The sequence below is a fragment of the Rhododendron vialii genome, chromosome 13a (assembly GCF_030253575.1).
Source record: "Rhododendron vialii isolate Sample 1 chromosome 13a, ASM3025357v1".
Classification (NCBI taxonomy): domain Eukaryota; kingdom Viridiplantae; phylum Streptophyta; class Magnoliopsida; order Ericales; family Ericaceae; genus Rhododendron; species Rhododendron vialii.
Window position 1 is genome coordinate 5,783,546 of NC_080569.1, and position 54,786 is coordinate 5,838,331.

The 54,786-nt window shown below is 37.9% G+C and overlaps 5 protein-coding genes and 1 pseudogene across 5 annotated transcripts; 4 read left to right on the forward strand and 2 right to left on the reverse strand.

Moving 5' to 3' along the window:
• The first annotated feature begins 3,906 nt into the window (after positions 1 to 3,906).
• LOC131312732 (fimbrin-2) lies at positions 3,907 to 11,882 on the forward strand. Its single transcript, XM_058340674.1, has 14 exons — positions 3,907 to 4,185; positions 4,294 to 4,464; positions 5,167 to 5,408; positions 5,519 to 5,690; positions 6,530 to 6,568; positions 6,762 to 6,830; positions 6,912 to 7,028; positions 8,172 to 8,383; positions 9,175 to 9,330; positions 9,760 to 9,959; positions 10,129 to 10,286; positions 10,632 to 10,728; positions 10,895 to 10,986; positions 11,465 to 11,882. Exons 1-14 carry the CDS (start codon positions 4,099 to 4,101, stop codon positions 11,633 to 11,635), a joined length of 1,983 nt encoding a protein of 660 aa, XP_058196657.1. The 5' UTR covers positions 3,907 to 4,098; the 3' UTR covers positions 11,636 to 11,882.
• Positions 11,883 to 21,056: 9,174 nt separating this feature from the next.
• LOC131312734 (transcription factor IBH1-like) lies at positions 21,057 to 22,559 on the forward strand. Its single transcript, XM_058340676.1, has one exon. It carries the CDS (start codon positions 21,406 to 21,408, stop codon positions 21,898 to 21,900), a length of 495 nt encoding a protein of 164 aa, XP_058196659.1. The 5' UTR covers positions 21,057 to 21,405; the 3' UTR covers positions 21,901 to 22,559.
• Positions 22,560 to 28,529: 5,970 nt separating this feature from the next.
• On the reverse strand, positions 28,530 to 32,390 carry LOC131312735 (probable sodium/metabolite cotransporter BASS3, chloroplastic). Its single transcript, XM_058340677.1, has 5 exons — positions 31,679 to 32,390; positions 30,856 to 30,951; positions 30,467 to 30,773; positions 30,095 to 30,342; positions 28,530 to 29,009 (listed from the first exon to the last, which is right to left on the reverse strand). Exons 1-5 carry the CDS (start codon positions 32,074 to 32,076, stop codon positions 28,772 to 28,774), a joined length of 1,287 nt encoding a protein of 428 aa, XP_058196660.1. The 5' UTR covers positions 32,077 to 32,390; the 3' UTR covers positions 28,530 to 28,771.
• Positions 32,391 to 38,365: 5,975 nt separating this feature from the next.
• Positions 38,366 to 40,527, reverse strand: LOC131312736 (uncharacterized). Its single transcript, XM_058340678.1, has 2 exons — positions 39,752 to 40,527; positions 38,366 to 38,891 (listed from the first exon to the last, which is right to left on the reverse strand). Exons 1-2 carry the CDS (start codon positions 40,217 to 40,219, stop codon positions 38,835 to 38,837), a joined length of 525 nt encoding a protein of 174 aa, XP_058196661.1. The 5' UTR covers positions 40,220 to 40,527; the 3' UTR covers positions 38,366 to 38,834.
• Positions 40,528 to 46,760: 6,233 nt separating this feature from the next.
• LOC131312737 (monocopper oxidase-like protein SKU5) lies at positions 46,761 to 53,131 on the forward strand. Its single transcript, XM_058340679.1, has 9 exons — positions 46,761 to 47,062; positions 49,044 to 49,153; positions 49,649 to 49,919; positions 50,005 to 50,143; positions 50,437 to 50,800; positions 51,132 to 51,497; positions 51,590 to 51,668; positions 52,245 to 52,444; positions 52,850 to 53,131. Exons 1-9 carry the CDS (start codon positions 46,913 to 46,915, stop codon positions 52,956 to 52,958), a joined length of 1,788 nt encoding a protein of 595 aa, XP_058196662.1. The 5' UTR covers positions 46,761 to 46,912; the 3' UTR covers positions 52,959 to 53,131.
• Positions 51,837 to 51,951, forward strand: LOC131315396 (small nucleolar RNA snoR100; annotated as a pseudogene).
• Positions 53,132 to 54,786: the final 1,655 nt, after the last annotated feature.

Sequence of the window (54,786 nt, forward strand, 5' to 3'; positions counted from 1 at the left end):
CATGCAATTGGTGGATGTTTTTATGGTTTGGTAGGAATTGGGCGGAGAAGATGAGTAAGAGTTGTAGGGTTTTGGACATGTGTCATTCCGTGCGGGAGTGAAGACAAACACGTAAGCATCCTCTGTTTACAACTTAAGGGAATTAGACGGCGTCGGTGTAATTGATCATATCTTGTAAAGTTCAAAGATGTAATTAATATTTATTCAAGTCTGGACGTCCATGAGACATTGGAGTCATAGTTTAGATTTATTTTTTTTGAAATTTTCCCATGAATGTAACTTTAATTAATGATAAAGCAAATCAAACCCAAATGTGCATCAAATTATACTTTTGCCATGTCCAATCACTAGCAATGATGATGAGCATATTGGTGGTCAAGTTACAAGCCAGCCCATGTGTTGGCCGGGCCTACTTTTTATCCCTGCAATGTGCTCTCACCACGGTTGTAGACATCAGAGGACCCAACGGCTAAGAGCATCTCCAATCTAACACCTTCCAAATCTCTATTTGAGATGATCAAATTAATCTATTTTATTTGAAAAGTAGATTTAAATGATTGTACTATTTATCTCAATTCCAATCCAACACTCTATTTCTCAACTCCAACACATATTTGGAGGAGATTCTTTATTTTTTCCTTCATCCTCTATATTTAGAGGATCAAAGTTCATCCTCCCAAATGGAGGAGAGTTTTAGAGGATGGGTTGGAGACAGTTTTTCCTCCAAAATGAAGAAATGGAGTATGGGTTGGAGATACTCTAATGAGGTTGGTGCTGGGATATGAAGTTCCACATATTCTGCAGTAAAACAGCGAGGGCTCACCAAATTATTAGTCACCATGCCTTTCTCCTTGTGTAAACTTCTAACGTAATAATATAGTTATAGTTCTGATGGGATCCGGTGCATTATTGGCGGCATGACCGCGCCCGTAATATAGTCGTAGTTAACTCCGCTTCTGTACGTAGACATATAGGTTCATGTGTACCTACACAGACATATGATCCCATCGACTTGGATTTTACACGTTTGCATTTGATTTGAGAATTACACCATCTTGGTGTTCCAAAAGAAGAAAGAAGAAGAAAAGATTAGTACACACTGTACATCTTTTAGCTTCTACCTGGGCCAAGCTTACTGCCTTTAGCGATGCTCTGTCCCCCATTGCTCTCTTGTATTTTTTTTGGCTGAGAATTGCCCCACGTGAGGTGTGATCTTTTTCATCAGATTAGAAAAGAAAGGTGTGTCATCTTTTAGCATATTGTCTACCAGCTATCAAAAATCTAGTTGGGATGTGGTAATTCGTGGGCCGTCTTTGTACATTGTTTATTGAGAGGTCACGGGATCAAATTTTGCCGAATGTTACAATTGATTGTCAAAGGACTTTTTTAATTTTTTTTAATTTCTGCATCAGATCATTTTTGTGGTTGTTTTGTTAAACTTCTGTATCGTGCTTAATTTAGGAGATCTATTGTCTCATTCTTACAACTCTTTAAATATAATTTTCTTGCCGCTCAAACAAGGAGAGAACGATTCGCTTTATTCCAGTTACGCCACATGTTAAACACACACGCACACACAAAAACGTCGCGTCAATTTTACTTGATTTACATATCTTGAGTACTGAAAATCCAGAAGTATAATAACGTAGCGGACTTTTTGAAATGTTCAGGGATACAAACACAAACCATCTATGTGCTGTCTGCTCACTTTTCTTTCTTTTTTTTTAAAGTTGTAGCCGTCCAATTAAAGTTTACAAAAAAATGATACATGTCGGAAATGTTTCTTTATCTTTCTCTCTGTACAGAAAATAAAAGGAGTCTTTTATGGTTAGTTTATTCATTTCTATACCAAACCATTTTCGTAGTTGTTCTGTTACGCTTCTATATTGTGCTTAATTTTGTTAGTTCTATTGTCTCATTATCACAATTCTTTAAAAATTAATTTTCTTGCCGCTCAAATATGGAGAGAACGATTCTCGTTACTTGAATCACGCCACCATATTAAACACATACAAAAAAAACAGTCGCTTCGATTTTACTTTATTTACATATCCTAAGGACTGAAAATCTAGTACGGTAGTACTATAATATAACATAGCGGACTTTTTGAATTGTTCAGGGTTACAATAACAAACCATTTATGTGTTGTCCAATTACTTTTAAAAAAAAAATTTAAAGTCGTAGCCGTCTGATTAAAATTACACAGAAAATGATATCGGCCAAATGTCTCTTTTATCCTTCTCTCTATACACTTCTTTTGTTTTACAAAGAATAGTTCAAGACCCAAATGTATCCTCTCTCTCTCTCTCTCTCTCTCTCTCTCTAGCCAATATATGTTTTTTTTTCAAAATATAAATTTAGGCATTTTGCTAAAGTCTCATCTCATTTAGGTGATAAAAAAAATTGGGTTAAAGTTTTTATTGCGTAGTCATTAGGAGTTGTATGAGTAAGTTGTAACTCTCACACAAGTAATTTTAGAGGTGATTCTCACCTCACGGATAAGCCTTGCAAAGAATTGTATATTTAATTTGAATTTTATATCGGTGTAATGCACAAGAAATATATTGCTTCACGTACATACATCATCGTATCTTGACTACATCACAAGTTTGCTTGAAACTATCAAATCATCACATCATATCTCATAGAAACCCAATCAAAACAATGTTTAGTTCACACTGAACTTGGACTTTGTAATCATTCAAGTCCTGTCTAGATTATTTTAGTGAGGACCTATTGATTCATCAAAATTGCATCACAACAAAGGTATTCGTTCGATCCTATCTAGCTACAGAGATACGCTATCATTTTTGAACAACGGTAATTTTTTCTTCCAGACTCGGAGTTTGTTTTTACTAGTACTTCTTTTTAGATGTCACAAAGAATTGCTTGTGCGCACTTTAATGATCGATACGCCGCACAATGTGTGTGGGGCCTCCGATCCCTAGTGAGTACGTAGGAGTATGTGCCAGTGTGTCACAAGTGTTTTTTTTTTTTCTCTTCTTTTTCCATTGAGTGAGGTTTTAAATGGGTGTTCACAGTGAGAATTTAATAATACCCCAGTTGGAGGTGTGTTGAAACCTTGAGAAGTTATTACCCCAACTCCTTCCTCACTTAATTCCAGACCTTATTAACAGACCCACAAAATAGGTGGTGTCATGTGTATCTTATATGCACCTCATTAAAATCGCAATTTCCTTCTTACTTTTATCCCTTTTTACAGTTATATTGTAGCATTCACAAATTTAAAATTTAGATACTCAAATAGAATCTTTTCACTCATTTTTTTTTTTCAATTTAACAAAGTGGTCCCGCAATATAATTCCAGCCCACAAATATTTCACTTATTTTTCAAAGGCAAGAGCTCATTGCTCCCCGCCAGACAATGAATATCTACTCTCCGTTCCAAATTTCTCGAACTTTTTTGGATAATCATGCATTTTGTACAGAAAAAAACAACCAAAGAAGTTAAACTTTTACTCCACTCATCTCACGGATGTTGATACACATTCGTGATATGGGCATATTTTTTTCCTGGATATTGAAACAATGTTTTTCCTGAACTAGAATTTTCCTTGGCCATTGATAATACCATTCCCTAAATTTATAATGCCACTCCCAAAGAGAAGTGTAGTTATCAATTTGGAGAAGTGTAGTTATCAATTTGGGGAGTAGCATTATCAATCCCTATATGAAATTCATTTTGCCACTCTCTAAGGGAGTGGCATTATAAATTTCAAGAGTGGCATTATAAATTCCCTTTAGTTTTAACAACAGGAGCTTGTGTCCGTTAACACAGTAGTACAAAAAAATTCTGAGAGAGAGATTGTGTGTTAGCACTAGCGGTTACTCACAGGGACAATTTGGTCATAATTTGAATTCTGTGAAACAAACTTTAAACTATGACAGCTCTGCTCCGTCCCCAGTGTTAGGCCTCCCGTTGTACTGCAAACTTCAAAAAGAAAGAGACGGAAAAGAGTGGTAACCTCACCTGCGTGTGTCTTTCAGTTTCCAGACACAGAGAGAGAGAGAGAGAGAGAGAGAGAGAGAGAGAGAGAGAGAGAGAGAGAGAAGCAGAGAAATATAAACCATTGCAATATGGCCGGTTACGTTGGGATCTTGGTATCAGATCCATGGCTCCAGAACCAGTTCACTCAGGTCGAGCTCCGCAGCTTGAAATCTCACGTAAGTCTCCCAAACTCCTCGCTCGCATTCTTCTCCGGTGTCCAAATTCTCGATCTCTTTTCTCTGCTTTTCTGAATACCGTACGATTGACGACTCTGTTTCTCTCAGTTCATTGCGATGAGGAGAGAGAATGGCCATCTCACGCTCGCCGAGATGCCGGCGAAGATGTCGAGGCTGAAGCACGTCGGAGAGAATCTCACGGAGCAGGAGAGAGACTCGTTTCTCCGAGATTCGTACGAGAAATTGGACGACGACGTTGATTTCGAACTCTTTCTTCGGGTGAGTTTGATCGTGTTAGCTGATGATATTTATTTAGTTGAAGTAAAAGCTTAAAAGCTTCGTCTGGATAGATGTGATTTCCGGTGAATTTGTTTGTTTTGATTTAGATATATATGTAGCATCATGAGCTGTTGATCGTTTTTTTATCGTACCAAAAATAATTAATAAAACGAAAAAGTTACTACTACTGAAAAGATAGCTGTAATATTCCAAGTATCATCTCAGGGATTACGAAGGCTAAGTTACAGTTATTTTAGTTACTTTCTAAATTAATTCAGCTCCAATATTCTAATAAAGCAGTAACAAAAACATACATAAACCTTCTTGTGTACAAAACTCAATAGAAAGTAAAAAAATATTTATTTTGGTTTGAAAATTTACTTGGTATGGGAGGATACATTTTTTTCTGCATAGCTATATTATCTACTTAATCACAAATTTAAGTGGATTTTCATTTACTGTTTATTCGTACGTAGAAACAAATTATATGTGAAAAAAAATGCATATTTCAGCGAACCTCTATAGGATATTTTGTTACGTTGGGAATCGACTCTTGTGGTTTTCTGTTTACGTTTTTTATGTTGATTGTTCTAATTTTGAAATGCTTTCAGTTTCCTCTGTTTCATTGGAAACAAAGGAAGAGTGCAATCCCATCTGTTGTACGAGTGGTATAATTGGTTCATAACATTTTAATAATGGCAGGTTTATTTGAAACTCCAAGCTCATATAAGCGCAAGATTGGGGGGCGGGGCAAAGAACTCATCTGCATTCCTCAAGTCTCCAACTTCTACACTGCTTCACACGATTAGTGCATCCGAAAAGGCATCATACGTCTCACATATCAACAACTACCTCGCAGAAGACGAGTTTTTAAAGGGATACCTTCCGATAGACCCTTCAACAAATGATGTCTTTGAGATTGCGAAAGATGGAGTTCTTTTATGGTGATTATCAGTAATTAGGCTGTACTGTACATACTTGCATACATACATGCTGCGAGCATGTATATTGAGTTTGTTTTCTTATTAACTTCGACAATTTCTCTTTGATGCAGTAAGCTGATTAACGTGGCAGTTCCCGGTACAATTGATGAACGGGCCATCAATACTAAGCGAGTGCTAAATCCATGGGAAATGAATGAAAATCATACTCTTTGCCTCAACTCTGCCAAGGCCATTGGATGTACCGTAGTCAATATAGGGACTCAGGACTTCATAGAAGGAAGGGTATGTACTCATGCAATCCCATACGGGAATGCTTCCTTACACATTGAAGCTATTGATACGCTGCTTGAGTTGGGATGATCTTTCATGGAATTTTGATTTAAAACCAAATGACACTTAGGAATCTCTCCCTAAGCAAACAAATGGTTATTTTGCAGCATTAAAACTTTGGATTTGGATTCCTCAGTTTCTAATGTGTCTTGTACGTGGGAATTTAAAACGAGGGGCCTGCAAAGAAATATATTCTTTTTTTATACCCCGAGGCAGGATACCTTGGTGGAAACTCGTCTAATACAAGGGTTGCCTATGTCCTATCCATGCAACAGATTAAAAGTTTCATAGTTTAAGGTGAATTATGTCTTTTAGTTCTGCTCATTTTGGTTGGTTAGTAGCCTTTTTACTGCTTCAGTCATCTTGCTCTGATCTAGGAATTATACTTCACTTTAGTGGTGCAAGCTCTTGGGGCTCTTATACTTCTGATCTATTTTACTATTTGATGCATGTATGTAAAATGAATTTGGTGGCCCAGTGCCTTGTCATGAGATTTATTTTTGTGCCAGTTTTCCCAATTGGTTAATTGAAGTTATTGAACGTAATTTGTCAACTGGCTCTGTGGGCCACCTGGATTGGGTTTTCGCATTTCATTTTCATAGCTTGCAATGGGCTTCAAAGATCATCCCTTCTTATTGGGGCTTAAGTCGAACCAACCTTCTTACCTTGAAAGTTGCTCTTGAGAATGGTCATCTATTTCATGGTCTTGATGGATGAATCTTTGGTCACATCTGTTTATTGCTTTTAGTAGTTCTAGTACTCAGAATTATGTCGTGTTTGTTCGTTTGCAGAGGCATCTTGTGCTTGGATTGATATCTCAAATCATTAAAGTAAGATTCTTCTAGTTGCTTTCTCAAATTTTAGATTCTGGTCTCTATGCTTTTCAACCCTCAACTTCTACAAATTGGGTATCCCATGAAGCTCTATGGGACTAAGTCGGTTGGTTTGATAGACTGCTTAATTCGTTCGCATTCCACTCGATAAATGTGTAACCTTTGACCTTCCTAACTGGTTTCATTTCAGATACAATTATTGGCAGACCTCAATTTAAGGAAAACACCACAGTTGGTGCAGTTGGTTGATGATAGTAAGGTGAAGAGATTTTTTAGAAGCTTTGGTTTCCTTGCGATGATTTATTACTATGCGTACACTTATTTTATATAAATATATCAGGATGTGGAGGAGCTGATGAGTTTGGCACCAGAGAAGATTTTGCTGAGGTGGATGAATTTTCAGCTGAAAAAAGCAGAATACCCAAAAACAATCACAAACTTCTCTTCTGACATAAAGGTAAAGAAGAGAGCTGAGGTGAAGTAGTTGTAAGTTAATTGGAGTGGTAACTCTGTTTGGTTTAACATTCAGAGAGTTACTTTTAACTCTCGACACAGTTTTCAATAATTTTTTCCCTCTATCTCTCTCCATTCATTACCACTCCAACTCTCAAAAATAACTTTCTAAATTGTTAACCAAACAAAGCAATATATAACTGCAATTTTTGTTGAACTGATTAGTGTTATTTGTATAATATTGAATAGTGACGTGTTCCCAATTTCCTGTTTTTGGAAATTCATGATGATTTAAAGAGGTGTTGGTTTCGGCTTAGTTTCTAGATGACAATTGGCAATTTCCTGTTCAGACCAGTACTATAATTAATTATGCGTGTTCAGTAGCCCAGTCTTTCATTTTTTGGTTATTTTTTTTCTTCTCTAAGTCTTTAAGAGGAGTGGAAATTGCGTCTAGGATATGTGCGCTACTATTTCTAGTTTTGCATAGTTTTCTTTGGAGACTCGAGGGTATTATGCGTAATGGCTTTTACCTCTGGTTTCTGTTCTTTCTTTTTTCCACTGCACTTAGTATAATTTAGCGAAAGAATACTTGTTTTAGCTCATGGCTGAAGTTGTTTTCTTATCAGATGTCCGGGAACTTGGCCATTTACTATAATTAAGTCCCATCTAGATGCCATCATCCTTGTATAATAACTTACTATGACAGTTATACTCGATGTCTTTGAAATCTCTGCTAGATTTATGGATTAGTAGTAAAGGGTTTTTCCATTTCTTAGTCGTTGTTTGTCTCTTTGTTGCATGTTTGTGTAAATTTTTCGAAATTGGAGAACCGATTTGCATCAGTTTTCAAGATGTGCTTGTAGAAGTCTGCAGTTTGATGTCTTCCCATTCGTGGTTATATCTCTGAAACTCTGAATAATGGCTCTCAATGTTCCTGTTTCTTATCCAGGAATAAGAAAACAGTTTCAGCTGTGCTCATTTCTACGTGTAGTTCTTTATTTGTTTTACAGGCAGTATCTGTAGTTCAGTTCCTTAAGTTATCAAACTGAGCTTTTAGATGTTCTCTGTTTTAGTACGTGCTCAGCATGAAGATAGATAATTTTATTGGCATTTTACTGTTTAAGCAAACAAAATGCTTTCCCTGTAGGATGCAGAGGCTTATGCTCACCTTTTAAAGATTCTTGCTCCTGAGCACAATAACCCATCTACATTGGCTGTTAAAGATACATTAGAAAGAGCAAAGTTAGTTCTTGAACATGCCGATAAGATGGGTTGCAAGAGATACTTGACTGCAAGAGATATTGTAGAAGGTTCTCCAAATCTGAACCTTGCTTTTGTGGCACATGTCTTCCAGCGTAGGTGAGATTCTACCTCTTTGATGTGCATAGAAAATGTTTACACTTAAATGCTTTGGTGGTTACAAAATCTCTCAGAAGCATGTCATCCTGTATTGAAAGTACCAACTACTTTTAAAGATATATGGATCCTCGATTATTTGCTTCTGCAGGAAAATCTATTGTTCATCTAAGCATTCTTTGTTGCCAGCCACGATGATTATTTGCTTCTGCAGGAAAATCTATTGTTCATCTAAGCATTCTTTGTTGCCAGCTGCGATGCTTCAAGATGTAACTCACAAAATATGCACTACTAATAGTTCAAAAGTCTGCAAATTTGAATACAATGTTCATGCATTGGTTGGAAAGGGTTATCTTCTATTGCCTCTGGCCTTTTTCAATCTCCTTCATCAATCATAGCCTGCAATACAAGAATATCAATGGGATCTTGGTTTCTATGCTGATGAAACTAAAATTGTCAAAAACATATCGTTTTTAAGGAATGGATTGATCCATAATTTATCCATCCTAGTCTAAATCATGCATTCCAGATTTCCTTCTTCATATACGTAGGGATTTAGATGTTTGTCGATAGAGTCAGTACTCTTGCAATCTTCAATTTTGATTTACGTTGTCCCTGCGGGAGTGTTGTTGAGTACTATATGTATAAACACTATAGATTATTACATTTTCCATGTAGAGTCTTCCAAGTTCAAAGTTTGATGTTGCACACATAAATTATGCTTCTTTTTCATCACCTACTATTTCGCGTTGAAGTATAGGCTTAGTTTGCTAACTATGAGTTTTGACCTGCAGGAATGGGCTCTCGACCCAAACAAAACAAATTTCTTTTCTTGAAACCTCACTGGATGATGCACTGATCTCAAGAGAAGAGAAAGCATTTCGATTTTGGATTAACAGCCTTGGTCATTCAACATATATTGATAATGTATTTGAAGATCTTAGAAACGGGTGAGTATCCTTCATTGTGAGATATAGAGCACAAGCTGCACTACTATACTTCCCCTACTCAATGGTGGGATTGTTTCCCGGATTATTCGGTCATTGGGTCGGATATTGAGTTACCAACAAACAATACTCCCGCATTCTTATAAATTTTATATCGTAAACGTCCATGGGTCTTCCCAAATAAATTAAAGGAAATAGAACTTGAACAGTGCTTTGTCATCGCGACTTTGGGTTTAAGTTTGAGTTTCAGTGTCATGTTGTAAATACAATGTAGAAAAAGTAGAAAACTGTTTAAATTGCAAAATGTTGAACATTTCATATCTGTTTCAATCTAATTTGAATGATGTCCAAATCTGAATATTATTATTAGCTAGTGACAAATGGTATTGCTTGATGTTATCATAATTGTTTAACTAATCTGTGCATTTGCAGTTGGGTGCTCTTACAGACCCTTGACAAGGTGTCACCAGGAATTGTCAATTGGAAGGTTGCATCTAGGCCTCCAATTAAAATGCCATTCAGAAAAGTAGAGAACTGCAACCAAGTTGTCAAGATTGGTAAACAATTGAAGTTTTCCCTTGTAAATATTGCTGGGACTGATATTGTTCAAGGGAACAAGAAATTGATATTGGGTATGTTCTGTATATCACTAGCATACTGGATTTGTCATGCAATGTAAACTTTGACATGTTTAATGAATCCTTGAGTTCAAAACTTTCCATTTGAGTATGGAACTTTTTCAGTGAGACAAGAAGTTTGTATTTGTAACCTAAATTCAAGGATACTGAACTTTCTTTTCAGCTTATTTGTGGCAACTGATGCGATACAACATGCTTCAACTTCTAAAGTTGCTGAGATTCCATTCCCATGGTAAGGAGCTTACAGATGCAGACATTTTAGAGTGGGCTAACTCCAAAGTGAAGATGTCAGGAAGCCAGAGACATATGGCTAGTTTTAAGGTATAGTATTGAAAGCTTTTCTCTAGTTGAATAATTGTCATTGTCGTCAAACCAAAACTAAATTGAAGGCCTCTCTTGTGTTAAGCCTGGTGTATAAAGCTTAATCCCATTGCTGGTATTGAAGTGTGCATATATTTGCTCTCTTGAATATGTGTGGTGGTGGGTGGGGTGATGGGGGATATATGAACTAAATGACACTAGGCATAGCTAATACTGCTAAGTTTTGGGAGAATGTTACTCATCTTAGAAATTGGACACCATAGACTCCGGTGAAAAAGGCTTCAAAGATTTGTTACAATGATAGTCTCTGAGTCTAACTGATTACTAATTGCTTCCATTTTATAGGATAAGGGTTTGTCAAACAGCATTTTCTTCCTTGAGCTACTAAGTGCTGTAGAGCCTCGAGCTGTTAACTGGAGTCTTGTTACGAAAGGAGAAACCGGTATGTCCTCCTAAAACTTGTATGTTATTTAAAACTGGATAATATGAATGCTCCTTTGTCTTGTAATTAATTGCCTTTATCGTCATCTCAATTACTCATCGAAAGTCGTCACAGTTATCACATTTGTAACTGATTCTCTTTAATTTCTTGAATTTTGCCAATTTAGAGGAGGAGAAAAGGATGAATGCTACTTACATTATAAGTATTGCAAGGAAGCTTGGCTGTTCAATCTTTTTACTTCCTGAAGACGTAACTGAGGTACTCAAAGAACCCTTTGTGTTTACCCATTGATTCCATTGTTTTTCCGTTAGTCCCCACAGTACTTGGAACTTGATTTTACATCCTTCAAAACGGCAGGATCTTTCTATTCAGCTAGACGTTTAGTTAGTTACATTCTATGGTGTTAAAGTTTACTTGGTTAGTTACATTCTATGGTGTTAAAGTTTACTTGGAAAAAGTATGCATTGATGGATCTCAAATACTCTCCTAAATTATGGCAACTAATTCTTGTTCTTCTTCGCTGTGTTTGTATATTGGATTTGTGGAGGTCCCGGAGGGAAAAGAAAATAGATAGGATCTGTGAAGTTGTTTTTCTCTCTTTTTCCCTTAGCTTTTCTTTACCCTCCAAAAATCCTGCTACAACTCCAAGCTCAAACACTGACATGAAAATCTTTTTGGTATTCTGATTGGTATCATTGTATCTGATTTACATGATGGTTGTCTTAACTCTTACCAGGTAAATCAAAAGATGATTCTTACATTGACAGCAAGTATCATGTATTGGTTCTTGAAACAACGAATAGAAGAAAGGCCATGTGGAGCTTCAGATACCGAGAGTGGTAGCCAATCAGAGACAACCTCAAACTCGACAATCGATGACACTGCTTCCGAATCTTCAACAGATTGATAAGTTGAAGAGATAGGTGGTGATTTTCTGCAGAACTTGAGATAATTTTCTCCAAAGTTCTACCATATCTCTTGTTGTATGATTTTTTTTTTTTTTTGTTGCCCTTTTTGGTTTGTTTGTTAAATGAAAGAACAGAATATGACATTGGCAGGGGGTGTTGTGGAAATTTTGTAGAGAAACTGATGCATATGTGAATAGCTTCAAGATTGTATCAATACGATAAAATGACAACAACTTGTTTCTGTTTTGATTCTGTCTTTTCCCGTTTGGTTTTCTTTTCCTCAAGAAATCCTAGAAACCAAACAAAGCGTTAAATTCTGCAATGTATGTTGGAATTACATATAATACTGAAGATTAAAAAAGGCAATATATGTTAAGTTATGATGCTACTTATTAACCTATATGTAAGAAAAGTACAGCCTCATTTTATAAGTGGGCTCCCTTTTAGTGGACAGTGAAATTGATTCTCAAATTAGCTGGTCCATTGAGCTGGATATCTCAAGTTATAAAGAGAGGAGAAATGAAAGTTCATCTTATTAGCACCTAGGGAGTGCGCCTAAACTGGTTTTTTTCAACAACTGTTTGGTTCATTCTAATAATATGACATGTACACTTACAGAATATGAGAGAGAGAGAGAGAGAGAGAGAGAGAGAGAGAGAGAGAGAGAGAGAGAGAGAGAGAGAGAGAGAGAGAGAGAGAGAGAGAGAGAGATCTAGGCACTCCCCATCTCAATATTATTGGTTTTTAATTAGTAAGTTTGAAATCTGGTGCCGATAGTTACTGATTCGTCACAGCTCACAAAGCATTTTCTTTCTTTCTTTTATTCCTTCTTATTTTTGTTCCCTGCTGGTGAGAGAGCCAAGTTAAGATTAGTGGTCCTAAGAAGAAGATGCAAGCATGTGGCATTGTGGATAATAACGGGGGCTTATCTAAACATAAGCCACAATAATATTGTCAGATTAGTTATGGTGTCTTAGTTTTTTTATAATCAGTCCGGGCCAATTTCCGCACACCTCGACTAATTCTGAGCAACAAATTTTATCACTTTCCAAACCTCTGGATAGACGAACCACCAAAGAATTTATAACACCTGAGAGGTTATAAGGAGGGAACACACCCCCAGAGTATCGGGAGTCGGGACTTGACAACCCGGCCAACCCCTTGGTCGTTAAGGAGTCTTAGTTTAAAAGCCTTTTGGTGGTTTGTCAACTTTTAGTAGGCAAAAAATGGTCCTACCATGTTCTTCTTTTGCTATTGAAAGGCACCTTAATAGTATAGCTTCAACCATGCGTGTGTGTGATTTGATTTGCATTTATAGTTATTTTGTTCTCTTCAGACTTTTTATGTTCTAGCCAACGGCCTTTTAATTGATGCCTCTTTTACCTAGGTATTCAATAGCCTTTTAAATTAAAGCTCTAAAACGACGTCTATCGGATGGTGATTAAAGTTGGATAGAAAAATGTATAATGACGATGTGTATCGTTTTATGGCCAGTTGATTAGTATTATTTTGAGAGTCTAATGGCAACACCCACTACTCTGGGTTTAAGGTCACTAAGCCCCGAGCAGTGGAGGGATTAGTAGGCAAAAAATGGTCCTACCATGTTCTTCTTTTGCTATTGAAAGCAACCTTAATAGTATAGCTTCAACCATGCGTGTGTGTGATTTGATTTGCATTTATAGTTATTTTGTTCTTTTCAGACTTTTTATGTTCTAGCCAACGGCTTTTTAATTGAGGCCTCTTTTACTATCTAAGTAGCCAATGGCCTTTTAAATTAAAGCTCTAAAACGTCTATCGGACGGTGATTAAAGTTGGATAGAGACATCTGTTCGAATCTGAATACACATTGTTGGTATTTTTATACAATGTATACATTTTTATTACCTATATATATAATGACGACGTGTATCGTTTTATGGCCAGTTGATTAGTATTATTTTGAGAGCCTAATGGCATCACCCACTACTCTGGGTTTAAGGTCACTGAGCCCCGAGCGGAGAGGGAAGGTGGGCCCTCAGCCTACGAGCTAGGTTGGGAAAAAAAATATTCATTCTTCTCCTTTTTTTTCTTTTTTTAAATTAGATTCATGTGATAGTGTTCTAACGAGGTTTTTATGTGCTGGCTGTCAACTACCTAACGCACAACTCTCCTTCTTTATCTGGGCTTGAGACCGGCTATAAATAAATAAATAAAATTCTAAGCGAGACACATGCGGATCGAGTTTGGTTGGTTTGGTGGTTCATTTTTTTTTTTTTTTCCATTTTTGTTTTTGTTTTTGTTTTTGAAGCCAACACTATCATGCATTATAGTAGTAATCCTTTCCATGAAAGCTTGCTTCATCTCTATCTCAATGATAAAAAGAAGAAGATAACTAAGAAGATTATGCCCAACATTTGGGGCTATGAAGACTGTTTTCTCATTGAAGATTTACACATGCAGTTCATAGAAGAGTGATCGATGTAGCTGCTCGAGTACTAGCTTTTACATCGGGCGACGACCAGTATCTCTCATTCCGTGTATTAATATATCCGATCTCATCGTTATCCTCAGTTGCAAGATATACAGAATTATCAGTTTTTTTTTGTTTTTTTTCGAGTGTGATTCGTTGCCTTTCGATCTATATCGAGCTATCCATCAAGATCTTAGAGCCGATCGACTCTTGGTATTTTCAGCCACAAATTAGTAGTACGTAATTGTCAATCAAACGAAGGGTCAATTATCGACAAGCGGAATGTTAAAAATGACATTGTGATGCAGCCATGCCATGCAGGTGGCTGAAATAGCGAAAGACGATCCTTATCGGCAATCACAATATTAGAAAGACTCACTTATCTATATATTTGGTGAGCTTCTATTAAGGACTTATGTGGATCCTAGTCCCCGTTCAGTTACACGGTAAGGATAAAAAACGATGAAAAAAATCAACTTTTCTGTAATTTTGTGTGTGTTCAGTTATTAGGAAAGTTATATAACCAGCAGTTTCAACTTTCCCATTAGAAAACAAGAGTCTTGCCAAAATGAAGAAATTTATAGTTTTTTGCAAGATTCTCTTCAAGACAGAAAAATAATTTTTATTTTCCTTTACTTCACCTCACTTTACTTTTCTCGAGAATATATTTTTCACGCAACACTCCTGACAACTGAACAGAGCCTTAGGTGCGGACTTCATAGTTCGGAGCCCCGCACTAATAATCGGAGCCGTTCAACTTATTTAAAACATGTTTTTAAGGGTACCTGCAAAAAACAGCTCAAACGAATATATATATATATATGAGAAAATCTTTTTTACGGAGTTTTTCGCGAAAAAATGTTTATGGAGCACCATTGCGCGTGTTCGAAGTGTATTAGACGGTCTGAATTTTAAACAAATTTTTCTAGAGAAGAGTTTAACTCTTACCCGGAAATTTTTTATTAAAATTCAGACCGTTGATCGCCGAAACGGACGACTGTGATTTGGCGCCTCCGTGATTTGCTTATTAACGGCTCCTCGGTGAATAAGCTTAATTTCTCTGCACGCGCGCGTATATATATATATATATATATATATATATATATATATATATTTTTTTTTTTTTTACAGTAGGATTTAGGAAGAATCTCAAACGGACATAATTTCCCTACAAGGACTTTTGACCGAATTTTCTCAAAATTCCTCGTCATCCACATGCAATGTCCCACTGTAAAATTTTGACGCATCCTAGCTATATATAGGGTTCTAATTAGTAGAGTAGGATTAGGCCAAACCCTATCTAGGGTTTCAGCCGATCGATCACTATAAACAAATTCTTCAACGTGTGGCGGCATTAATTTGGTAATAATGTTGACTAAATTAATCAATCATCTTGCAGGAAAGCAAGGCTACATGCATATATGGTTGGCATGGTGATGGGTTCTTAATTTCCTTAATTACAGCTTTGATCTATTGGTATCATGCACAGTACTAGCTGTTACTCGATCAACTCCTTGCATGGCAATACCACCTGCAGGTATGCATGCCATTTCAACCACAGCTCCGTCTGCAGTATTCCACAAAAGTGTATCTGATCGGTATGACTCGATCTGCGACTGCAATTGCACGAGAATAAATAAAGATACAAAAGCATCATTAATGTGTACGTTAAGTATTTGCAACTCTCTCTATCAGTAAATTATTAGTATAAAATCTTAAATATTATACACCAAATCGGCCGTGGCTCGATCTCAAGTATATATATATATATATATATATATATATATATATATATATATATATATATATATATATATATATATATCATTGCGTACTGAAATCGGTCAAAACTATCAAGTACCAGTTGTAGCGGCTGTGCATCCGACTAAAAATATGATGCATGTCGAAAATCAGCCGTTGGATATGTATCTAGCTTGCAACATGCACACTGATACTTCCTTATCCCGGCCCCTCAATGTACGTGTACCCCTATCGAGTTTTATAAAATATTTTGTTTGCCGTGCAAAAAAAAAAAACATGCACATTGCTACGAGAGTGTACCTCTTAATGTTACTTTTTTTTTTGCTCGGCAAAAGAAATTTTTTATTAATTTCGAAAGGGTACATCGAGGAAAAAACAAAAATTACAAAGCACTAAAAGCATAGAAATGTATCCAACCAAAGTTGGATAAAACACCTCAATTATCCAATCTACACTTTCACTTTTCGAATCTTATCCAACTACCCTTGTGTAGATTTTGATGTTAAACTTCGCCTTCATCCACATAGCTACTTTTGTTTTAACCATATCCGCCACTTCCGGAGATTGGGTGGTTGCCCCATTGAATATATACCCATTCCTCATTAACCAGATGGACCAGATCGTTGCAAAAAAACATACTTCCCAGATGTCTTTCTCTCCAAGTTTTGAAACATATTCCCAAACCACCAAAGTGCTAACTCTACTAAGGAGGATGGACAAGCCCACTGGATGTTCTACCAAGCCAAAATTTCTGACCACACCACCCACGAAAATTGACAATATAATTAAGATCATGATATCAAATGGGAATTAAACGGTAGAACAAGCATATATATATATATATATATATATCTCTCTCTCTCTCTCTCTCTCTCTCTCTCTCTCTCATTAGTATTAGATGGTATATGTATGTACCTTAGGCATTCAAACTATAGTTTTTTTTTTAGGTAAACTAGGAGCATTAGATAAAATTAAGAGTCATACAAAAGTCTAGGGTATTCTACCCCATTTGCGTCCTCGCAAAGTTGCGAGTTAATACAATCCGGAGCAACATCAAGTACATGAAAATCTAGATCATCATCAAACGACATACTAGCTATTACATCCGCACATTTGTTTCCTTCGCGATAGATGTGGTCAATCTTCTCCACTCCCAGTTGTCTCATCAAACATCTGCAATCATGTATGAGATTATTTAGAATATGTCGGGGTTGATTTGGGCCCATAATCAGTTGAATGGCTGCCTTTGCATCCATTTCCACACGGAGGGGAATAGTTTTCTAGCTAGCTAGGAGGGATTGCATGTACCATATATATGACCTTCATTTTCTTTTCTTACTTTTTCTTCTACACCAATCTAAGACCTGAAATAGAGTAAGTTTCAATGAGTCGATGAAAACCAGAGTCGCGATCTGAAATAGGGTGAGGTGATCAAAACCAGAGTCGCGATGTGGATTAAGGTGAAATTCGATATCAATGTATACACTGTGGAGGATTTTAAAGGTTTCCTTGATGGAGTTAGAAAGGTGAAATTGTAATATGTGTTTGAAATGTGTTAGGTGATCCGTCCAACTCTCAGTTGGATGCTTATTTTTAGTGTTTCTCCCTTTTTTCTTCTTTGTCTGATCTCGTAAGCATCGTGTGCTTTCGATGTTCCCCCTCGATATAACCTTTCGAGATTTATAAAAGTTTCTTTTGCCAATCAAAAAAAATAAAAAAATGAGTCGATGAACAGAAACTGTCTTCAGTTTACTTCTTTAATTGGCTCATCCAATGATCAACTACATAACGAGTCGTCACAAATATGTTATCTTTTCTACATCAGTCGTTAATTAACTTGGTAGGAGGAGAAAAAAAATCAAAATTTGCATGTGATGATCAATGTCAAAAGTTGCATAATTGAATCATGTTCGATTGATTCAGATTCAAAAACGAACAGTTACATATTCAAAAATGATCATGCTCGAAGAAATTAAATTAAATGATCATGCTCGAAGAAAATTAAAATGTCATTCGGTCACACGACTACTTATATTCACTTGACCTAATTAATTGTTTGTCTAGATAACTTACTGATCAGATCCGGCAAGATGATTTTGATTTGGGCCCACATTTCGCCAATTGCATGGTACAGTTCATCTTTTTTTTTTTTTGTCACGGCAATATACATCAGCGGGGGTTAGTGGGGGTGTTAGAGTTAGCACGGGAAGACTAGAAGCTATCTATAGCCCTGGTTCCCTAAAGGGCCTGCCCTCTGTGGGGCTCGAACCCAAGATCTTCCATAAAAGAGAGGCAATGACTGACCAACTGCACTAAGCAGTGGTTGTCATGGTACAGTCCATCTAATGAGCTGCAAACCGGAATCATTAATTTGACGTCCTAAAAAGATGAACAATATTGTCAAAACTTTCATCTAAACTTCTAGAAACAGAAGATGTCACAATCATAATCGCGATAAAAGAATTCTAGGGTATTAATTAGTAAATAAGACCATAGGGGTTGATGATGATGTTCAATTAATTAAACTACGGTAAATTCATGACCAAATATTTACTGCTTTGAGACTTTTAAGTCCCTTTTCTTTCTGTTTTTTGGTATGTCGGAAATTCGATTAACTAAAAATGTAAGGTTCAACGCAGAGACATAGCTAGCGAAGATAAAGAACAGAATAGACTGAGATAAGGCCACAGAGCACTAATCTAAAACCTGCCTAAGAAGAAGGCTATCTCTAATTTAGTCTTGTTTTGTGATATATACAAAGTTTCAAGCATATATATATATTAATATATACACACACACACACTCTTTCCGTCCCAAATTGTTTGGCCGGTCCGCAAAACGATAACTTAAAAATAATGCAATTTTTTCAAGAAAAAATTCAAACTTTTTCGTAAATTAAAAATACTCATTAATATCTAGTAAGTTGTTGAAAAACTTTTGATTTTTTTTTTTACAAAAATTGTATTATTTTTAACACTCCGTTTTGCGGACCGGACAAGCATTTTGCGACGGAGAGAGTACTTTTTAAGTCTTGACTTTTTCTTGTGTAATGAAGTTTAAGCATCATAATTAAAGTAAAGTTACTTTTGCTTAAGAGTAGAGAGATAAGAAAGATCAGATTCTTTAATTAATGGTTTATCCTCCATTAAGCTGCTTTATTGACACCAAGGCCCTAGCTTCTATAACCACTCAACTAACACCAACCATTTTCTTGTGTACAGTAGTACTATGAAACAAATATCAACAACTAATTGGCTATGGTCAATGCGTGCGATAGATATTTTCAGAGTAGATCGATAGATATTTTCTTTTTGATAACGGGATTTTTGGATTAGTTAATTCGCACGCATCTTGACTAATTCCGAGACCCTAAAATTAACGATCAGACAAATTTCTAGTGGTCTCAAAATTTGAAATGTTTAGCCTTCGTGGAATTAATTCAACTTGCGACCTCTTAGGAAACAACTCCTTTAGTTATTTTTTCATGTCCACTTGGCCAAACGGCCCCATGGGTTTTTCACAGATGAAATGTTTGCTTTTAGAATTCTGCGGTTAAGTTAAACTAGGCTTATTTATCTTGAGGTTTTAGGGTTTTGAAATGAGAGTAGTCATTTTTTTGTAATATGAAAAATAAAGCTTTTCTGCTGCTAACTCAATAACAACATTGTTTCTCTGTTAATAAAAATACCAACATATAGATTGGATAAATTAAGATCAAGAAAAGAAACGATCAGGTTGATAAATAATTTTTGTATTTAATATTCCACCCCTCTCGACTTATATTATTTGGAACTAAGTTGCACAATATCGCCTTTTAATTAGTAGTTTTTTTTCTTTTGTTACTTCAAAATTCAACTACATCTTTTGAAATGTTTTGGAAAACATTGCCATCTTTTGCACATCACAATGTCATGTTGCGAGTTTTACAATATATACACACACACACATATATATATATATAGAGTCCCTTTCTCCTAAGAATCACCTTAACTTAATAAAATAAGGACCTCCCTTTTCCGATCAAATTTCGATGATCCGAGCCGCTCAATGTGTTCAAAGCGTGATTTTAAGGGTACACAAGAGAAATCAGCAAAAAAAAAGATAGGGAAGGGCTTCATCCAAGCAGTTTTTGTTTATTTTTTATCAAACGGTTCAAATTAAAACTGCTCGGATGAAGACCTTCCCGGTATTTTTTTTTGCCGATTCCTCGCGGATACATTTAAAATCACGTTCTGAACACATTGAGCGGCTTGGATCATCAAAATTCAAACGGAAAATGAGAGAAATGGAGAGATTCTTATTTTAACTAAAATAAGGATCACTTTATTTGAAAATGACTGTGTGTTTATATATATATGTGCTCAAACTCATTGGATATATACGAGCGTGGCATACCACGTCAGCTCAAACTGTTGTACCATTGCATCGAATAATTAAATCTTAATTTGTTGTCACACGGTAGCTAGGAAGAATTCACACTCACCTGTATTGAAAGGGAAAAGAAACGGAAAAAAAAGGGAAACGTGAAGTATGAATCACTTCGAAAGCATCATCTCGCACTTGACAAGGTTTGAATTCTAAACTTTCCCGTTAGCCGAAAAAGTACCCAATTGGGCTAGAGGCCATCAACTCCATCAAGTGATGTGTAATTCACTTTGTTACAATCCAATACTAACAACTATGAAATTCCTAGGGCTTTTAGTCCAAAATGGCAAAGTCCGACTAGACAAGAATTTTCCAAAACATGAAGTGAACACTTGTTTCCATTCCAGAAAAAAACAAAAGACATGGAACCAGAATGTGAGAGGGGTCCACCAATGCCAAGTTGGGGTGATGGAACCATGTGCGATCATATGGTGGTGGGCCCTTTGAAGCCCCACAATCCCCCACACTTTTCACCTCCCAAAATTACTAATAATAATGAAATATGATACTTTACTATCAAATCCCATGATACATTATTCATTCACTTGTATAATAGGATCCGGCTTTTCTGCAATTGGACGGTAGAGAAGTTTTTGCAGTCTCATCTCGTCTGTTCATCTAAACAAACAATGATTCAAATTTTAAAGACTTTTCGCAGAAAAAATTATTCTTCATAGAAAGAATCTTTCAACAAAATTTAACCATTAAAAATACTTTTAGGGCAATCGAGATTACGCAAACTGCTGTCTAATTAAGCAACCATTTCTTATATAATATACGAGGTACTAACAAGTAACACCCCCTTCAAGATTGATTCCCCCACCTCCCTCTCTTTTCTTTCTCTCTCTCTCCTCACCGCCCATTTCCAATCCCTTCCTCTCCCATTCTCCTTTTCTCCAAATTCTCTTCACACGTTTGCTCCCATAATTCTCTCTCTCTCTCTCTCTAAGTAGATACTGTGTCAGACGGTGTCAGAGAACTAAGGTTTCCTTTTGTCCTCCTGAGCGAAGGACGGAGGTCCCTTTGTATCAGAAGAAAATCTCTCTCTCTCTCTCTCTCTCTCTCTCTCTCTCTCTCACATTCCAACTGTCCATACCTCCACAAAAGAAACCCTAAATTTTTTGCTCAATACTCATGACTCCTCAACTCTCACCCGTGAATCCTAACTCCATCAAGACTAGATTCACTCATCGGTTCCTAAGAGCCCTTAAAAGACTGCGCAAGAATAATTCACGCACCGCCACGTCATCACAACCCTCGGCTCTGGGGCGATATCGGAAGGTAAAGCTGGCTGCTGATGCGTCCATGGCCGCTGCGGTGGGGCCGAGGAGGGTCTGGAGCTGTGCGATGCTGCGGAAGATCCGGTCGCGGGGTTTTTTGGCGAGGAGAAGAGGAAGAAGAAGCTGTGGTGGGGCTGTGAGGAGAAGGAGAGTTCACATGGGGAAAAGAGGTGGAAAATCAGGGTTCGGTGGTGATCGAAAAACCGAGGAGCTTCGGAGGCTGGTTCCGGGGGGAGAAGCCATGGATTTGTACAGCTTGCTGGATGAAACTGCACATTACATGAAGTGCCTTTCAACCCAGGTACAGGTCATGAGAAATATTGTCGATTTCTGCTATACCTCTACTTAGGGAATGTTCGGCTCGATGGACTCAACGTTGGAATGGAATTGCCATTCCATGGAATACTTAATCCAAATGCACCCTTAGAGTATCGGTAGTCCGGAGTTCTGTCGGTCATTACATAACGGAGGTTTTGGACTTCTGATACCGATAATTATCTAAAGTATCGTCTGATACTCCTATATAACTGTGTTACGGATGCAGATACCGCGATGTCTAGCCGTGATTGGTGCTGTTATACATTTATACAATACAAATAAAACGGATCTAGAGAGAGAGGTGTTTACTGTTTATGACCTTCAAATTTTTCTTACCCACAAATTGTCTACACCGGTCTGCCGATGTAGATTCTCATGTGATCGATCTAATGAGAATCTTGAGGAACGTGAAGATTTTCGTGTGATTCAATGACTGAAAATACACTGGAAGACCGGTAGAGACATTTGTGGGTACAGATCCACGATTTGAACTCGTGTTTATGATGGCGGGGCTGGAAATTAGGAGTTCTGGGGGTATAGAAATCACAAGTAGGCTATGCACCAAGCCTTACAAGAAAGTGTTGTAGAATTGTGTAAATTAGAGTACGTACTGATTGTGAGAAACTGATGGGAATTTCACTTGTTTGTACAGAGATATATGGTTTGTAATAATATCTGTAATTACTTTTATCTTGCCTTCAAGTTACTACTTAATTACTTTATTTTAATTTTTCTAATTCCTTGTAATTTTGTTTGTTTGATCCATTATGAGGAAAAACTGTGCTGAATTTTGGACTAGTGGTGCAGGTGGAGATAGGAGGTGCTATCTAAAGGTGAGACACATGCATTTGTATCAATCAATTCTTAATTGGCAAATAATGGAAAAAAAATAGTTAATCGATTAAAGTCAGGTCATCCACACTGTGATTAGGGGATTCGCAAGAGATGTCTCTCTCGCAGCTTGACCCCAGAAGATTGCCAAGTTCCAAACTCAAAATATCTTGATTTACACCCCTTAGAGTATCCACAATGCTATAATCAAAAGTAAAAGATTTTTAAAGTTAACAATGTTAGTGTAAAATATGACTCACAATACTATAATCAAACTTAATAACCTCCTTAGAAATAATCAAATTTTGGACTTTGAATAATCAAAACTAGCAACATTTTAACAATAATCAAATTTAATAAACCCTGTATATTCTCAATCAAATACACCAATCATTATACAAAAATGTTCTATTTCTCTACCATTTTCCTCTCTCTCTCTCTCTTTCTTTTGGAACAATATTTTCTAAAAAAAAAAATTTTATTAATTTTTTTAGAAAATAGTTTTTTTTTAAATAGGTTTTTTTTCCAAAAAAAATAAAAAAAATTCAATTTTTTTTCTATTTCTAGTAAATAGTTTTTATTAGTTCCAAAACTATTTTTAGAAAAACTATTTTCTACCGTTCCCAGTTTTTAGTAGTTTGAAAGATGATGTGACAAGTTTTGATTATTCAATTTTGATTATGCCATTGTAAACATCTACATTGCTAACTTTAGCAATCTCTTAAATGAATAATCAAAAGCTAATATGACAACTTTTGATTATAGCATTGTAGATACCCTTATGGCCACTTAAGCTACCCCTTTGGATTTTTGATTTCTTCCATCCTTTTCTCATCAATAGTACTCTCTCCCTTTAGTTTTTGAAAGGCACTCTCTCCCTTTAGTTTGAAAAGAACACAACTACATTTGCGGATCTAGTTTCACCGAAAAAAAGGAAAGAAAAAGAAATGAAGATCTAGCTAGTTTTTCCTATTTTAGAAGAATCGTTTTTTTGCTTCTGTTAAACTTCCTGAAATTTTTTACAACTACTTTTATAAAAGTTTATACATGCCATTTTTATTTTATTTTTTGCACGGTTGATCTTGAGATATCGAGGACATTTTTTTTTATCGGAAAAAGAAACACTTTATTGAGGAAAACGATATTGATCAGGACATAATACATGTTGTTATAAACTATTATTTCATATATACATATTCTTTACTGAGGGTCTCAAAACCCCCGGTAGTACGGTCTTTAATAAATTTTCTCTATCTATCTATCTCTATTTTATTATTACCCTAAAAAAACTATTCTCAAAACCCAAATCCAAACCGAACAAGACCGTAGGTTTTACAGGTGATGACTGCATCTCATGTTGATTTTTTAGTAATTAATTTTGTACCCTATATACAATTCAATGTACTCCTTCCGTCCCAATTTGTTTGTCCAACCTCAAAAATTTAATTTTTTTTTTACCAAAGATAAACTGCATATATAGATAAATGAAATAAACATTACAAGTGCGATACGGCCGCCTTAGCTTTTTTATGGGCAGCCGTAACCGTAGTCTTTTTTTTGCTCGGCAAACGAAACTTTTATAAACTTGAAAGGGATACATCGAGGGAGCGAAAGAAAAAAAAAATAAAACAAACACCCAACAGATAGTTGGATGTAAACACACCTAAATCTAAATTACAATTTCACCTTTCGGATTCCATCGAGATATCCTTTAAACCGTAACCGCTAGTCTTGAGACCTTAACAATTTTTACAACCAGAAAATTAGAACATAAAGAACAAAAGTCAGAAAGAGCTAAATGAACATCAAACGGTGCACGCTGCCTATCCAGTAAACCTTGCACAAACACTTCGCAATCTATCTTGATACAGATTTTTTCCATTCCTTGTTGGCTCGCCCATTGTAGCACCATCAAACCTGCACGAATCCCCATCAAAGTAGCCGACAAAGCCTTACATTGAACAACTTGATATAGCGCTTCCACTTCACCTATATCTAACACCCAAGCTGCAGCCCCTCTATTTGAACTAGCAAACCAAGCTCCATCAGACACAAAAGAGACCAAACCTTCATGAATTCCATCCACACCAGTCTTCTTAATGCTTCCACCATTACACACTAATGCTTCTACCATTACCAATCCTCCATTTCAAGCCCTTACACAGCACAACAGCTCTTTTCCCCACACAACACCCCTCCATCCCCAAGACACCAAAGAGGACGGGACCACTTCTAACAATCCCTGCCTCCGAGAATACTTACCCACCAGCACCTTTGCAAGCAAATAGTCTAGATTTTTCAGAAGCCGCCAAGCAACTTTAGCCAGCAAAGCTTGATTGAGGCAGCCCAAATTCCTCAAACCTAAACCCCCTTTTGCCTTAGGCAAACAATAGACCTCCCACTCATTACTCTAAAAAATAATTCTCAAAACTCAAACTGAACAAGGCCGTAGGTTTTAGAGGTGATGACTGCATCTCATGTTGATTTTTTGGTACTTAATTTTGTACCCTATATACGCTTCAATGTACTATAATGTTTGTCAATATTAATTTGTCATCTAGAAGCTTATGGCTTAATGGAAAAGAATTTCGTTTACCTGGGAAAAAAATCACAGAGTTTTGAAAGAAGTTTATCTTGAGAACACAACTCTTCTTTTATGGTATTGAACAAACTCTCTCATAGCTTGGGATTAGTTATCTGAAATCTTCTCTCTTCTTTTCTTTTTTTTTGTTCAGGTGAAGTTAATTAGTTTGAAACCTTAGTTAAGGTGTGTTCCACTAATTAAAATTATAAGTATTTATTAATAAAGACTTATTTTTTGAATTAAATGCGTTAGTTGTGATCTAATAAATTGATGGCATTAGCTGATGCATTTTGAATCCTGCGAAAAGATAATTGAATTGATTTATTACACCCAAAATAACTACAGTAACATTAATTTAAACTAACGAATCCAAATTACTGACATTTAAACTAATGAGTACGTAACTGATTTTATTTTATTTTTGGTAAACCATGACTGAAAATTTTGGATACAAAAGTGTTACCGAATAAATCACTTCGTTCCATACCGGTCGGTATCCTGCCAGAGAAGTACGAGTTTGGAACAATAAACAGGCCAAGCAATTATATGTAGTTCAATGTCTGGTTTCAACGTATGGTTTTAAATAGCAGTAACGGGTTACATAGTCTGGTTTCAACGTATGGTTTTAAATAGCAGTAACGGGTTACATAAAGTGACGATCCCGATGTACAAGAGTACCGAACGATGCGCAACCGCGCGGGATCAAGTACTGTACCGGTGGCAAATTTAAAAAAATCTTTTTTGGCTAACAAAAATAATTCTAGCGCCTATATCCATTGCAACAGTCTACTATCAACTATAATAAACTGGTTTGAAAATCGGATAAAAAACGATACGAAGTAGGAATCGACCGACAAGCATGTGGTTTTCTAATTTCATCGATATATTCACATGTAACGACATGACATAGCCAAAAAAAATTGATACGCAATGGTCGATAATCGATATGCTAAACGAACACTATCGAAAACCTAGCTACTTTCAAGATTTCGTTAAATGAGACAATGGGTACTCGGAAAAGGACAGATATGGTGAATCAATTTCAATTGAAACCTAAAAATTAGAAAACCTTTGTTCTTTAATTAAGAGGTTTTAGTACTTAAAATCGAGTTCCTTAAAACATGGGCATGATTAGAATTTAAAACTACTCTTCAATAAAATTCAGCTGGAATCTCCATCTTTGAAATGTAAGTAATGATGGAAAAAAAAATTGAAAATATAAAGTAAGAATTAGAAAGCAATATGTGCTCCTTATAAGCTCACAGGTTCCATTTTCACGGAGGCCAAATATTCCAAACGTTGGGACCACTGGGGGATTATGCGTGGTCCTTACTTTCAGGGTTCCGGAATTAGTCGAGGTGCGCGCAAACTAACCCGGATATCCGGTTATGAAAAATCTAAGTAAGAATCTAACGACCTTTTGTCAAATCCACGATTACGTGTGGGTAGATGGAGAGAATCTTTAAACTTTACTTATTAATTACTAGGAAAATTGTGTATGTATGTCACCTAAAACGAATAACTTAAATTTTTAAGCTTAAGCAACAATATATTGTAAACCTACTGAAGGAGTAAAAATATGATGGAATCAAGCAAAAACATTGAGAAATTAGCCCCTTCTTTCTAAGAAATTAGAAGATCAAAATGTACGTGTGTAGGTTTCATTTGATTCATTTCTTACTTTGGTGGCAATTGATGAACTTTTATGTGTGCAAATAACTCCGACTTTACGGTAAGGGTTGCTTCTGCATAGAGTAATGGTTGACCGCAACAATAGTACGACTAACTAAGTACCGGAAATAGCTATCGCAAACACGCCAATAGTTTACCTTAAATGCAGGCCTATGTGAAATCGCGACTTGAGACGCTTGTTTCAGCTTCATCTCCAATTAACGAAAGCACTACTTTCAAGAAGTTTTTTCGTGCACAGATCAAGTGGGTGGAGGCCCTATATCTATTGTGAGTGTTTGTGGGAGCGTGTTGTGTGATTGTATGCGTCCTTAGCTTTTAGAGGTGGACCATCATGTTGCGGTGATCCAGGACCAAATATAATAATTTTCCGTTGTTAAAGGGGTATGAACTGGCGACGAAGAAGTTCATTGATCAAAGGTGGTAAAGCAAAGCAAATAGTGGACTTGCTCCATATTTGCCCAATCAAGGCCCAATTGTTTTTTTACCCCTTTGTACACTAGGCCCACCATGTTTGTCCGGGCTCTCCTATAAGGCCGCATTGATTTGTTTAAAGGGATAAGCCCATAATAAAACATCATCTTTTTGTGAGAATATTATGCACATAGCTCCATTTGTTTGGACGTAAAATGTTTTTCGGTAAAATATTTTATATATTATTCGGTGTTTGGTTATATAAAAAATAGAAGAAATATTTTTACATGTAAAACATTTTCCATTAAATCTTTCGTAAGTTTTTTTTCGAAATGAATCCGCAGCCTTCTACTGCAATTCTCACTGATCAGTTTCCTCGATCGTAAGTCCTGACCCACGTTCAACTCTCTCTCTCTCTCTCTCCCTCTCTCCACTATTTTTTCGATTTCTGATTTTTTAAGTGTCAACCAAATACCGAATGATAAAAGTTCAAAATTTCTGGAAAAAAAAATTTACATGGAAAACATTTTACATTGTAAAACGTTTTACATCGACACAAACGGAGCCATAATCTTACAAAATGTACATAATTTTCAACCCGACTACTTGCACATCAAATGTGCACAGCGATCGTAGAGTGAAGCCCACTCCGGATCCCATACAAGCGATCCAAGCCGTTCATCAGATGAAATACATTTTTTTCCAAAGGCTACTGCAAAAAATCACCCCAATCGGATACCTTCGAAAACATATTTTCCATTTAATGAAAAACTCAGATCGTTTGTGTGATATTCAGAGTGGACCTCACACCGCGAGCTATGCACGATCTTTGTGCCCATTTTGCTATGCAAGCAAACTTTCTACATGTCACATCAATGTGCGCGCGCGTATAGCATTACTCGGTAGAAATTACAATGCCGCAATGCTCTGAATATCGTACATGCGAGAGTTCTATATTTGTCAATCCTTTATAACCTTTCCTTTTCCCCAAACAACTTTTGAATTTTCAGGTTTAATGTGACTCTGTTATGAATATTAGAGGCAAAGGAAAAAAAAACCTTATACCACATTACCATTTTTACGCCCGAGCTCACGTACAAAGAGAGAAGTATATAGGATACATCTACCTGTACAACCATCTCTGCTTCCATCCGTATAACTTGTGTATTGCATAAACCTCAGGTCTAGTAAACAAAATACCATTAGGTACAAACAAACGAGCTCCTCTACCTCTGTACAACCATCTCTGCTTCCAACGACAACCGCCTTACCCTCTTTCTACATTTTCAACTCTTCCTCACGCTGTGCGTATTTTAAAAAGGCAACTCTAAGTTATAACAATGCAAATTAGATTTTTCCAGGAGATAACCAAATGTTGCTTTCACTAAGCCTCAACTGTAGAACCAGTTTGTGGGATTAAAAGAGAAGGTAGGTCCCTGATCCGATAGCCACTACCCCAGAAAGACGCAAGACAGAGGCCCATGATAGCCATGGCAACGACTGAGCAAGCTGGGGGAACCGCTTGACTGCTCCCAAGGAATTGGGTGGCAAGGAGCCCTGCCAACGTAGAACTTTGCATTCCTGTGCACAATGAAATTGTTCTGCAAGCTTCTTCTTTTTGCCTGTGTCACAATTCCAAAAGAATTATTAGAAGGATTTAAACATAAAATGTCAATCTTCACATGCAACAGAATCAACTAAGCTCGGAGTCAGAACTCAATTTTTGCAAAGCTACATGGGCCCTCCAAAAATTTGGTATGAAACCAGTTTTGTTTCACGAGAAATCAAGCAAACAATACCGGCTGTTTTGAGTGTTTGGGGGAGGTTACGATTGGTGATTGAGAAAAAAAGAGGAGGGGAGAGGAAAACATGCCGTAGGAGATGCCTACCCATCTTCTCTCAACAAAATTAAACCGTTGTGCAGCCCAAAGAGGGGAATCTAGTAATTGAAAACGGCCCGCAACCACCATTCAATAAAATAGTCACGGCAACATGGAAAAGCTAAAAATTAGGTGATGTCACATGATGTTATGAGGTGGCAGGTTAGAGGACACAAGATAAAAGAACCCCAAAAAGTTGGGAAAGCACTCAAGCAGATGTATGATGTCTAAATGGTAAGTAGTAGCAGTACTATAGCACATAACAGGGAACATTTATGATAAACAACAAAAGATTCCTACCCAATAAAACCCTCCAGACACTCCTAGTGACATGTCTCCACAACAAAAATGTCAAAACAAAGGACTAGTACTGATTATAAATTGCTCCAAAAAGTCCCAACCACGCATGTTCGACTGGCATAATCTGGGGCATGGGGCAAGATGGTGTCACATGGGTTCTGCCTCAATGATGGATAGGAGCTCAGATGAACTGAAGTTCATCAAAGATTGATGGAAGTATCTAACTGGTACGACCGTACAAGCGTCTACCCCACCGAATATATGAACAATTTTCTCTTGTCCTAATTCCGACACTGGGAAAACATTAGGGATTGGCTTCTCTTCGATGTATGATACATAATTCTCATGCATTCATGCATGCACCTTCGCAATGTGGCTTATTGCTAATGGTTGCAGTCTAAAATCTCAACAATTCTTTGAAACAGTCGGCATTGCCAACGCCATACGTAAAAAGAAAGAAAAAGAATGCAGCTTTGTTACACTAATGCAGTCTCGCATCAGGAGAGGATGAACAACAAGAAAATTACCTTAAAAATGGAAGTTTGGAGATCCAATATCCCAGGGTGAATGCCACGGCATGAAATATCAACACAGGACCAATCAATCGCAAACCCTCGGCTGAGAGAATTTGGCTCTGATTAATAGCTAGAGGGCTACCAATACATAGCGAAGTGCAAACCATTGCAACAAGTGGCATCACAGGTTGAAGAACGTTGACTACAGGTTTTGCATAAGTATTTAGCACTAGCCCGAGAGTGATCGGAACAAGAACAACCTGTGCATAAATTAAATTTATAATGAAAACCAATTAAAGAACAATATAAGAAGACACAATCCAACTTATCCAAAAAAAAAAAAACACACAATCCAACCATATACTTTCCTAAGTTGTCCAATACCTGCAAAATTGATTTCGACATCGCAACTGCGTCGACCGGGACAACAGACCCAATGAGAAGGCCAGTTAAAATTGGAGTAGCAAGAACTGATGCAATGGTGGTTGAGCTGGTCAAGAGAATGCTCAAGGCCACGTCCCCTTTGCTCAAGAAGCTAGCATAGCTGGATAGCTGAGCCCCAGCAACGCAAGACATGAGGACGAAACCAGCATAGAACATCGGAGGCATGTGGAATGCCCTTGCCACCAACACACCAAGTGCTGGTTTCACCGCATATTGTGACACAAACCCTAAAGACAGAGGTAGAGGTCTGCAATAGACGAAATTCAAAGGAATTTAAAAGCACATTCAAGCAAGAGGATCGAGTTTTGAAAGCTAGGAAGAGATTTGACCTTTTAAATGCAAGAGCAAAATCATCAATGGATAGTTTAATTCCGATCGACAACATGATCCCTCCAAGAGCAGGGGCGTACAATTCCTTTGATACCCTGCACTTAGCAATTTCCAAAAGTAAAATTATGTATCTTTTGAATCAATTTCCGTAAATTAAATAAGATCAAACTGAGGCTCACTAAAAAAAATACACAAAGACGAATATTCTCCTGCACTGATTCCATTACAACAAATTTCAAACTATTTATGGAACTGAAAAGGAATAAACTTTGAAGTAAATTAATTAAGAAATAAATAATTCTAACATAAATTTTAGGCCTCCGGCTTAGATGGCACGGAACATGAGTAACAATTCTAAACAATTAATGAAAGCACTGTATTATTTGGCACTTGATAAGTACTAAATAAATTAGAGCCGCAAATAGTCAGAGCCCAAAGAATCGAGCTCGAGCTTGGCTCATTTAACATCGAGGTGTTTGAGTTTGGTTCGTTTACTACACAAGCCTCTATAAACGACCCAACCCTCTACAAACCGTCTGAGTTTCAATAATCGAGTCGAGTTACATTTAACTCGAGCTCGGCTCTTTTATTAAAGAAGTTTAAAACCTCGAGCTCGAGCTGCTCACAAACAGCTCGGTGAATCGTTTCCCACCCTACGACAGAGACACGGAGTAATACTTAAAACTTATTGTACAACAAAGCTTGCATAAAGTCAATGGAATTAAACAATTAGTTTCACGGTCAAGCACAAGCAATTGAAAGCAATATCGACTCAAATTGAATGAAAAAGAAAAATAAGACTGACAGAAAATATATTCTCACCAAGTGAAAGTCGAAGGCTGAGCGAGGGCGGCAACGGCAGTGAGCGCCACGACGAACGGAAGCATCGCCGACAGGATTTGCGACGAGTCGGACTTCGCTCCTGCTTGCGACACGTGGCTAGGGGTCGTGCCGAAGGAAAGCAACGACGAGTTGCCTTCTCTCCTATGCAGCCCGACTTTTCCGATGAACGGCACCGACGTCGAGCAAGCAAGCACCCACAGCGAGCCGCCGCCGGACCTCCCCGAGAGCTCGGTAACGGAACGGGACTTTAGAGTTAGGGTTTTAGAGAGAGAATTGAAGGAGGGAGTGAGAGAGTTGGAGGGGAGTAGGTTTGGTGCGGAGGTGGTTTGGAGTGATTTGAGCGGTGGCGCGGAGGAGAAGAACGGAATCGAGGCCATCGGAGAAGTTGTATTTTTATAGAGTATAGGGTTGCGGGAGGTAGGAGGTGGCTCGCCGGTGGAGGTTTCGGTTTTATCACCGGCGAGGGGTGGGGGAGGGAAAGAAGTGGAGGAGGAGGGGAGAGTGTGGAGGAAACGAAGGGATAACGAATACCTTTTGGGATTTTCCCCAAAAAAAATAAAAAAACAATGATGGGATTTTATTTTACTTTTGGTCGAGCGGAAAATAATGATGGGATTTTTTATTGTATTTATATTGGTGAGAAAATGGACGGTGTGGAGTGATTGCACATCATGAGCTTGTGGTATATGCCTTTGGTCTATGAATTTGGACTTGGATCCTTCTCTTGGTTACTAGTAGTGCTATATGCTCCTATTTCGGATTCGGTTTCTTTGCAATTGGACTACGGTTTCATCTTTTACCGTTCATTTCGGAAATTAATGGTTTGAATTTTTGAAAAGGTTATTCAAGGAAGAAACTACTCTTCTTGAAAAGATTCTTTCAAAAAAATTAATAATCAATGATAGTTTTGGATGGGCTAAGATCATACAGACTGCTTGCTGCGGTCTAAAGACAAACAACAGAGAAGCCTAATTCTTATATTGAGAAAATGACGACCCAGAACGTATTTTGATAATTAATACCCGCTAATTTGAGTCTTTCATATGAATTTTGAAGAGATCAGTTTTTTTACCCAAGTCTCTTGAATATTTCTAATATCGAAATTGAGATGGTGTGAAAGATGGTTTCGATTCAATATATTAGATTTTAGTACCTTGTCAACATTAGAGCAGATTTGGGATTCAGGGTTATGGATAGTCTCTGAACTTTCTATTGACTAACATTCTAACACTCTGCTAACCCCGACTGATGTATATCGTATGACAAAAAAAAAAAAACTAGTTTCATTATAAAATAAATATCAGTCACAATTCAATGAACACAATTTTTAATGTGAGGAATGTTGTCAACGTATTTTAAAAAGAGAAAACATTGAAGCGTCAGCGAAGTGAGTGCACAAATGTCGTGAACAAGACCTTGCAATTCATTCCTTTGTGTTCAAGCGATCCTGATTTAGGAAAAAGAATTTGATCGAAAGTCGAGAAAAAAAATGTACTCCTACTTTCTTGCAGAGGATTTAATGTAAGAACCTCACATAAATATGCAATAACATAATAAAATATTTAAAGCATCACATAACGATATGCCCCTGAATAATTATTGGATAATAAATACGAGAGACTATACACCATTCAGATGTGAGAAAAAGGAATCAACTGAACTTGGGTTCTCCACTGGTCTTTTCAATTATATATTTGTGTGAAAGCCACATACTTAATACTCCTAGTAAAGTCCATACAAATGTGTGACGGAGAAGACTCGAGCAACGACAAATGGCGGTGCTCCATAATCAAGTAATATTTTTTTCCCCTTTACCGGTGGGTTTGGTTGGGTTCAAAATCGGATCGTCTGTCCTCGTCCCTCTGTCCCCATCCCTGTCCCAGTATCCAACACGTGTCCATCACTATAGAAAGCCAATGAACTAGACTACACCTAATCCCCCCCTTTGTCATCTTCTCTGCTGCTCATATCTACAGCAACGCACGCCACCACAGCTTCGTCCAGCCTCCGCGCCGCCGTCTCTCACTTCCCCTCAACCACCACCGCCTTCTCACTTCTGTAACCGAGTAAACAATCTCACGCACTCAAGTGAGATGACTATAGATCCACAAGTGCTTATTCAAACTGAAAATTAGTAGATCGATTTGCTAATTCCTGCTTAAAAATCTATATATATATATATATATATATATATATATATATAAATTATCATTGTGTTCTGGAGATTCAAACAAAGAGCTATTAGGGCTTCTTACTTTTTTTATTTGCTAATTCCTGCTTGAGAATCTATAAAAAAAAGATTATTGTGTTCTCGAGATTCAAACAAAGAGCTATTAGGGTTTTTTATGTTTTCAATTTTTCTTCTAATTTTATTGATTTCATCAGAGATAACCAATTTGTTAATGTAATCATAGACAAAATAGTTTGAGGGAGAGAGAAGTAAAGTGGCGGTGGTGATGGTGGAAGGTGGAAGCGGTGGTGGAAATTTGCGGAAGAGGAAAACAAGTTTTTAGTTGGCAACAGGTTTCACATCAAGGGAGAGATTGGGTGTAGTCTGGTCTATTGGCTTTCTAAAGTTATGAATACGTGTGGGCTTTTGAATACTGGGACAGAGAGGGAGACAGGGTAATTGGGACAGACGATCCGAGTTGTTCTTTTAAAGGCTTTTCTTTTGCGTTGCTACCAATACATGCCAAAGTCAAACAATGAAACAAACAGCTTTAAATGAATCTCCAACTCTCCTCCTTGTCTTCATTTTGATTATCCTTAGGCCCCGTTCTAGAGATCTATTAAAAAATAAACAGTTTATTTTATATTTTCAAATTCAAAAATAAAGTGAATAAAAAATAATTTTTTAATTTTTTTTGCATCGTATAAAAGATCTTATTCAGATCTTCCAAACAAGATCCATAATGCATATTTTTAGATTTTAATAAATCCATAATTTTTAAGCTTGAAATTACCATCTTACAAAATAAGTACTTATTTGTTATTTCCGGTTCCGGAACGTAGCCTTATCCTTAAAAGAAGAAAAAATCTCAATCTCTCAATCTCAAACTCAATTATGTTTAGATCTTCCATTGATGGAGGGCTTGTAAAGAAGGGAAAATCTGCGAATTTAATTACGTTGCATGTCTTTCTTTTGGAATGGGAGATGCTGTCAAATTTCTTTACAAATTGAAGATTCACCGAGTACACCCACAACCTTAAAAGGTGAAATTGTAATCAATAAGCAAACACCTTACTTCAGAGCAAGACACCCAACTTTCACAGTCCATTAACCCAACAGAACCACCCATTTGCGCCATCATATCAGGTCGTAGACAAGCTTATTGGAGCTCAGCTGCCGTTGTCGATGCATTCTTTTATGGCACGGGTTTTGATTAAATCATGTGTTTGCCTCCCTTTTTCAATCATAATCCTATGTTTATTTGACACCCTTTTGGTTTGTTATCATTCCATCCAACAGGAACCAAAGAAAAAAGGAAAAAAGCATTTCACAATCCATGAATTTATGCTCTTATGTTTTGATCTATGATTTGTGCACTCTCCGAGCTGAAAATCCGGACGCTTAATGAGCTTGTTAAGTTTTCATTAGATTGTTAGCCAATATTACTCCTATACGTTTGTCCAGGAAAAACTTGGCTAACTAAACAATAGAGAAGTAGTATTAATTTCTCTAGGTTGTTTCTGAGTTTTAATTTGAACTCTCTAACAATAACTTGTCAAAAAGTACTTACAAAGAATCTCCTGTAGTTTTCCACAAAACACCACCACCTCCACCACTACTACTACTACTACTACAGAAGGGAACATATTATTATATCTGCACTCATGACTTGCATATACTGCAGCAATGCATGATGCCCTTTAATGGCTTTCCAACGGTGGCTATCGAGTATATATCAGGTGACAAAACAGGTAGTCGGTTAACGATTTGGGGAGTGTGAAAATCACTCCCCCTGAAAAAAGCCGTATCTTTTTTTTAATCTTCTATTGTATCCAAAAACAGAACATCAAGTTGCTTTCATTTCCGGCACTCAATTGTAGTAGAGTGTGAAAATCACTCCCCTGACAAAAGCCATATGGCCCATATCTTTTTTTAATCTTCTATTGTATTCAAAAGCAGAACATCAAGTTGCTTTCATTTTCGGCACTCAATTGTAGTAGAATACAAGGATGAAACAAAAGGCGAGAAATGACAAACTAGAACTACCATATGCATTAGGAAAAGACTTGCACAGTATAACTAGTATAGGTAAGTAGAGTTACCTAACTAGTAAAACAAAAGGTAAGCCTACATCAACTACCATTTTGATGTCCACCTCAGTTGAACCCCAGGTGCCGCCACATCAAAAGATCGTGACGTCATCGTGCGCGACACAGAAATTCGCATAAAACGTTACAGATTAATTTCCGCACCCTCTTTCTTTTACCACCCATGCTTATTTTTTATTTTATTTTTTGTCTTCATTGCATTGCCCTTTAACTTGTCTTGAGTATTGAATCACTCACAGCATAGTATTGCAATTAAGTCTATGAGTACAGCAAATGAGAACAGATCTTGCACCCAAAATTTACACACAGAAAGAGAAGAGAAAGAAAAGAGAACGGATACTGAAAACAATAAGTTTGTCTACACAGACAAATAGTGCACAAATTTTGTTGTGGGACCCGTGGCGGGTCCCACACAAACGATCCAAGTTGTTCATTAAATGTAAAACATTTTCTCAAAGGTTTCTGAGAAAAATTAGCTCAATTCGATACCTATAGGTGCTTGATCCAATCATCTAACTTTTCATGATCTGAAAAATCTGAATGAAAAGTTAGATGATTAGATTGAGCACCTATAGGTATCGGATTGAGCTGATTTTTTGCGAAAACTCTTGAAAAAATGTTTTACATTTAATGAACGGCTCGAATCGTTTGTGTGGGACCCATGGTGAGCCCTACAAAAAAAAAATCTATGCACAATCTGTGCACTATTATCTGTGTGGTTAGCACTGTTGTACTGAAAAAGACGTGCGAAAATCGCCACCCGAAAAGATCAACAGTTCTTCCCACCTAATCCCTTAACATAAATTTACATATTATATGAATGCAACTTTCAATTAACCTTGAACATAAGTATTCTTAACTTGCAAGTTATGAATGAAGACAATGACTGCTATGTTGACAAACTTCATTAGTGCGTCTTTCTACAACACAGTAACATTTGACCAAATACTAACAGAAGTGCTAAAACTCAAAGGTTGTATCTCAGTCACTTTCCCAGACTGATAGTAATTCCTTAGTAGGCACTCCTCTAGTAGATAGCAACCTCTAAAAATGGTGCACAGAGCTGAAGTGAAAGTACCAGAATCGATTTGATAAGCCACAATTGGATGAAGAATCCAAATGCAATGTGACCTTCATAGCTTAATCTCCTGGAAAAAGATCTCACTATAGGGGTTGAAGATCACAAACAATAAAGAAACATCAGAAACTTCATTCATATCACCCTGGAAGGGACCAAGGCTGTCTACCAAAAAGCCGAAGGTCGTCTTGGGTTTGATCATAGGAATCAGTGGGCTCTTGGCCTAGGCGCAAGGCATCTGTTTCCTAGGTTGGGTTCAGGTCATGCATAATTAGGACAGTGGGGTTTGAAATCCTTGTGACCGAGAAGCATTTAGTAATATAGTATGGGGAATGTATGTCTATCCTCCTATCGAAAAGGATGCTTGAACACTTTTATTTCCAAAGCATGGAAACCACTAGTCCGAATATAGTTGTATTGCCAAGGTGGTCACCGTATATTTCAACAAATTTGTTCTTAGTAAACAAGGTACGTAGCGCTATCACTACCACAAAGGGCAGTCACTGACTCACCATTGTGGCTATTACCATAACTGAAATGTTTTCGGAGCAAGCTAGCTAGTATATTTTCTTTCTATTTAAATGAGATATCAGATGAACAACTAATCAGTCTAAAGATGGCCCGGACACCATGAGTTATCCAAAAAGGGAACTATTCAGTCTAAACCGCTCTGGAGGGTAAATAAAAAAAACTGAGACCACATACAAACTGGCAAAGAAATAATATTGAAGCTAATGACAGAGTGTCCAGCCCATATGTGGAATAAGGATTAAATCCCTTCCAAGTTTTTCTCTCTATATCAAACACATAAGAAGGAGAAATTAAAAACTTTCTTACAATTAAAAGAAGAGAGAGTGGCGAAGCAACAGATTCATGCAACTAGTGTCAAATAGGAAGGATAAAGCTTTTAATGAGTTGGTTATATACGAACCAACGCTTTCACAACCCAATAAATATTAACAGCAGCCAATCATTACAAGATGATCAAAAGTGGCTCCTTGTTCAACCACTAAATCTTTCTTCCAAAATCATGGTCATATAGCTATATCACCATTCACTCTTTAGCAGGTAACAAGTCTGATAAGGGAAACAAAGTATTCAGACTTCGAAAGTGAGTTTGTGAGTATAGCAATGAAACAACCATCTTTCTTTGTTTCATCTTTTCCCAATCAATCAACCATCAGTTTATAGCCAAATACTCCAAAACTAAAAACGTAGATGAGAATAGCAAAGATGTCTCAAAAAAGACAACGGCAAATAGAGGCGATAGTTGTAAGCAGTAACTCCTCTAAAATAAACGATGACAAAGGTTTAGAAAATATTTCCAAAATCCCTTTTATTTCTCATTCATTTATCACATATGTATATCTTGTCGACCAATACGTATACTACAAAAATCGACAATGACCATAACTTTGTTCACATTCATAAGGAAATCAACTTACAAAACAAACTTTGGCAGACTTATCACCTGGAAAACCCTTCTAACCCGATGCTCCTGCCTCAGTCTATTTCCGTTATAGAGACACCGATGATTTCCATATTCTCTTCCGCCAGCTGTCCTCTCAGTCCAGTTCACCACCATTGTTATGTTGAGAGGAGCTGGTATGCTAATTTGCAGACTCTGCACTATACAAAAAACTGCAAGCAGGCACACTGAAATGAAGCATAACACCCTGCTACAAGACTCTCTGAATACATGTACATACACCGAATGGGAACTCCGTGTAGTGTTCGAACTACTTCGCAACTTGAATCATCCTTTTTTACCTTCCCAACCTATGAAATAGCCCTCAGGGAATCAAACAGTCCATATCGGAGCTTGCTAGGTAGACTCTGTAAAAAGCAGCAAACAATCTTAGGCTCATTGCTAAAGGAAACTGCTTTTAGCTGGACTTAAATCAACGAAGTAAAGGCTACAAATTCAATCAACCAAATAAATATGAGCACAATGAATGAACAAGTCTTAAATTCTTCTATTCCTGGATCCAAATTTTGTGCAAAAGTAATCAAGACAGAAGATTTATGATTGAGTTATTTCAAGCTCTAAATATGCCGTTGTTAGATTCTCAAACTGAGATTTTCATAAATATAGAGATATCCCCTTACAAATATCATCTACCATGACTTCCGTATTAGGAAACTTCAAACCCACATAAAAAATAACACACACAAACGTAAACAACTGGAAAAACTCAAACAACACACACAAGATAAGACTCAATTTGGGGTTACCTATCTAATCCTTTCGAACCAAGCAAAACCCATAACCCGTAATTCACTCCAAACACATAACCAAGTTCCCAATCTTACCAAATCAATACCAATAACCAAGGGTGGCTCCAGGATTTTTTGAGTGACAAAAACGTGTAGAAAAATTTTGTGATACAAAACTCTACATAAACTGAAGTTTTCAATAGTAGTTAGAAATTTATTTGGCCTGGATATTGTGTTTCTTGAGCTATACTATCTAATTATTCATAAATTTAAGTGGATTTGATTCATTTTGGCTTTGTGCTACTCATCCAGTGCAGACAATACTAAAGAAAAATGAAATCGCATGTCGAAAAATATGAAACTTTTGGCAAGTTTTTTGAACCCATGGTAACAGTGGAGCCGCCCATGCCAATAACCAGAACACCAAAAATACCCAAACAAACTAGCCAACAATCCAAACCCGTAATTAAATTAATTACCTTACTCGCAATTCCAGCGACAAACCCACCATCCAAAACCTCCGGCGGCGGCACAGCCGTGCAATCCCTCGGCGTCTCGAACATGGACAGTGAGAACTGCTTGTACACCACCCCCACATCGAAGTAAATCAACCCTGAGCTGGGTACATCCACCCGAATTTCCTTCACAGGGAACCAGAGGAACAAATCCTGCGCCGAAATCCCGGACAGGTTGGCGATCTGGCCGTAGGACAGGAACCCCGAAACGTTCCGGTCGTAGTGCAGCTCGTTCTCGTACTTGGCATTACACTCCTGGTCCAAATACGCCACGAATTTTCCGTCGCCGTCTAGACGGAAGTCGTTGACTCCGTTTGGGAGCAGACCCATGGGAAGGCCGTTGGATCGGAGGACCTCGTATACCGACGACGAAATACAGAGGTGGGTCGATACTGAAATCGCCAGAAAGAGTAGTAGAAATTGGGGAAGCATGTTTGGGTCCTGTTCTCTCTGTTCTTTCTTCGTTTCTTTCTTTTCTTGGTTAGAGCGTAAGACCCTTTGGTGAGCAAGCTGCGGGTTTTTGTGATTGAATGGTTGGTGGTTTTAGAGAGAGAGAGAAGGATGGGGGAGGGTTTAAGGAAATTGAGGAGAGAGAGAGAGAGAGAGAGAGAGAGGTGGAAGAAGAGGAGGGGGAAGGAGACTGCTGTGGCTGTTGACAGCGAGAAATTGAGAATACAGGGAAGAAATATCACAATTATTGGTGATGAGGGCGGGGTCGTCTTGATCTGCTACGACGGGGTATAGTAATTGGTATCGTGGTGAAGCCAAGTAGCGTTTGAACACGTGTAAGAATGAGAAGGCTTTTTTGAACAGTTCTCATCTGAGTTCAACAGAACAGACTGGATACTACCGGGATTTACTACGGGCTTTTATCGCACAAGGTTTGACATTGGAACTGGCTTCCATGCGGTTTGTGTTTGTATTGCACAGGGTAGACACTCGTGTTCGGTTTGTATTTTGAAATGAAATTAATGAGTGAAAAAAAATAATATATAAAAAAAATTTATTAGAAACCGTGTTTAGAGATTTTGAAACCTCAAAACGAATAAAACTTTTTAAAATTGTAATTTTGGCCGTCCAAAACTATTTTTTAACAAGTTGTTTTACTGAAAACATGTTTATGTTAACAAATCAAACATTGATTATTGAGATAGTGGGCGAAACTGCATTTGTTGCAAGACTACATGAAGAAAAACTGTGCATGTTGTGCACATACGGTGATCTTTGCGAATATTCGGGTTTTTTGGATAGCGGTAACCATATGATTGGAAGACATTTACCCCATATTTTAGGTGCAAATACTAATTCTGAATGTTTTCTCATTTACATAAATGTGTTATGCTCATATGACTATGTCATACCTATGTCGGATCAACTTGAATTATTGCATGGTTTACCTAGTTGACGATATAAAAACAATAAATAGTTCCCATCTAATAAATAGGAGAAAATTTTCAGTGCCGGGTGGGCACGGGACACGTGGTGCCCGTGCCCAATCTCGGCCGTCCAATGAAGTGTTGGACGGCTCAGATCTGTTCGGCTGCCGAAGAGTATTTTAGTCATTTCACACTTTAAAATTGCCGAACAAATCTGAACCGTCCAATACTTCATTGGACGGCCGAGATGGGCACGGACACCACGTGTCCCGTGCCCACCCGGCACTGAAAATTTTCTCAATAAATAGACCCGACCGGAGTGAGCCCGATAAGTACGGCCGCACAGCACGCATTGTGCCCACACGCGTTAGAAGGGGCGTTGGGATAGCTCATAGCTGCTTAATGGACGAACGATAAGTACGATGTAGTTACTACTACAGTATGTACCAAGAAAAAAACAAAGTACGATCTATAGTATATATAGCTGTCGAGGGAGAGGGGAAAAAAACAGTAGTACTACTGTACTAGTATAAAAGATAGGGCACACTTGGAGAGTGAGCGAGTGGTTGAGACTTTGAGAGGGAGAAACTGCCGCGAGTCAATTCGGTTAGTTGGTAGGTTTGTTACCCATATAATTATTGATCAGGCTTCAGTTATTGGGATTAGACAGCTATAAAATATTTTTTTGAATCTCTTAGTCCCGGTCTAAATGGTCTGTCTAGATCAAACTGAGATGAAAAAAATTAAATCGAGGTGTGCATAATCTGACTTGAACATCGATCACCGCGGAGCAAAAACAAGAAGAAAAAGAAGAAGAGAGAGATGTTTGTGTGACAGTTGGATCCGAAGAAGGGTTGTTGCCAGTTTAAGCATCAATTCAGAAAAGATACTTGTACAAACAAACGAAGCAAAAAATGCAGCTGGACATGCATGTAAAGTAGTACTGTATTAGATACACAAGCAAATTATGAACTACCAGTCTTTGTATGTATATATAAAAATAATGGAGAGATCAGGTGGGGGAGAAAGCATGTGGAAGATGAAGTGTGAGGCTGGCGTGATCGTAATCATAATTGGGATAATTTTGTCTGCGCATAAATTACTCCAAAACCATTGCCTAGTAGTAGCTCAGTGATGCACTAATTATGGAGGTGGTGGCATATTTGGTATGATTTGTCCCAAAGTGGGGACACCTCCTCTCTTATTGTTTTTGTTTTGGACTCATGTTTCTCAGCATTTTCAAGCACACTCTATATATATACTGTAACTTGAAATTATTGAGTGATCTTGGGGCACCACCGCCCCCAATAAATTTCCCTTTAAATCTCGGTGTATGGAGATGGGTCAAAAGTCTAAAAAACTTTCCAAACAAGCCCACCAGTGTATAGTTTGTTTACGTATTTTCAAAAACTTATGAAGTTTTAAGAGTATACTTTGAGCTTTGATTTGTTATTAGAGCATCTCCTACCCATACTCTATATTTCTATTCGAGAGTATCAAAGTATTCCAATCTATCCTCTCAACCCTCCTCTATTTGAGAGGATTAGATTTTGATCCTCTATATTTAGAGGGTAAGAGAAAATATAGAGGACCATCTCCATATCACTATTTACCTTTTTAAAAGACATTTTTTTCCTTGTAAGCTTTTCTTACTAAATTTTTATACCAACCATATCCTTATGAGAGTATAAAAAAAGGTTTTTTTTTCGTAAAGTGATTTTAGAGGGAAAAATAAAAGGTTTGTGGTTGGAGTAAATAAGAATAGTGATTTCCTCTAAAATCACTTTATGAATAAAATAGAGTATTTTGATACTCTCAAATAGAATATTGGATTGGAGATGCTCTCATGCGGGACAAACTCAAATGAGCTTTACTCGAGTTAATTACGTGCCAATCCTTTTTTTTTTCCTTATAATTTTTTTTTTGGTAAAAAATGGTGTTTTCTTTAGTAGTACATTGATTGGGGAAGCAAGGGCATGAAGTAATATGTTCCCAATAATTGAATCGATTTAGGTGTTTTTCTTTCATGCTTTTGGAGGCCAAGCTCTTATTTTTGCATCGATCGCGAAGCCGGACAATTCGCCACCAATCACCAAAATTCATTACAAGACTTGAGAAAAACAAGATTTAATTGCGATACATGCACTGTACACTAATAATACGTGCCTCCATTAAGGCATTAACAAGCATTATAACGAAGCAAAGTCATGTTTTTTTAGCACTCCTATATACTTGAAGAAACGCATTATAGCTTGTTTAACTAAATACTACAACTACAAAGGGCCCGAATCACGGAGCAACTAACACTCTCTCTCTCTCTCTCTCTCTCTCTCTCTCTCTCTCTCTCTCTCTCTCTCTCTCTCTCTCTCTCTCTCTCCTTAAAGAGCATCTCTCTCTAAACTTTTTCTTCTTCTAGGGTTGTTTCTTTGGGGGTGGGGTGGCCGCCACTTCAAACCTCCACCTCCCCGCCTCCCTCCGGCCTCGCTCTTCTTCGCTTCTTAGCCTCTTCGTGCTCCACTTGCGTCTCCCCCCATCCACTCTCCACCTCCATCTCCGCCCCCCCCCCCCCCCACCCTCCGTCTGGTGCTTTGCTCATTCGGCAAATAAGCCGACGGATCCGGTGCGGTGACTTCCGACGACAGAGTTCTCAGCCGAGTTTTTATTTTCCTATTTCTTTTTTGGTTTGGTTGTTTTTTTGATTATGTTGATTTGGTTTGTGGTTTGTTGGTTTGATTTCTCCCCCTTTTTATGGGAGTTTTGGGGTGTAGGGTTTCGGGTGTTGGAACGTGTGATGGTCTTTGTCGTAGTTGACGGTTTATTGCTCCCTTTGTTTTGTGGTCGGTCATGGCCAACTTGCTGGTAAAACATGATGTGAGAATCTAGTGGTGATATTGGGTAGTTAGGCCACTTTGTTTGGTAATTTACTTTCTTTTGGGACGATATCCAACGCTGTTGATGTACTCGGTTGTTTCTGGTATAATACAACTTCTACCATTTTGGCAAAAAGAGGAAGTAAATACTACTACTAGTTGGCAAATTCATATATAGGAGTCCCTCCACCTGCTGGGTTGCTCGTATACTAGAAGAAACGCATTTGTTGGGCTATTTTCAGCGAGCAGTCTCCTTGCTACTGTTGTTTGGGCCCGGGCTAATTAGGGCTCGGGTGGTGCTCTTTTGGTGGTGGTTGCGGTTCGGTGGGGATCGTCCTCCAGTGGTGGTTGCTATTAGCCAGGGTTTTTTCTTTTGGTTTCTTTGTTTTCTTTTGGGCCGGACCCATTAGGTGTGCGAACTTGTTCCAACAGGTGTAGGCTTTGTCCAATGGGCGTTCCCGTGTTTGTTTTCTTGCTAAACTTGGGTTTGGGTCTCGGATAGGTATAAGAGTATTCTTAACATTATACTAACTCAAATGGGTTTGAGATCAAGGATATGATGCAATCATTCATTGTTACTATTAATCTTTGTAACAATTTCAAAAATTAATGAATATTTTTTTTGCCTTTAAAAAAAATGACCAACAAAACTACAGTATTAACTTTGTGGTGAACTCGAGAAGATTAATGACTCAATTAGGTCTTTTTACTATGCACAAGGAGACTATATTGGTGATTACAGTTCTTAATTACAAAATTTACCTCGGTCATCATTCTATTAGAGTGGAGTGAGTTTCCATATCTAATAGGAGTAATTCTTTTATTGATGGTTGTTCACTTGTTCCTGTGTGGAAACTCAAATAGATAATTTGAACCTTGAATTAATTTTAAAATAATTTTTTGGGTAGCCCTTCAAAAAATCAACTTAATTGAATATGTAAGTGATTGATCCAATTTTATTCAAAGTTTAGGATTCTAAATTCTGAATCAAAATATAGAAATTGGATCAACCACACGCATTCAATTAAGCAAATTTAGATCATACCTTGTGGGACCCAAAAGTGGGCCTCACACGCTTCGGTACATTGTATGGACGATTCTGTCGGTGCCTCTACGCAAATTCATGGAGCGTTAAAAAGCACAGCTGGATCATGTTTGTTGGCTATTCATGAAGCTAAATGCCAACAATAATGCCAAACGGGATGCAGATCTTTCGGACCTGAATTTGGGAGGCAGCATTCGACAAATTAATTGTGCTTGGATCCTCTCCCGTACTAGTGCAATTAAGGATCGCGCGTGTGTTTTTTGAGCTTATTTTGAAAATCAAAATTGTTCATTTGTTAGTAAAACTATTCGAGAAATCAAGAATGTTGAAATTGGTATATGATCTTATAGTTATCTTGAGATTGTATTAGTGGATCAAAACCCATTTATAGCCATAGTGAAGCCTTTTTGTCAACTTGTCATGAGTTCTAACATGTACAGTAGTATTCTAAAAGTCAGCATGTGCAATTACTTTCTCACCTTTTTATGTGCTTTGTTTTTGTGGTTCCTTTTTTATGTGCTTAATAATTATCCCGAATGTCATTTTGTGGCCAATCTTATTACGGAAAAGCTATGGATACTGACCAAAATGGAGACCAATTGTGCATATACCAACACGGGGGGCTCATTTTGGATTACCGCGCAGATAATCCAAATTGTTTAATTTTTTTTAAAAAATATCGAGTGAACACATGCAAAATCAGCTCAATCCGATATATGTAGATACTGATTTCGATCGTTGAGCTGATTTTTTCATAAGCCCACTCATTTTTTTTATTTATTTAAATATTGAACGACTCAAATTATCTGTATGGGATCCAGAGCAGAACTTGATTGACGGTCAGTGTTCGTAGCAAAGTTCATCTTATTAGATGGCCAGTTCGAAAAATTTCTTGTTAGGTCATAGAAAGCCCTGCATATTTGATTTCGAAGCACCGTCACGTGTTACTTTAGAAACTTTCACCAGCGTGAGATTTTTGAATATGTGGATCACCTATTAAATTATGTATGACCCGCGTATGACTGCGTGATGGGAAAGGGGATTTCTTGCAGTGTAAGGCCGTACTATGGGCTGTAATCCGACCCAGCACAGCTGCATTACAAGATCCGTGTCCGCTCGGTGATAGAGGTTATTAAAGATTACTGCGCAATCAATTAACCCAACCAACGGAATCGCCGATTATTTTAACAAGAGTCAAAGTTCCATTTACTCCGGAAAATTTTATACTACTAGTTCCATTTACTCCGGAAAATTTTAAATTTTATACTACTAGTTCCATTTACTCCGGAAAATTTTATACTACTACTAGTAGAAAAACTGGTTATCAAAAAAGAGGTTTGCTTATTGACGGAGGCTTCATGAATCTCTTATTTACGGAGTCGCGCGACATCGGTCGTTCATTTCTGCTTTAAACGGTCCGGATGCTAATAAAACTTTTTTTGGAAAAGAACCCAAAAGAGTAACCCTTCCCCTAAACTCTTTTCAAAAAAAATTTCATAAACATTCAAAATATTTTTAGACGGTCGCAATTCACCTACGTAAACGACTGTTTACGAAAATCTATACTAAAAAGATTCTCATCAAAAAATAAAAAGAAGGTACTAGCAGTAGTGTGTACCATTTTCAAAAGCAACGTGGCTCCAATTTCTACAGTACAATGATGGAAAATAGAGGCCCACCAACAGGCGCCTCAGCAGTGCAACTTGCTCTCTCTCTCTCTCTCTCTCTCTCTCTCTCTCTCGCGTTCTCGTGATTCTCACAGTACCTCTCTCTCTTGTCTCTCCGCGTTCACACTCGAAGCTGAGTGACTCCAAAGAAGCAAGAGCTTATTCCAATGCTCTCCGTCCAACCGACTTCTCGCCGCTGCTTTTACTTCCATTGCTTGATCGGCTTGTTTACAGTTGCTTTAGCTGGAGATCCATACGTATTCTACGATTGGACTGTCTCTTACCTGACTGCCTCCCCACTCGGGGTTAAACAACAGGTTCTGTATTCTCTCCCCTCACTGCATTTCTATCTACATCTACTTGCTTGCTCGAAATTCTCTCTGTTGATAAAGATATAGTCATTTAATTTCCCTGTATTACGAAATTTTAATTACTAGATACGTAAGTGATTGTATTTGGTCCAATGAGTGATTAGGTACACTGAGTAGTATTTGGCTGCAAATGTCGAATGAAAAATCACTGTAATTTCCGGGTAATTGTATGCTGGAGGCAAGATCGATCTATATTTGGTCTTAAGTACTTTTGAAATTACTACTCCAGTCCCTCTTTGGCTACTTGCAAGTTAAGTATTTTCTACTGTGCTAGTTCATTTCTGGAGTATATCTAATGTTCAGCCATGAGAAAGTGGTGCCACATTATGGGTCGAATGGCATGTGCAGACCGGCCTGATTTATGCGGTATTTCTTATATTGTGGTATAAGAGAGACAATAGAAGGGTAGGCGGCAATGTTAAAAGTTTAGAATAACCTTAATGAGAATGAAAAACTCATTGCGGCAAATACCTTAAGAAATGTGCACTTGCCACTCCAAACACGGTGTTAGACTGAATGAAGGTTGACCTCAGTAGATCATTAGATCCACGCCAACCATTGACTAGGATGGGAAATATTTTAAAACCCCTATTATATAGTGAGAGGACGGATCATAGCTATATCTTATCCACGCTATTTCTTATTAGAACCCCAAATGTAGCCTTTGATAGCTAGAAGTTTGAATCCCTAGTTGTTATTGTCATGGTCAGCAACTTAAGCTGACTTAGTCACTGACATATACGACTCTGCTGGCTGGTGACGAGTTGGAAATTTTTTATGCGATGAAACCCATTTCGACATATTTGTTTTGAACTAGTGTTGCCTGTGTATAATCACATAGATCCACTCCAACCGTAGGATAGAATGGAATGATGGGGATGGATTGGATTGTATAGCTAAGGCATTTCCATTTTCCTCCTTATTAGATGCCCAAATGTAGCCTATGAGGACTAGAGTTTGAATCCCTATTGGTTATTGTCATAGTTGGTGATATAAATCAGCTAAGCAATATTTGAGCCTGATGTGTCATAATGATGCAATCATCAGTATGAAAACTTGAAATTTTACTATTGGTGCATGATATGCTCCTAGAAGGCTCAAGGCTTCAATTTATGGATCGCCCATCAGGAGGCTACAACTCTTGCCTTCGGAGTTCTTGGAATAGTAATTTTCCAAGCCTTGAGCTGGCGTAGAACATTAAGAAGTAGGAGTAACTTGTAGGAGATAAAATCATTTTGAAAGCCTTTTCTCAACGTGTTTGATTTGCTGTTTTATTTGTGACGTTAGTGCTTGTTCAGTATTTGCTTTTACTACGAGAAATGCATCTTTGGCTGCCATATAACCTATATTATAATACATTGGGCTAATACACTGACATTAGCTTCTTCTCATGATTGTTCTTGTTGTAGTTGTCCTACGTTGGTTAATTTTATCTTACAAAACTAGTATATGAGCCTGGGGGCCTCTCCAGTCACAGCTAATTGATTTTGAGTTGGATGTAACATGGTATCAAAGCTAGGATTTTGGAGAATTTGTTCCCCCTTGTTTGTGCCATAAATGCACGGTTGTTTTTGTGATCCATGTGTTATGGATTGTTTGTATACCTCTCCATGTGCAAGTCGGGGGTCGTACTTGCAGGGGGGTGTTGGAGTTGTCCCACATTGGTTAATTATCTCCTCCAAAAGCCTTGGCGGCCTCTTCACTCATTGCCAGTTGGTTCTAAGTTGGATGCTTTAACACTAATATTACCATTTATCTCTGTCCTTGTATATCTTGTACCGCAGTTGAAGTTTCCACTGTAGTTATGGTTTCTCTTTTAATGCTCTGAAGCTTTGATTTCTTCTTTTTTCGAGGTTTCTATGCTGATGAATTTTGTACCATCAAGTGATAATGGTTTGTCTGATGCCTATTTAACCCACAATTCTAGGTGATTGGAATTGAAGGACAATTTCCCGGACCCATTCTCAATGTCACCACAAACTGGAATGTTGTTGTCAATGTCAAGAATAATCTCAACGAGCCATTTCTTCTCACATGGTATGGGTTTACTGTGAAAGGCTGACATGTGGCAAGTAATTATTTTTGAGTGTTGCTACAGGGACCGATTGGGGGGACCGAATTCGGACCGACGGCCGCCGGCGGGCCGTCTCCGGCCACCGGACGGCCGATCCGAGCCGTCCAAAAATTTTAAAAAAAAAAACCGAGGGGCCCTACGCGGGAATCAACGTCATCCGAGGTGTGTAGGGTGCTTGATCGGAGCACCCCTTTTCGTGTGTATATGTATATATTATACATATACACACGAAAAGGGGTGCTCCGATCAAGCACCCTACACACCTCGGATGACGTTGATTCCCGCGTAGGGCCCCTCGGTTTTTTTTTTTAAAATTTTTGGACGGCTCGGATCGGCCGTCCGGTGGCCGGAGACGGCCCGCCGGCGGCCGTCGGTCCGAATTCGGTCCCCCCACAATCGGTCCCTGTAGCATTTTTGATTATTTTTGATGCTGTTAATTCAAAGTAGTCTAATTGCAGGAATGGCATACAACAGAGGAAAAACTCATGGCAGGATGGTGTCTCAGGGACTAATTGTCCTATTCCTGCTGGCTGGAATTGGACATATCAATTTCAGGTTAAAGACCAGATAGGGAGTTTCTTTTACTTTCCTTCTCTAAACTTCCAAAGAGCCGCTGGTGGATATGGAGGAATAATCATCAACAACAGAGACGTCATACCACTACCGTTCGGAACTCCAGATGGGGATATCACTCTCTTGATTAGTGACTGGTACATAAAGAGTCATGATGTATGTTTAGTCGGTCTGCTCCTCATTGCTTCTTGTAAATAGTAGCGTTAACGATTGTAATTGACCGATGCTTTTGGGGAAACAGAAACTAAGGAAGCATGTTGAAGATGGGGTTGGCCTTGGAGCTCCTGATGGTGTCCTCTTTAACGGACTAGGTCCATATCGCTATGATGAGTCACTGGTGCCTAATGGTATCTCTTACGAGATAATAAATGTTGAACCAGGTAATTTTCTTGCGTGGGATTGACTGTAGATGGTCCTTAGTTATGTGGTTTTACTGAATAGTAATAAAATTATTTGTACTCTTCATGGGCATCTAAATGTTCTTGTCAAATAATTTCTTTTTTGGTAAATTGTTTTCAAGTATATGTTGGGAAGAACTTCATTAGGAGCTTGTAAAGCATCACTCATGGAGGCATTTTTGCTGTGGCCATTTTCTTTTATCTTTTATGCTAAATCGATTAAATTCTTAGCACTTAAGTGGATAACTAAATATCAATTTTTCTACCAAAATTAGGCAAAACATACCGCTTCCGGGTACATAATGTTGGCATCTCCACAAGTTTGAATTTTAGAATCCAGAATCATAACTTGCTTCTGGTAGAGACTGAAGGATCATATACAGTTCAGCAGAACTATGCGAACATGGATGTTCATGTGGGTCAATCATTCTCATTCTTGGTCACAATGGATCAAAATGCCACCAGTGATTATTACATCGTTGCCAGTTCCCGGTTTGTAAATTCATCTGCTTCAGCTAGAGCTGCAGGAGTTGCTATCTTGCACTACTCCAACTCTCAGGGGCCTGCTTCAGGTCCTCTTCCAGATCCCCCTAATGATTTCGACTCATTTTTTTCAATGAATCAAGCAAGATCCATAAGGTTGTCATTTATTTGTATTCTGTTTGCGTAATATAAAAAAGTCTACTTGAGAATCTTACTGGCTACCCTGGAGATTTGATGTAACATCATTATCCTCCCACCGTGCAAATCTACAACTGGGATTTTAAGTCATTTGTCTTCGGAAGGTGACTGATGCATAAGCATGGGAGGTAAATGATGCTATGTCAGAACTTTCTAGGGAAGCTTTTTTTATTTATTTATTGTTCCCTTTATTTATTAACTTATTTCCCATGAATGCTAGTCTACCATTTATTGTTTTAGTCCATTGCTGACAATTATAACACTGTCATGATACTGTTTTGTTTTGTAGATGGAATGTTTCTGCTGGTGCTGCTCGCCCGAACCCTCAGGGGTCATTCAAATATGGTGATATTACTGTGACTGAAGTGTTTGTGATCGTTAATAGACCTGCAGAACTCATCGATAGAAAATGGCGTACTACGCTTAATGGAATTTCTTATTTAGCACCTGCAACACCTCTGAAGCTTGCTCAGCAATTCAACATTCTTGGAGTTTACAAGCTTGATTTCCCTAATAGATTGATGAACAGACCTCCGAAAGTTGACACATCTATCATTAACGGCACATACAAAGGTTTCTTTGAAATCATATTCCAAAACAATGATTCGTCTGTTCAAAATTACCATATGGACGGCTATGCATTCTTTGTTGTGGGGTAAGATCTTAGTTTGATGTTGTTCCATCTCCCGCTATTCACATACTTAATAGCAGAAGTACCTATTTAACTCTTTCCTGTTCGCATCATAGCATGGATTATGGAGTGTGGACAGAGAACAGCAGAAGCACTTACAACAAATGGGATGGCGTTGCTCGCTCCACTACTCAGGTATATTTTCTATAATATCTTAACTCTTAGTGCTTTTGTATGAAATAAGTTTGTTGAATTAAGAAACTTAACGCAAAGAAGTTAGATTCATAGCAAAAGGAAGATAGTACTTTGATTTCCTCTGCTCTGCACTATGATTTTATTGTGCATACCGATGTTCTGAACTATCAATGAAGGAAGCATGGTAATGTGCACTGTGTACATAAATTGAATTGGGTCTCTAGGCCTAACCTCTCTAATGCCATTTGGCTTTGATTTGGGGGCATGGTTCCGCAACAGAACAAGTATGGGGGGCCACTGTTTAAGTGGTATTCTGAGAGCAGCCACTTTCTGCATATTGCCAAAGGTTAGGTCTGTCTCCAATCCTCTCCCGCCCATACCCCCTACGATTGGGGACTACATGAGTTCTGCTATTGTTGCAGTTGTTGAACTGCACTATGATTTTCTATGATGTCTTTTGTTTTGTGTTCTTGTTTCTTGTTCAAGTCTTTTGTCAGTGAAACTTCATTTTTTATCTGCTTCATATGAGGTCTATGCAATCTTACCGAAGAACTTTTATCTCCAAAACGACTGCAGGTATTCCCTGGAGCTTGGACTGCTATTTTAGTTTACCTTGACAATGCTGGCATTTGGAATCTCCGTGCGGAGAACCTGGACTCGTGGTACCTAGGCCAAGAAGTATATGTGAGCGTGGTGAATCCGGAGATCGAAGTTGATACTGAGATTCCGTTGCCTGGAAACACCATCTACTGTGGCCTGCTCTCATCCTTACAGAAGTAAGCTATTGTCACCGTTACGTTTCCATGAACATTCTGTTTTGGTTCAATTACTTGACTGAATTTTCGTGAGATAGTCTTCTATGTAGAATGAATTTGGATAGTCTTGTATATTAGTGAGCGTGCTGGCATTTGCACTTCACGTTTTCTCATTGTTGGACAGGCTTAGGATGTCGGAGTTCCTATGCTCCAATGGAGAATACATCTATGAAAGCTCAGTATTTGTTCAGAACTAGGAACAATAATTTCTGTACAAACGGGGATAACATTTCGATGTACCTCAGAAAATGTTTTCCTGTTTCAGAATACAGTCTGGGTTGTTTTTTCTAATCTGTTTCTGCGTATCTCCTTAATCTATACTCCTATACTAATCCGTTCCTGTTTTTTTTTTTTCTCTCTTTCCAGGGGCCAGGCTCAGAGATTCAAGTTCTCTGGTGCGCAATCTGTTGCAAAACCAAGCAGAACAGTTCTGGTTGCACTTTTCATAGCTTTGCTTGGAGCTTTCCTCAGGTAGTATATCTGGGAAGAAAAAAATGTAGGGTGGAATTGTATCAAAGGATGGTAGATAAATTATGGTGCTCTGTTTACCATTGTTTTAACTTTTTTAATGGGTTCACATTGAGGTATGTAATTACACGCGGATAAATGAGGGAAGTGTACAAGAGGAGTCAAATCAGGTTAAACAAATATCAGAATTTTACCACTGGCCGGTACCTGGTACCGGATTCTGCAATTAACGAACTCCTTTCCTTGGGACGGGCTGGCCCAAATTGTCATCAAGAAACAGAAAGCATCGACGCACCTGGACCAAATTTACGACGGCAGTTAGTTAAAATGATTTCTTTATCTAATCTCAAGGACAAAAGCAAGGACGAGACATTTATACTCACATTCCTTCTCAAATACTCCAATCAGTAAGATGTAGTACAAGCTTTTTGAAGTACTACTAAGGTGACATTCTTGTGGAGCGTCGAGAGTGTTTTGTGGACGTGGACATGCCCTTGTCCTCACGTACTTCTTTAGCAACCATAAGTAGTGGCAGAACCACCGTGGGCCGACTGGGGGAAATTCTTTTTTGTTAACAAAAGTACTACTGTACTATTTGACGCACGAATCTTGTCCTGGACTCCGTTGCCATTGCCATTGCCATTTAAGAGCATCTCCAACAGCCTCTGCTGTTGGAGAATTTCGCTTATTACCCGAGAAGAAGCCCTAAATCCCACTCCCAGTAGCCTCGCTCCAAGCTCGCGAGTTTGATGGGATGCTACTGTAGCTCGCTTGGTCCAGCGAGGTTTTGTGGCTCGCTTGCTCTGAGTTCCTCTCTCTTTCTCTCTCTCCCTCTCGCTCTCTCTCTCTCTCTGCTACAGCCTTGTCGTCCACAGTCATCGTCGGGCTCCTCATCGTCGTCTACCAACATCGTTGTCTACGGTGTCCGCCGTCATCGTCGTCGACCTCGTGGACTACCAGCGTCATCGTCTACGTCCCCTACCCGTCGCCGTCGGCCGCCGTCTATGATCATCGGAGTCATCGCTCCCTGCCTTTGTGGGTATGAAGTTCAATTTGTGGGTTTTGAAAGGGAATCGGTTGGTTGGGTTTGATGTTCAATCGGTGGGTTTGAAACGGATTTCAATCCTTGGGATTGATAGGTGTTCGTGATTTCGAATTTTGTTGAGTATATGTCTATGTATATATGTAGTTTTGTGTATGGATGTATATGTATATAGAACAGAAGAAGTTGATTACCACATCCAACATTTGGAGTTCTGTTCTGAAAGTGTGAGCTGAAGAAACAGAAAGAAAATTTGTGGGAGAGAGAGAATGGGTCTTGGGTCCCTTTTTTTTTATCAAGAGAAGTTTTGCTTAGGCTATTGGGAGCTCTATGGATTTAGTGGCTAGCCATAATGAAAAATTGCATTTTCCCTTGCTTAAATAGCTAGGGACTGCTGGAGATGCTCTAAGGCTAGGTGATCTTTCCTTTAATCAATTTACAACTATAAACACTTATTAATACAAATTAAAACTTTTCAAATATCAAACCAAACACAACATTACACAAATTCACTTACGTTCTTGGGACTCGAACACATTTTACCTCCAGTGTGTTTGTGACCCGTCAAAAGATGGGTGTGTGTGTGTGTGCAAAGTGTGTCTAAACGTGTCGTACTACTCTTAAATATGAAAACTACACTAGATCTATTAAAGTAATCCCTCTGTTCTATAATATTTTTCTGGTCCGCAAAATGAGGAAGTAAAAAATAATATAATTTTTGCAAGAAAAATTCAAATTTTTTACAAAAATTCGTTAGATATTGACGAGTTCTTGTAATTTATGAAAACAGTTT

Coding starts and splice junctions, on each gene's coding strand:
- LOC131312732 (XM_058340674.1), top strand. CDS start 4,099: ATGGCCGGTTACGTTGGGATCTTGGTATCAGATCCATGGCTCCAGAAC. Junction 4,186..4,293: donor TCCGCAGCTTGAAATCTCAC/GTAAGTCTCCCA, acceptor TGTTTCTCTCAG/TTCATTGCGATGAGGAGAGA. Junction 5,409..5,518: donor AAAGATGGAGTTCTTTTATG/GTGATTATCAGT, acceptor TCTTTGATGCAG/TAAGCTGATTAACGTGGCAG.
- LOC131312734 (XM_058340676.1), top strand. CDS start 21,406: ATGACTCCTCAACTCTCACCCGTGAATCCTAACTCCATCAAGACTAGA.
- LOC131312735 (XM_058340677.1), bottom strand. CDS start 32,076: ATGGCCTCGATTCCGTTCTTCTCCTCCGCGCCACCGCTCAAATCACTC. Junction 30,343..30,466: donor TGTCGAAATCAATTTTGCAG/GTATTGGACAAC, acceptor ATTTATGCACAG/GTTGTTCTTGTTCCGATCAC. Junction 29,010..30,094: donor TCCAAACTTCCATTTTTAAG/GTAATTTTCTTG, acceptor ATTGTGACACAG/GCAAAAAGAAGAAGCTTGCA.
- LOC131312736 (XM_058340678.1), bottom strand. CDS start 40,219: ATGCTTCCCCAATTTCTACTACTCTTTCTGGCGATTTCAGTATCGACC. Junction 38,892..39,751: donor TCGCTGGAATTGCGAGTAAG/GTAATTAATTTA, acceptor TGCTTTTTACAG/AGTCTACCTAGCAAGCTCCG.
- LOC131312737 (XM_058340679.1), top strand. CDS start 46,913: ATGCTCTCCGTCCAACCGACTTCTCGCCGCTGCTTTTACTTCCATTGC. Junction 51,498..51,589: donor TATGCATTCTTTGTTGTGGG/GTAAGATCTTAG, acceptor TTCGCATCATAG/CATGGATTATGGAGTGTGGA. Junction 51,669..52,244: donor TTGCTCGCTCCACTACTCAG/GTATATTTTCTA, acceptor AAACGACTGCAG/GTATTCCCTGGAGCTTGGAC.